This window comes from Magnolia sinica, chromosome 7 (genome assembly GCF_029962835.1).
Source record: "Magnolia sinica isolate HGM2019 chromosome 7, MsV1, whole genome shotgun sequence".
Taxonomy (NCBI): domain Eukaryota; kingdom Viridiplantae; phylum Streptophyta; class Magnoliopsida; order Magnoliales; family Magnoliaceae; genus Magnolia; species Magnolia sinica.
In genome coordinates this window covers 67235066-67304958 of record NC_080579.1, presented here as the reverse complement: position 1 = coordinate 67304958, position 69893 = coordinate 67235066, and the positions used below count along the sequence as shown (strand labels likewise).

Genomic DNA, 69893 nt, shown 5'->3' with positions numbered 1-69893 from the left:
TAATAATCATAATAATAATTTAAGATTCAAACCCTAGAATCTAAGTATTTAACTAAACTCTAGGATGAAAACCTAAGTAAACCAAGCCCTAGGTTATCTTAATTTAACCATAGCAACTTTGTAGAACATTGATCTCACATACAACTTCACCATTCATGGTAGGATTCGATTCTAAGAGTGAACGCGCTTCTTAACAACATCAGTTGGCGATTCAAGTATAAGGTGATGATTTCTTCCCCTTGAGCTTTCCATTTTCCTATTAGCTTAAGTGATAATTTTCATTTTAATTTCAATTGATAATTGATATCTTCATTTTATAATCACATGTATTAATTGTTAGAATTGAATTGCTATATTACATGCTTATTATTGATCATGCATATTTATTTCATGTTTGTGGATTATTTATAGATTGCTTATGGAACCTAAACTAGTACATCAGTGGGAAGCCCCCACTTATAAATATACACCCATGCTTGGGATGTAACTCGATTAAATGTGCTTGTAATGGATTTGCGACTTAATGGTTATTGAATGGTGGCTTGAATTGAATATTGATGTGAGCCTACCATCTAGGGCTTGCTGTATTTAAGTAGTTTTTAAAGATGGTCTTTTATCGCATGGTTTTGATATCGGCCCTATGTGGCTTAATTTTAATAATTGTCCTATATGGCTTAGTTTTGATATACGCCCGAATTGGCTTTGTTTTGGTATTTGCCCTATATAGGTTCGATGTTTTATATTATGTAACCATGCGATGGTAAGCCCCATATACTGTAATATGATTAGTCACTAGTCGACAGGTTCCCATTAAACATCTTAAGGTGATAGTCTCATGACCCGGAGATGGTGGTATGGGACCTATGCCATAGCTGTCAGCCTACACAAGTGACGAACCCCCGTAGTGACCTTGAGTTTATTTAAACCGGCTGATTGTAATTGGACTAATAATGGTTTGGCTAATCATGCATACATGGCACAGACCAGCGTCTATCGCTATCGTAAGTGATGTACGTATTCTGTCCGACTGGATGAGCATTCCCAGGTCGATGATTGAATGGGTGATGAGACTAATGTCTGCATGGATGAGCATCCCCGAGACAATGATTGTATTCACACATCCACACATATAATAGACTGCATTTACTCTATTTTGGTTGCTTGGATGTTTTATACTATTTCTTATCTAATGCGGCAGTGTGTAATCTTAAGGGGAATTCACACTGAGGTAGTCACTCATCCATCAAATATATAACCGTACAGGTAGCACAGGTGGCCTAGATGATATTCACGTTCTTATTGATGAGGAACAAGTTATAATTGACAAGGGTGCATGATTGTATTTGCTAAGGATTGCTCTGGGATTTCACATCCCAAAATTGTTGTAATTTATTTTGTTTCACATGTAATATTATTTCATTTTGTAATTGTTAATTTCAGATACATTGGTTATTTAAGTCATTATGGGCAGCTTCTTGTATATTTAAATGATCATACAACTTTCCTTTACATTTAATTTGTCCATACTATACTAACTGCTAACTCTAATGAATATATATATATATGGAATTTAGTTCTTTATAGGTTAACACTCGGGTTTTTGGAAAACAAGTCATATACTCGGGTCCTAAAAACATGAGGTGTTACACGATTCCACTAAGGAGATGCATATCCATGACACTTTCCTTGATGAACAATTATTTGTGATCTCCAAATTGCCTTGGTATGCGAATATAGTAAACTATCTTATAACGGAAAAAATGTCATATCATTGGAAGTCATAAGATAGGAAGCATTTTGAAACCGAAGTTAGGAACTTCTTCTGGGATGACCCGTATTTATATAAATATGGGACTAATCAAATTTTTAGATGTTAGTCCCAAAAGATAAAGTTCAGAGTGTTATTTCCTTTTGCCACGTGAAAGTATGTGGTGACCATTTTTCTGCTAAGAAAACTACTACAAAAATTATACAGTGTGGTTTTTACTGGCCTACCATGTTTAAAGACACTCATGCTTTTTGTGTTGCTTGTGATAGATGTCAAAGATTGAGAAGAGTGTCCCGGCGCAACATAATGCCTTTATCCCCAATTTTACCATTGGAGATTTTTTATTGTTGGGGTATTGATTTTATTGGCCCATTTTTATCTTCTTTTGGATTTCTTTATATATTGGTTGGTGTGGACTATGTTTCAAAATGGATTGAGGCAGTTCCAAGTAGGACTAATGACAATAAAGTGGTTATACGATTCCTCAAGGAAAATATTTTTTCTAGATTTGGAACTCCAAAGGCCATCATTAGTGATGGTGGGTCTCACTTTTGTAATAGGACATTGAGGCTTTGATGAAGAAATATGGCATTAAGCATAAAGTGAGCACCCCATATCACCCATAAACGAGTGAGTAAGCTGAGATTTCTAATCGAAAAATCAAACACATTTTGTAAAAAACTATAAGACCTGATAGGAAGGATTGGTCCCTCAGACTATCCGATGCTTTATGGGCTTATAAGACTACTTATAAGACTCTTATTGGAATGTCCCCATACAGATTGGTGTATATGAAGGCTTGTCATTTACCGGTGGAATTGGAACATAGAGCATACTGGGTAATAAAGAAATTAAACTTTGATATGGATCAAGCAAGTGGACAAAAGAAATTAGAGTTCAATGAATTAGAGGAGTTGAGGAGAGACTCATATAAAAATTCTAAAATCTACAAAAAGAGGACCAAAACTTTTCATGACAAAAACATCCTGAGGAAGAATTTTAAACCTCAACAAAAGGTCCTATTATACAATTCTCATCTCCAGTTCTTTCCACGAAAGTTAAGATCAAGATGGACAGGCCCCTTCATTGTGAAGAATGTTTATACTCATGGAGCTGTTGAAATTGAGAATCCACATAAGGACAATGTATACAAAGTTAATGGTTAGAGATTGAAGCCTTATGTGGAAAACTTTCATTTGGGAGAGGAGCCTGACCCTCTTCATGAGCCAAAATATTTGGATTGATGCTCCTAGTCTGATGGAGCATTTGTGTAGGATTTATATAATATTCATTTTTTTGTGATACTTAGCATGTTCGTTTCTTCATGGCAGGTACTATCTACCATTTATTTTATTTTTATTGTTTTCTGTATTACATGTATCATTACATTGGGGACAATGTAGATTTTAGGTTGGGGGTGTGAATAGTCATCCATGTGAGTTTTTTTAAAAGGTTTTGAGTTTCTTTTTTAAGTTTATGGGAAATATTTTTCAACATTTTCAAAATAAAATTTTTCTATATAAGAATGTGAACATGATATTATGCGAATTCCAAAGGCAAAGTTAATACTTAGTCTGGCTGATAGTAGTTAGAATTTTGATAATTGAAACATATAAACTTGAGTTCGATTATCTAATCACTATTTTAGAGTGAGTTGTAATTTGATGTACTGAATTCACAATATAACATATCTAACTAAGTGAGAAATATGATATGTGAACTAGAATAATAAATTTTGATTCAAATAAAGTTGAATGAACTAGTACCATTAACATATGCTTTAAACAGAGAAAAGAAAAAAAAAGAAAAAAAAAATTATGACCATAACAATCGTGTCAGTAATCCAGAGTACAAATACCTAAGTATCCATTGCTGTTATCATTACAAGTATGATACCTTAGGTTATGAAGCAAACCTGGTAAGAATCTTAATCTAAGGGTGGTCTATAATAATGATAATATGATAATAAAAGAAGAAAGGGCATGAAGGAAATGAGATAACTAGAGATTTCATATTCTTGGGATAATTGAAAGGAGTTAGGATAGGAAACATGCATATTTCTCAAAGTTAGACTAGTGTCACTGAGCACCTAAGTATATTGGATCATAACTATTTTAAATTTTGATTAGGTCTTTGAACTCAAGGATGTAATGGATTAGGAAATTGAGATTCTAACTAATTTCAGACTTAGGGTAAGTATTGTTTTGTTTCGGAATTCATATGATGAATGGAAGCATAATTGTATAAATTTCTGAGTTTTGAACTATTTTTCATGTTTTCAATGTTTGTAGGTAACATTTCTAGAAACCTTTACGAGACTATAACTTGTCCACTAGGCAAAACCTAAGGGTTTAAAAGCTTGTTGCATATGTTAAATGCAATCGAATTTTTTTCACTTATTTTGCTCGAGACTAGCAAAATGGGGGGGTGTTGAGACTCAAATATTGCATATTTTCCCCCATCTATATCTTGGTTTTATGAACATTGTACTTCTTACTGTTATGTTTTACTCATGTTTGTGTTGCAAGGTGAACTTAAGAGCTTAGATTAAAAAATAATGTTAAAAGCATAGATTTGATGCTTAAGAATCACTGAAGCAAAGAATGGACTTTTAGAGACCAAGATTGAAGATTTCAAGACCCCAAAAGTCAAGAAAAATAAGTGAAAAAGGAAGGAAGTGTAGAAATTAGTGCAGAAATTCGCAGGATTTGAGTTTAGATGTCATCGAAGGGTTTACACGGAGCCTACATGGAGTGAGAAAATTTGAGGTGGTTTCCAGATTTTTCAAACCAGTTTGAAAGAAGGAGTTCTACACTTATACATAGGACTTCCCAAGGCATTCCTAATCATCTTTTAGAGTATTCAAGGGCAAGATCTAGGGTTCTTTTCTAAGGTTTTTAGAGAGCTTTCAAGTTTCATAGTTCTTGTTTTTCTTTACAAGTTATTATTTATTTTTCTTGCTTTCTTGTTGCTTTTTATTTTTGCAATTTAGTTATGTTTTTCTAGTTCCCTCTAGCCCAAGCTAAAAAGGAAGCACATTAGTTTAATGATATCATAATTTATGATGATTGATTGTTTTTAATGATGAGATGAATGGTGTATGCATGTTATCAATTATCTAAGTTTAGGTTTTTGATCCTCATGTCAGATGTATATGTTTCCATCATATGAGATCCATATTGATAGATAGGCTTAACCTGGATTAGTTAGATTTTCTAGATAGGAGATGTTCTCAACCTGCTATATTTCTTTGATTCATTATCTCATAGATATTGAATGCATACAATCACTAGCGCTTGAGAATATAAATCAATGATGTTAATACATGATTCTCTAATCTTTTATATCATTTATGAAAAACATTTAAACTATTTTATTTTTCGATTAGGCTGACCATAGTTCTCAGATCCTAATTATGTTATCAAAGTCATCATGACTTATGGAACATTAACCTATGTGTGGAACTTTGAAGCTTGGGTGTTGTTTTCAAATTAATTGAATTCCATACATTTAAAACCTTCAAAATCGAATCATCTGTTTAGTTTCCATTACTTAGTTCTACATTTAATTTTTTTCATTCTCATAAATTATCTCCCTGTGTGATCGACTCTGCATTCACAGGATATTACTTACGAACCTCTGCACTTGGAGGCAAGCAATCAATCATCGATGGGGTTTCTTATACTGGCGGCAATGGCTCGCCAACATCCCACATATGCGGACAATGATTCGTCGGTTTTTTGCCTCAAGGCAGCTAAGTCTACTCTTCTTGGAGCCATGTTTAGATTATAAGAAAATCAATCGATGAAGGCCTGGGAAAGTCGTTCCCAAGTCCGAATTTGATGGCTATCGAGTGACGTATACCAATCCAAAGCATCACCCTTAAGGGATTTCTGAAAGAAACGTATCAGTGCTCCATCATTTCCTGCAATCGCATTGAGTTCTCCACAAAAAGCTTTTAAATGTGCTATGGGGCACCCACTACTATCGTATCTTTTGAACTTTGGTACCTCAAAGTTTTAAGGTACCATGACATCTGGAAAGGGATATAAATCCCTAAACTTAGTGGATGGATGATCCACTCCTTACTGCTTTTACAGCTGATTTTGCATTAATTGGAGCTGTTCTCATAGCTCCTCGATTTCTAACCGGTTTGCTTGAGTGTATCTTGATCCTGACTACAAGGCTTGGCTGCTTCTTCATCATAAGGGTCCATTTTGTCGACCCTATGATTTCCATGGGTGGGGGGTTGCTGAAAAAAGGATGGACTCTTGGTTGTGGGAGATAGTTGGAATTGAACCCTACTCCCTTTTGGGGGAGGGTGTGATGTTCAGAAATGGCTCCCACATGGGGTATCTGCTAAATCCTGACTATGACTCCCGTTAGATGGAGTATGCTGGACTCGAAATTAGCCCCCTTCATGGGCATTTGTCAATTCTTGTCTGTGACTCCCATTAGGGGGAGCTTGTGTTGTGATTTGATTGGGATTCCCGTTTCTGGGGAGATGTGTTGAAAAATATGCTGGAATATGTGCGGGAAGGTTGTTCCCGTTTGTGGAGGGATGCCGATGATCTTGTGTTGATTCAGTAAGGAAAGATAAAATTGGATTTGTTGTTGGAGGAAGGGAGAAGCCAATAGGAAGTCGTGGGATTGAATTGTTCTGAGCATTAGGTTGTGGTGCCTACATGCTTGGTATGATTCCTTGTACCAGGCGAAGTAGTAGTTCCTGCATTACCTTGAGATTTTGAGCCATGTTGTTCATGATTGCAGTAGCTAGTGAGTCTACGAGATTCACTGGAGGTGTTGGTATTGGTGTTGGTGCCAGTGTTTCGGGATATGGCAAGGTTGCCAGTTCTTTTTCTTTGTTAGCCATTACTGCGTAAGATCGGGTAATCATAGCCGAAGCTGATGCTTAAGCAAATGTAAGTCAAAGATCAATTTTAAAAAAAAATTGTTTTATGGATGCGAATGTTTAAAGAATATCTCTTAAGATTGGATTACCACACTTTTTCGAGTCGAGTCTTGGCTAGTGCGATCTAGCAAATCCCCAGCGGATCGCCATTCTGTGAATGCTGAAAAATCGGCACCCAGGCAAATTTTGCTGTTTGTTTCCTGATGACGATGGGAGTTATCGAACTGATTTGGATTGTTAATGCAAAGTAGACTTGGAGTCACCACTAGCCACTTAACTCGAAATCCTACAATCAGCTAGAACCCGCAAAATATATAAAGCTAGAGAATCCGACGACTCTCTTGCTTTAAATTGACTCCTGATCTACGATTTAGAGATTCTAAGTAAGGGACCTCAGTTATAAATAGGGAAGGTGTTAGGTACCCTCTCTGTCTGTACGGATGTACGGTCTCTACTTCGTGTTGTGAAATATTCTTAAGGGATGGAATGGTAAATCAGATAGGACTAGGCAGACTTGAATTTCTGATGTGGCGAGGTCCGAAAATTTGGCAAGCCATAGAGCATACGTCCAGAGAGTGTCTAGAAGGATTTTTAAACAGATAATGATAATGATGGAATATGGACTAGGCTACCATGAGTTTCTGATGTGATAGGATCCAGGATTCAAGCAAGTCATAGAGCATACATTCAGTGGAATCTAGAGGAGTAAGGGGGTTGAGAAAGGAAGTAATGATGTGGTAAGAAGTATGATGATTGCGAATGATGATTATATGATCTTTGGCTTGCACAGGCTTGGATGTTTTGGGTATGCTATGATTGAGAGGTTTAACTTAGATGGAGGTGAGTAAGCTAAGGGATGGTTGAGGAGGCTAGAAGGATAGAGGCTTGGAAACTCGAACCCTCCTCACTCTCACTTGCTTAAACTCTTTCCTTCTCCTGGTGGTGCTTTCTTGGTAGTTAGTTGGTGTGAAATGAGAAGAAGTGAGGGGTATTTATAGTTTCTTGGGATGGCCTTTTAGTAATTCTAAGGACTTTAGAGGGTGAATGATGATGTGGCAACTTGAGATTGGTTGAGAAGAGGGCAATGCTACATGGCACTCTCTTATTGGTCCTTAGGCTTTGGTAGGATGGTAAATAAGGTGAATTCAGAGGGTAATTTTATAGGAGAGTTGACTTTGGGGGAGGGGACAATTGTGTGCTCAAAGGGCACATTTGTCGAGAGAGGGCGGTAATCGGATTACCGCCGGTGGTAATCCGATTATCGCTCGGCTACCGTTGACTCTGGCTTTCTTTTTATGGGCTTGGGTTTGAACTCCGGATATGGATTTTTGGGCTTTTAGGTAACCTAAGTTTGGTTTGGCGGAGGTTTGGGATGGGATGTGGGATTCTGGTTCTATTCCTAAGGATTATCCATGCCTTATCAAGCTGCTAGTCTGGGTGGGGTGTCTACAGGCCCCCACCTAAATCTAGTATAGAAGTTCCTGGGAAAGGGTGTCGCATAAAATCTGCATCCCCACCCCAAAAATAATAATAAATAAATAATTCGAGAGCGGATTGGGTGAGATCTTGGATCCATTGACGTGGGACCTTGACTTTGGAGCTCACAGTGATGTGTGTGCCTTAATTCCACACCATCCAACCATTTTGAAAGTTCGTTTTAGGGCATTATCACAAAAATGAAGCTAACACAAATTTTAGGTGGACCACACAATAGGAAACAATCGTGATTTAATCCTCACCATTAAAAACTTCATAGATTACACCAAGATGTTTATTTTCCATCCAACTTGTTGATAAGGTCACAAACACCTAGATAAAGAGACCACACAAATATCATCTTGATCCAAAGCTTTTGTGGCCTATAAGAAGTTTTTAATGGTCAATCACCATTACTCACCTAATCGGCTCCCCCAAATCAAGTGGGGATTGGGTACTACGCCACAAGGATCTAGCTAGAGACAAATGGTCCTGTCAAAGGGCTTCGTGGGGTCTACCATGATGTATATGTTTTATCCACACTATCCATCCATTTTTTCTACATCATTTTAGGAAATAAAATAAAAAAACAATGCACATTTAAGGTTCAAGTGGGCCACGCTACAAGAAACAATGGGATTTGGGTGCCTACCATTGAAAACTTGCTAGGTGACGGAATGATTTGATCAAGCTAATTTTTATGTTTTCACTTCATTGGTCTGCGTGACTTCACGAAGAGGTTAGATGACAAATAAGCTTCACAATGGACCCGAATGGTTTTACAAGTAGTCGTCCAAATCCCTTTACTTTTCTGTAGTATGGTTGACATGAGCTTTAAATGTGCCTATTTTTTAGGATCATGCTCTAGAATGGTAGAGAAAAGTTGTTGGATGGTGTGGATTAGTCATGGTGGGCCCGAAAATGTGCCACACGCAAAATTTTGGATTGTGCATCATGCCAAGGAGAAAATCTCTATAGCTTTGGACTATTTAAAATTAAAAATAAAAATAAATAAATAAATAAATCCCGCAGCACATTCTGAATTTACCATTTAATTATACTTAGGTTGTTGAAAAATTCCGCAAAAGCTTACGGTACGCTTTCCACGTTCAATGTTAACAATAAAAAAATTTCAGAGTAAGTAAACAGGCCTAACATTGGTACATAGCATGCTTGCAGCGTAGGCTACACGCTGAATGAGTCAGATTTCCGATATATTTATCACGTGAGCAACTGCTCCGCGGTACACCTCTTCAATCTCACTCCCCGCGAATCTCTTTAGCATACCTATCGTCTGTTTTCAAGTATTCCTCTGCTCGTACAGCAAACATCACTACTAACCGCGTTGCTCGTCAACTTGAGAAGCGACTCGCCCTTGTCGTCGAGAGAGAGCGAGTTGCCAGATCAGCAAAGTCGAAAGAAAAGACGAAAAAATAGAAAAATATATATATAAAAACAAGAGAATTTATGAGAAATCGAGAGCAGCGATCTCCCAATTCGAGTCCCCGAAAAAACAAACAGAACGAACCCTCTGTTTTTTTTTTCGCTCATGAAGAAACCACTGAAATTCCTCCAAACCTTCATCAGGCCTTTCAAATCCCCTCTCGGAGAAGGTAAGACAAAGCAGCGAAGATCTTTTATTGTACTCGCGTCTCTTATATTTCCCTTTCACCCCGAACACAACCACGCTCTGTGGAAACAGACTCGCAGCAGCAGAAAGAGGAGGATTTGGAGACGATCGCTGCACAGGAGCAAAAACAAATCAGCTTCGAAACCCTCGTCGCTGCCACGCAAGACTTCCATTCGAAACAGAGACTTGGGCAGGGCGGTTTTGGTCCCGTTTTTAAGGTAATTTGATTTTTTTTTCTAAATTCTATTACTATTTTATCTTATGAAGAGAGAAATCCAATCCGTCCAAAAGGTTGGCCCCACCATAAGGATCACCTGATGCAAAAATCAGCCAGATCAGTCCCTCGGATGGGCCACACCTGTGGGCCTACCGATATGTAGTGCGCATGGTTCACTGATCCAGACCATTGGTCTGATGCGGCCCAGCGCGGCGGAGAAGTCTATGGCTCGATCTATCCACGGTGTGACACATTATACCAACGGTCTCCATCACTAAGCCGTTGCCCGGTGTGGATAGCCAACGTCCTACCTGGTCCGTCCAAAAAGTAGGCCGCATCATACCATCGGCCAGGATGATTGGATTACCGAGCCACCGTCCCATCTGTAATCCTGTACCGAGGATTTTGTGCATATCCTTGGGCCTACGATGATGTAATTTCCAGATGTATGGCTTCCGTCACGCATTGTTGGAAGGGAGTTATTTGATACTCCAGGTGCTTATGACGCTTGATACGCAGGAAATTAAACTAACTACATTTTGACTGTTGTATATTTTCATTTTGAACTGTCGAATGAACACACCTATTGGATGGTAGTGGAGGGGCGGGGATTGCCTACAACCCGGCTACCCCCACCAGCACCTAGCCAGAGACGAACGGTCTTGGTAAGAGCTATGGGCCCCACCGTGATGTTATGTATTTTCTCCACGCGTTCCACCCATTTTTATAGATAATTTTAGGGCATGAAAATGGGGAGATAAAAGTCTTGAGTGGACCTCACTACAAGAAACAATGGGGATGGAATGCCTACTGTTGGAAACCTCATTGGGGCACGGAAGTTTTGGATCAAGCTGAGTCTGTCCCACCTTCTTAACAGATTAGATGGAAATTAAACATCATCGCAGTAGGCCTTAAGAAGGTTTCAACGGTGGGTGTCATTGTTACCACAGCTTCTTGTGGGACGGTACGGTCAGGACTTTAATAAGCATCCTTTCTGCTCGTACCCTAAAATAATAGGGAAATTGACCCTACTAGCCTTGAGCATGATTAAATTCTCTAAAATAATTAAACTTTTCAAATATTCCAAGGGTGGCCTTCGGCAAGCTTCAGAAAATTACTGGGACCAAAATGTCATTTGTCCTTGGTTTAATAGTTGTACAGTTTACGAAGTTACGTTGTATTTAATGACATGTACGAGACCCTTTTTTGGGGTGTGGCAAGGCCCAACTCTTGTGGCCCACACTCATGATATATGTGGATAATCCATGCCACCATCCTTCTTCCCATGTCATTTTAGGGCTAGGGCCCAAATATCAACGTGATTCAGAGCTAATGTAGCCACATGATAGAAAATAATGGTGATAGAGTCACCCACTATTGATACTTTTCAGGCTTACTACGATGTTTGTTAGAAGTGGACACTACATAAGGTGGGACTTTTTGGGCCCATGGTAAGCTGTCCGACAAGGTGGATGGAATGGATCACTCCATTGCGGGCCTTAGATTATGGTACCAATGGCTAGCATTTCATTTTGTAGTAAAGGACATGAACATGTGACAAAAACAACCCATATAACATCACAACCACGACCCATATAACATGACAACTATAACCCATGCAAACCACGACCCATATGCACCCACATTGATGTATGTGTATAATCCATACTGCCCATCCTTTTTGTCGTGTCATTTTAGGGCTAGGGCCCAAATATCGGCCTCATCCAGTGCTCGTGTGGGCTATGTAAAAGAAAATAATGGTGACTATTAAAACTTTCCAGGCTCACTGTGATGTTTGTTAGAATTGGACACAGCCCAAGTCAGGACTTTTTGGGCCCACGCTGAGCTGGCCGACAAGGTGCATTGATCGGATCACCCCATCGTGGGCCTTAAACTATAGTACCAGTTGCTAAATAATAAAGGAAGTGAACACATAAAAACCACAGTCCATATAACATGACAACCACGATCCATATAACATAACAACTACGACCCATGCAAACTACGACCCATATGGGCCCACATTGATATATGTGTATAATCCATGCCGCCTATCCTTTTTGCCTTGTCATTTTAGGACTAGGGCCCAAGTATCAGCATGATCCAATGCTCATGTGGGCCACATAACAGAAAATAATGGCGACTGTTGAAACTTTCCAGGTTCACTGTGATGTTTGTTAAAAGTGGACACTGCCCAAGTCAAGTCAGGACTTTTTGGGCCCACGACGAGCTGACCGACAAGGTGGATAGATCGGATCACCCCATCGTGGGCCTTAAGCTATGGTAACAGTGACAAGATAGTAAAGGAAGTGAACATGTGAAAACTATGATCCATTTAATATGGCAACCACAATCCATGCAAACCACAACTCATATGGGCCCACATTGATGTATGTATATAATCCATGACGCCCATCCTTTTTGCCTTGTCATTTTAGGGCTAAGGCCCAAGTATTAGCCTGATCTAGTGCTCGTGTGGGCCACATAACAGAAAATAATTGTGACTGTGGAAACTTTGTAGGCTCACTGTAATGGTTGTGAAGTAAACATTGCCCAAGTCAGGACTTTTTGGGCCCACGGCGAGCTGGCCGACAAGGTGGATGGATTGGATCACCCCATCATGAGCCTTAAGCTATGGTACCAGTGGCAAGATAGTAAAAGAAGTGAACACGTGAAAACCAAGATCCATTTAACATGACAACACGATCCATAAAAGATGACAACTACGACCCATACAAACCACGACACATACATCAAGATGGTCCCACTCGTGAGACCCAAATTTGCAGGACCAAATTTACGTGAGCGGTAACCCATTCTTGGCCAAATTTGGGTTTCACAAGTGGGACCATCTTGATGTATATATTTGATCTAACTCATCCACCAACTTCTCCAGATCATTTTAGCGCATGGGATAAAATATAAGGCGGATTCAAGATTGAAGTGAATCGCATGGAGGGGAACGATTTTTTTATGTTAAAACATTCATAGGCACACAATGGAGTCCCTGTTCATCCAAACCAGTCCCACGAGGTGAGCAGAGTAGATTATGTAAGTGGGGCCCTCTTTAACATTACAGTCACGACCCATGACAATCACGACCCATATAACATCACAACTACGATCCATATAACTTTGCAACCACGACCCATATAACATTACAACCATGGATCGTGGTTGTCATGTTATATGGGTCGTGGTTTGCATAGATCGTAGTTGTCATGTTAAATGTATTGTGGTTGTCATGTTAAATGGATTGTTGTTTTCACGTGTTCACTTCCTTTACTATCTTGCCACTGGTACCATAACTTAAGGCCCATGTTGGGGTGATCCGTTTAATCCACCTTGTCGGCCAGCTCGTCGTGGGCCCAAAAAGTCTTGACTTAGGCAGTTTCCACTACTAACAAACATCACAGTGAGCTTGGAAAGTTTCAACAGTCACCATTATTTTCTATTATGTGGCCCACACGAGCAATGAATTAGGCTGATACTTAGGCCCTAGCCCTAAAATGACAAGGCAAAAAGGATGGGCAGCATGGATTATACACATACATCAATGTGGGCCTATATGGGTCATGATTTGCATGGATCATGGTTGTCATGTTAAATGGATCATGGTTGGCATGTTAAATGGATCGTGGTTTTCATGTATTCACTTCTTTTGCTATCTTGCCACTGGTACCATAGGTTAAGGCCCACGATGAGGTGATCTGTTCCATCCACCTTGTCGGTCAGCTCGTCGTGGGCTCAAAAAGTCCTAACTTGGGCAGTGTCAACTTCTAACAAACATCACAATGAGCCTGGAAAGTTTCAACATTCACCATTATTTTCTGTTATGTGGCCCACACGAGCACTGGATCAGGCTGATACTTGGGCCCTAACCCTAAAATGACAAGGCAAAAAGGATTGGCGGCATGGATTATACACATACATCAATGTGGGCCCATATGGGTCGTGGTTTTCATGGATCGTGGTTGTCATGTTAAATGGATCGTGGTTTTCACATGTTCACTTTCTTTACTATCTTGCTACTGTTACCATAACTTAAGGCCCACGATGGGGTGATCTAATCCATCTACCTTGTCGGCCAACTCGTCGTGGGCTCAAAAAGTCCTGACTTGGGCAGTTCCACTTCTAACAAACATCACAGTAAGCCTTAAAAGGTTCAACGATCACCATTATTTTTTGTTATGTTGCCCACACGAGCATTGGATTAGGCTGTTAGTTGGGCCCTAGCCCTAAAACGACAAGGTAAAAAAGATGGGCGGTATGGATTACACACATACATCAATGTGGGCTCATATAGGTCGTAGTTGTTATGTTTTATGGATCGTGGTTGTCATGTTAAATGGATCTTAGTTTTCATGTATTCACTTTCTTTACATCTTACCATTGGTACTATAGCTTAAGGCCCACGATTGGGTGATCCGATGCATCCACCTTGTCGGCCAACTCTCTGTGGGCCTAAAAAGTCCTGACTTGGGCTGTGTTAACTTCCAATCAACATCACAGTGAGCCTGAAAAGTTTCAACGGTCACCATTATTTTCTGTTATGTGGCCCGCACGAGCACTGGATCAAGCTGATACTTGGGCCCTAGCCCTAAAATGACAAGGCAAAAAGGATGAGCGGCATGGATTATACACATACATTAATATGGGCCCATTTGTATCATGGTTTGCATGGGTCATAGTTAGGATCGTGGTTGTCATGTTAAATGGATCGTGGTTTTCATGTGTTCACTTCCTTTACTATCTAGCCACTGGTACCATAGCTTAAGGCCCATGATGGGGTGATCCGATCCATCCGCCTTGTTGGCCAGCTCGCTGTAGGCCCAAAATTCCTGACGTAAGCAATGTCCACTTCTAACAAACATCACAGTGAGCCTAGAAAGTTTCAACAGTCACGATTATATTCTATTATGTGGCTCACACGAGCACTGGATCAAGCCGATGCTTGGGCCCTAATCCTAAAATGACAAGGCAAAAAGGATGGGTGGCATGGATTATACACAAACATCAATGTGGGCCCATATGGGTCATGGTTTGCATGGGTCGTAGTTGTCATGTTATAAGGATAGTGGTTGTATGTTAAATGGATCGTGGTTTTCACGTGTTCACTTCCTTTATTATATAACCATGATTACCATAGCTTAAGGCACACGATGAGGTAATCTGATCCATCCACCTTGTCGGCCAGCTCGTCGTGGGCCCAAGAAGTCCTAACTTAGGCAGTATCCAATTCTAATCAACATCACTATGAGCCTAGGAAGTTTCAACAGTCATCTTTATTTTCTGTTATGTGACCCGTACGAGCACTGGATCAGGTTGATGCTTGGGCCCTAGCCCTAAAATGACACGACAAAAAGGATGGGCGGCATGGATTATACACATACATCAATATAGGCCCATTTGTGTCGTGGTTTGCATGGGACGTAGTTGTCATGTTATATAGATTGTGGTTGTCATGTGATATAGATCATGGTTTTCACGTGTTCACTTCCTTTGCTATCTAGTCACTATTATCATGGCTTAAGGCCCACGATGGGGTGATCCGATCCATCCACCTTATCGGCTAGCTCGCTATGGGCCCAAAAAGTCTTGACTTGGGCTGTGTCTACTTCTAACAAACATCACAGTGAGCATGAAAATTTTCAATAGTCATCATTATTTTCTTTTATGTGGCCCACACGAGCAGTAGATGAGGTCGATATTTGGGCCCTAGCCCTAAAATGACACAGCAAAAAAGATGGGCGGCATAGATTATACACATACATCAATGTGGGCTCATGTGGGTTGTGGTTTGCATGGGTCGTGGTTGTCATGTTATACGGGTCGTTGTTGTCACATGTTCACATCCTTTACTACCAAATGAAATACCAGCCATTGGTACTATAGCCTAAGGCCCACAATGAGGTGATCCATTCCATCCACCTTGTCGGACAGCTCGCAGTGGGGCCCAAAAAATCCGTCCTTGTGCGATATCCACTTCTAACAAACATCGTAGTGAGCCTGGAAAGTATTAATAGTAGGTGACACTATCGCCATTATTTTCCATTATGTGGCCCACACTAGCTCTGGATCAAGCTGATATTTGGGCCGTTGCCCTAAAATGACATGGCAAGAAGGATGAGTGGCATGAATTATACACATTCATCAGTGTGGGTCCCACAAGTTGGACCTTGCGATGCCCAAAAATAGAATCCCATACACGTCATTAAATACAATGTAACTTCTTATTCACTGAAAAACCTTACAACTACTGAACCAAGGACAAAACGCATTTTGGTCCTAGTAATTTTCATAAGCTCATGGGAAGGCCACCCTTGAGTATTTGAAAGGTTTAATATTTTTAAAGATTTTGACTATACATTGAGGCTAGTACGGTCAATTTTTCAAAATAATATGTAAAGTAGATGGATGACGTGGACAAAAAATGCATTAAGGTCGTACCCACGGAGCCCTTGCGATGAACGTCCGTCTCAAGCTTGACCATGGTGGGGGTAGTAAGCAATCCGCTCCGCGTTATCTCTGTGTCTGTTGGGGACGCGGATTACGTGCTGACAGCCTCGCTAGCAAGGTGGCTACTTACAGTGCTCTGTGGGCCTGCATGATATATGTATATGTTATCCAAGCTGTCCATCTATTTGTGTAGATCTTTATAGAGCATGAGCTCAAAACGTGAGGGAGACCCAAATCTCGAGTGGACCACACCACCAAAAAACAGTGGTTATTGAATGCCCACCGTTAAAAACTTCCTACGACTCACTGTAATGTTTATTTGGTTGATTATATCACACATCGTTGTATAAAAAGAAAAGACAAATATCAGCTTAATCCAAAACTTCAGTAGCCTCTGAGAAGTTTTTAATGATGAGTGTTCAATCAACATTTTTCCCAGTTTCTTATTTTTTGTTTCATGTCATAAAATAGCCTGAAAAAAATGGATGAACGGCCTGGATAGGAGACGTATATCATGGTGGGGCCCACAGAACACTATCGGTAGCCACCTCGCCAATCCGCTTCTACATCACGTAAGGTGGAGTTTATTTTCTTGGACTTGTGTGGTTAGGATTGTTCAACCAATACAATCGCTGGGAAGCAGATTTTGCATAAGCCTTTAGTAGGAAGTTACTGCGCTTGAAACCTAGGTGGGGCCGATTCTGATATTTGTGAGGATTCAACCCTGTCCATCCATTTTGTGAGATCATTTTGGGACATGGGGTAAAAAGGAGCTTGATCTAATACTCAAGTGTGCTGATAAAAGTGAGGATTGAACATACATCCATAGTTGAAATATTCGCGGGGCCAAAAAGTTCTGAATAAGGCCAATATTTATATTTTCAATTCATCAAGTAGGAACGACTTTATGAACGTATGGATGGCATGTAAACATCACCGTAGACTCAGGAAGTTCCAACTGCCTACCCACCTTTTCCTTTAATGCAGCCCACTTTATTCTACGATCCCGTACACTTTTGGTCTGACTGGGTGAATTTCTCTCAAACATCCTTATATTTAACATATTACAGCGTGTAAACCTGAGTCTTATAGGACCTCGAGTTTAGATTGAACTGGTATCACTGCCCGCCCGTCTACCCTTTTTGACAGCTCATTTTAAGGTATTATCTAACAAAAAATAAAGCAGATACAAATATCAGGTGGACCATACCTCAGGAAACAGTGGTGATTGAATACCCACCATTGAAAAAAATTTGCTGGCTACTGGAATGTTTATTTTCCATCCAACCAGTTGATAAAGTCACAACGACATGGCCAAAGGGACCACACAATTAACAGCTTGATCCAAAAATTTTGTGGTCCATAAGAAGTTTTTAATGGTTAATCATAACTGTTTCCTGTGGTGTGTTCTGCCCGAGATTTGGATCTGCTTCATTTTTAGGATCATACCCTAAAATGAGCCATCAAATCGGATGGACGGCGTGGATGTGAGGCGCATGCATCAAGGAGGGGCTACAGTAAGGGATCCACAGAACTGCCTATCCACCGAAGCCGCGTCCTTTGAACAACTACCCTTTTCGGTCTAACAACGCGGCTTTCGATGGATTCCTGAGCTGCGGTCTACTTTGATGTATGTCTCATATCTACCCCGTTTATCAATTTGTCTTTTTTCGAATCATTTTAAAATATGAGCCTAGAAAATATAAGTAGATCTAAATGTTAGGTTGACTGGACCACATAAAACAGTGGTTATTGAACGTTCACCGTTAAAAACTTCTTAGGGACTATTGGATTGTTTACTTGCCTGATAAGGCCAGGTACATCTAGAAGGAAGGACCATACAAATATTAGGTTGATCTAAAACTTTCGTGGCCTTTGAAATGTCAATCACAATTAATTACCGTGAGGTTGTTCACCTAAGATTTGGATCTGCTGTATTTTTGAGCTCATATCTTAAAATAATCTGAAAATTAAAAAAAAAAAAAAAAACTGATGGACGGTGTGGATATAAGACACGTACATCAGTCACATAGTCAGGGATCCACCGAAGCTGGGGCCTGTCTTTGTAATGCAGTGATACAAAGTGTCCTATGTCTGTCGACTTAATTTTATAAAATAATATAATAATCACTGAAGGGTAAGTTGGAGGACGGAAAGGAGATCGCGGTAAAGAAGCTGTCGCGGAGTTCGAACCAAGGGAAGAAGGAGTTCACGACCGAGGCGAAGCTTCTCGCGCGCGTGCAGCATAAGAACGTCGTGAACCTGCTCGGATACTGCGCACACGGCGCAGAGAAGCTTCTCGTCTACGAATATGTCGCAAACGAAAGTCTCGACAAACTTCTATTTAGTAAGTCGCTCGTATATTATTGGGGTTTTTTAATTATCGTTTTACCAAACAATGCCTGGGAGGTGCTTTTAAGGAGAGAAAATTACAACTACACCCTCATTTAGATAGGGAGGTGCTTTTAAAGAGAGAAAGTTACAACTACAACCTCATTTAATTCTTTCTTTAAAAATTAGTAAAAGTTGAAACTTGTGAGGCCTAGATTGTACGTCTGAAACATCCAACCGTCCATGATTGTCACATGAAAGTTATAAGCGGCAACAATGGACTATTCCATCTAGACTCAGATTTGGTAGTTACCACTCGGATACCCAGCTCTGTACTAATTGATGCTGAAAAAAGTTGTAGCTTCCACTATGATGTATGTGTTTCATTCATGTAGTCCATTCATTTTTTTTCATATCATTTTAAGGCATGAGCTCAAAAATAAATTTAATGCAGATCGCAAGTAGACCACATCATAAGAATCTTCTTGAATGCATGGTGATTGAATGCCCACCACTGAAAACTTCTTGGGGAACAAAGGTTTTGGATCAAGCTAATATTTGTGTTTTTCCTTTATACAGGTCTATATGACCCAATCAATAAGTTAGATTGCGAATTAAAATTACAGTGGGCCCTAGGAAGTTTCTAATCGTGGAAGTTCAATCACCATTTTTCATGTGGTGTGGTCCTCTTGAGATTTGGATCTACCTCATTTTTAGGGCCATGTCTTAAAATGAGCCGGAAAAATGTATGGATGGCATGGGTAAAACACATACATCATGGTAGGGCCCATCGAGCTTTTCCAGCAACTGCTCGTGCCAAGCTGGGTGTCACCACATAGCCTAGTCATGTCCGGCTGCTTCGCGGATCCAAGGTAGGTGGATCCCTGACTATGGGGCCTATCATGATGTATGTGCCTTATATCTACGCTGTCCATCCATTTCGACAGCTAATTTTCCAGCATGATCCCAAAAATGAAGTAGATCCAAATCTCAAATAGACCACACCACAAGAAATAGTGGTGATTGACCATGAAAACTTCTTGTGGGCCACAAATGTTTTGGATCAAGCTAATGTCTGTGTGCTCCCTTCATCCAGGTCTTTGTGACTTTATCAACAGGTTGGATGGAAAATAAATATTCTGGTGGCCCACAAAAAGTTTCTAATGGTGGATATTCAATCACCACTGTTTCCTGTGATGTGGTCCACCTGAGATTTGTATCTGCTTTATTTTTGGGAGAGTGCTCTAAAATGATTTGTCAAAACAGATGGACAACATGAAGGTAAGGCACATGTATCATCGTGAGCCCCACAGTCAGGGATCCACCCCCACATCTGGGCAAGTCCTATCTATCCAGCCATGGCACAAAAGTTAAAATTATTGGTCAATTTTGACCATCTTATCATCCAATAGCCGTCTAGCAAATGCCGACCATGCTCATTGCAAAATGAGAAATAATCCAGTGGGCCAAGTCCATAGAAACCTTTCATCCACCTTTGTTGCATTTGTATTCATTGGCATCCACGTCACCTATCTGGTTCTTCTGTGAGGCCCAGTCCACTGTTTTTACCGGACATGGATTGCACCCTGACCTTGCCCAGGAAAGACTCAGTCCTAGCAGGGTCTCTTAGGGCCTAATGTGATATACGTGTTTTGTGTTTCATCGACATCATCCATTCATTTTTCAAGATCATTTTAGGACATGACCCTCAAAATGAGACAAATTCAAGACACAAGTGAAACCTTTCCAAATGCTACTGTGATATTATTTGCCATCCAAAACATGTTCATAAGATCTCGTAAACCTAGATAAAGTAAAAACACAAATATCATCTTGATAAAATGTTTTGCGGCTTCAAGAACTTTTTAATGGTGGGGCATTCAATCCCCACTATATGGTTCACTTGGACATTGGATGTGTCTTATGTTTGGGCTTATAACCTAAAATGATCCTGCAAAATGGATGGTTGGTGTGGATAAAACAAATACATTACAGTGGGCCCCGCAGAGCCCCTCCCAGGACCATGTCCATCTTGGCAAGGGCAGTATGCAATCCACGTCACTTCTTACTGCATTATAATATATATATATATATATATATATATATATATATATATATAGGGAAAAGGTACTATGCGCTCGACCTCATAAGTCTGTCCCATGAGGTTGAGCTGTGTGGGCCCCACCGTGATGCGTTTCGAACATCTACCCCATCAGTCAGATGCACTATTCCATCATGGGCCTAGGTCTCAAAAATCAAGTCAATCCGTGACTTGTGTGGGCCACACCACATACAAAAGTAGAGAGGGGCCGTGCACCATTAAAACATTCATAATCATTTTTTGGGCCCACCGAGATGTGGTTTGCAAATCCAGCCCATCCATTATGTGTGTCCCACTTGGATGAGGGTTCAGACCAAGTTTCAGATGCATTCAAATTTCAGGTGGGCCCCACCAAGTGCTTTTATATGTTTTAATGGTGTCTTCACATGATTTTAGATGGTATGGCCCACCTAAGTTCCGTATACGGCTGATTTTTGGGACATCCCATAATTTAAAGGGGACCCATCAGATGCACGGTGTTGATGGTCGATACGCATCACAGTGGGGCCCACACAGCTCAACCTCACGGGAGCTTATCGTGAGGTCGAGCGCATAGTACCTTTTCTCATATATATATATATATATATATATATATATATATATATATAATTCCTTATTCATTTTTAACCATTGGTTTTCATCCCATTTATTGGTTGGTAAGGTGACTTCAGTGTGAATTCCAGCTGTAGCAATGTGGCTCACTGGATGAACAGTTGGATGAATTTTCATCCATATGGATAGAAAAGGTGATGTATATGGCTTGAAACATAAGTGTGGATGGTGCAGAATCTTCAGATGGAGGGAAGCGAGGGGTTTTGGATTGGAAGAAGAGGTATGACGTAATAATTGGGGTGGCCCGCGGGCTACTTTACCTGCACGAGGACTCGCATATCTGCATAGTCCACCGTGACATCAAGGCCAGCAACATCCTTCTTGATGACAAGTGGAATCCCAAGATTGCAGACTTTGGAATGGCCAGGCTCTTCCCTGAAGATCAGACACATGTCAACACCAGAGTGGCCGGGACCAAGTACGTATTTTCTTTTACCATTTACATACTGCCACTCAAGCGTGCCACGTGGAAGCACGTGTGAAAGATCTATGCGGCTTATCAGAGGACCCAGTGCTTATACTTCTTGAATCGCAAAAGTCAAGTCAATCCGATGATCTGGTTGGTCATGCGTAAAATAGAAAATGAATGGTTAAACGAAATTTATAAACGGTCCAGATTCCATGCGTGAATCCTGACCTCATGAGCGCAATGGATCTTGCACAGGCTTTCAACTTCGGCATGACTGGGTTGGGAGTATCATAAAACCGCATTGCATTTACGGTCGCAATGGTCAGGTAGGATTTAGTTTGGGTCCAGCAAGGATAGTTACAACCCAAACTCAATTTATCATTAAATAATTATTTATGAGTAATGTTAATCCAACTCATTAAATCTATTTAATTAAAAATATAAAATATAAATTGAAATTAAGAAAATTATTATCATTTTATATAAATATTTAAAAATATAAATCCGGTATTTAGGATTATTAATTAATATAAAACAAAACCGTATCATAATACAAATCACAACTATTGTAATTGAAGTTATGACTTTTTTAAGTTATATATTATTTATAATAATAATTCATATATAATTAAATTTAATAAGAAATTAATGATCAGACTATTCATGACCTGCTGTCTCTGGCTCACTAAACTCTGACTCAATCCATTTAAGTTCAGCCTGAGAAAGCACAACCCATGTGGGAATAAGTTCACCCAAACTTGACATTCTGTATTGGGGGCTGTTTGGGTCGGTGGATTAGAGTCAAGTTTTGCCACCCCTAAATGCATTTAAGGATGGCAATGACAGTTCGACCCGACTTTGAATAGGGCTTATACTTATGAGCCTGTGGCTTCGCAGGCATGGTGCAATTAAATTTTGGTCTGAGCTTGTTTTCATTTTTATTTATTTATTTGCCAACTCAGCCCAGTCTCGCTTTGTTTGTACAATTTAATCAAACACAAGGTCACACATGTGAATGAGGGAGACTATATTTAATGTGATCAGGAAGTGTGGACGTGCCGGAGTCGTATTCAACTTAATGTTTGAATATTGAACGCTGGTGCCCATTCGCTGAGATGGACCATTTAAGACCAGATTCTAGGATCCATATGTTCTCGTTAGCCATCGGTTGTAACAACAATTATGCGATTTGCAAAATGGTGGGGGCTAGACATTCCTAACGAATTCCTTTTGCATCGTGTCTTAAGGACTTATTTTTTCACAAATACAGCAATGTATTTCTCAAAGGAGCAAAGATGGATAAATAAAATAGAAAGAGGCTAAAAACAATGTCGATTTTATTCATTTATGAATGATGCTTATTACAATAGACAGAGTATCAAATAAAGTAAAGAATAAAACAAAACAAAAGATAAAATACCCAACCTGCCCGTATGAACAAACAATCTATGCATATGGTCAATAGGATATGATCAGGGTGTTTGATCTTCTAAATAAGAATCCAATTTATCGAAATCCAATAATGGAAGGTCACAAAAATTTATTCTACTCTTATGGTACTATAGCGTCTTATGGTACTATAGCGATGGCCCTGGACAATAGCAATATAAGCTAGGGATAGGTTAAGCTATGCTAAGATAAAAGAAAGGTAAATGTAAAGACTATGTAGATAAAATGTGTTTGGTGTGGGCTTCAAGCCCTACACTGCGTTCTCCTTTTAGAGCTTATGGAGGTGTTAAAACCCTTGCTGGTTTTCCTTGTTAGTTTCCTTCCCAGCCACGACTTTTTATGTGGTCTTTCCACAATAGATCTCCGTAAATCTGAAACCGTTTTCAAATCAGTTACTAGTGTGGATGTAATGATCTTCATACATTAGAAATCGTTTAAAGGGCTCTGTTGCATCTAATCGTGGCTCGATCAGAGCTATCTTCAGAGATCTCTTATTGTGACCTTGAATATTCATAAAACTGGTTGAACTGGTTCCCCATTGGTTCCTAACTGCGTAGATATTAGTCCGATCTTTGCATCTTTTGGGATCTTCGTGAATGCCACGAGTGCTCCGAACGTCTCTGGGAAGATGACGCAAGGAAGGATGTGAGGTCGAGCACCATCTTCCTTAGGGGGATAACTGTTCCGAATCCACGGAATTTCTCTAGACTCCTCACGGAGACTTCTAGAATCCAAAAGGAAAAGAACAAGAAAATAGAAAATAAATTCTATAAAATTCAAAATTGATTGATGAATTGACTGATTTGTGTATGCCTGTTACATCATTAATATAGAAAAAAAAAAAAACTAAAATTCATAATTACCAAAAATAGCAAATTTCTAACTCTAATAAAAATCCTAATTCCACTAAAACTCTTAAAGCCTAATTTCTAAAAATAAAAATTCCAAATAAACTTTTGCTAGAAAGTCCTAGCATAATTACAAGTTATTTCTAAAAGGGAAGAAAATCTAAAACTCTTAAAATAGTAAAATATTAAAAAATTTGGAATTACTATTTTTTTTTCCCCTAAAAATTCATTTTTGAGCTGAAAGCGTGCGTTTTCTGATGAGACGGACAGATGTCGGTTCACCTCGGATGACCCGTTTCAGTAAAGATTGATGGGTTGTGCGCCCCATAACAATTCCCGAATCAAAAGTTACAATCAATTTACGATCCACCTTTTGGCCTAACCATGCTAGGAGCGTATCTGTGACACATTCTACATCGGAAGATCTCCCATTTTGAAAGGATTATGAGCGACGGCCATACCGAGCATATTCAAATATGTGATAAGATCCTTGCCTCAGTAGCTCTTTTATAAACGTGCTGGGTATGCTTCCTTGTTCACTTGTTACAAAAATTAGGACCATGTGTCATTCGTCATTTCGTTTCTTCTAAAAAGGCACGTGCACCATTCCGTGTCACCACATTTATGACGAGAGGTACATCACCGAAGGAAAAGCAACAATATATTTGGACGTGAGTATAATTTTATCATTATTAAGCTCATAGTGATGACACCCAGCAACATCTTATTTTTCCATTTAGGTATGTTAAAAATAGGTGTAAATAGACTAAGTACAATTTTATCATTATTAGGCCCATAGCAACTATACATGACGACATCTTATTTATCCAGGTAGGTGTGTCAAAAATGAATGTAAATAGACTCAACTTCATAGGTACATACATGTATTTTTGATGTAGAGCGGGTCACGGACAGTTTCATGGCCAAGATGGATCAGAAAAGGCCCGGTCGACGACAGAAGTGATCCGGACCTTCGGACCTTAGATCGGGCGTATCTCGCAATCCGGGATGAGTTACCTGACGAAAAATATATGATTTTGGGGTAGAACGAGCTACTGAAGCCAACCAACCCCGCTACGCCGGGTTGCAGAGCCCGAAATTGTGAAAAACCCCTGGATCGACGGTCGTTTTCCTGTTTTAATTTCGTTTTTACTATAAATAGTAAGTTTTAGTTTGATTATAACTCTTCATCCGTCGGGCTTTAAGAGTTGCGCCCAATGTGAAAAGAGCTTAGAATAATTAGGAGAACGATTTGGTGAAGCCAAATAGGACACTTACTATTTTTGGCCGAAAACCTTGCACACTAGTAGACATCACGACCGCCTATAAATAGTAAGTTTATTATTTATAGTAAGTCGCGGATTCTAGGAGTTTGAGTTCTAGTTTGATTCTGATTTCTTTCCCATGGCTTGGTACCCCTATTTAAAGGGTTGTGAACTCATTTTTATTCATGAATTAATCAATTTCAAATTTCTTAGAATTTATTTCTATTTTCTACTTTCTTTCCTCGTGGATTTGAGAAGTCTTTATGAGGAGTCCAGAGAAGCTCCATGGATTCGGAGTAGTTATCCTCATCACGTTCATCCCTGCGTCAATTGGTATCAGAGCGAGGATTCCCCTCAAGCTGATGACAAACAATGAAGGTATGAATCAAAATCCTATGGACGGTGATCTAGGTATTCGTTATCTTTCGGAAAGAATGGAAGCTTTCCATCGGGAGAGTCAGTTGACTATGCAAGGGCTGCAGGCAACTCTCGACCGTCTTGCAGATGCACTACTTCCGCCCCGAGCCCTAGGCGGTGCTCTACCACCTTTGGTTGCTCCCCCACCCATGGTGGCTCCACCACTCATGGTTGCTGTATGACGCAACCCCGATTTTCGTAGAGCACTACCAGTGGCAAACCGTAGGGCTACACCAGATAATTCAAGTTCTAGTGATGAGGACCTTAATGAGGGTTTTGCCTGACGACCAATCCATGGAGGTGATCATCTAGATCGTGCTGAAAGAGACTATCGAGGTAAGGCCGAACTTCCTAGTTTTAACGGTTTATTACGTATAGAAGATTTTCTCGATTGGCTAGTCGAAGTAGAGAGATATTTTGATTACATGGATGTGCCAGATCATAAAATGGTAAAATAGGTAGTGTTTAAATTAAAATCTGGTGCTTCTGCATGGTGGGAACAATTACAACTCTCACGAGCCCGCCAGAACAAGGAGCCCATCTCATCATGGCCACAGATGAGACGTTTTCTTCGATCACGATTTCTCCCTAATGATTATGAGCAGATATTATTCCAGCAATATCAAAATTGCAGACAAGGAAATCGAACAGTCACAGATTACACTAAAGAATTCCAACGGCTGGTTACACGAAACGATCTGTCAGAATCTGAGTCACAGAAAGTGGCACGATTTATAGGTGGGTTGCGACCGACAATTCAGGAGTTCAGATATACCCAGTCGGGACTGTGGATGAAGCAGTTCAATTGGCGGGTAGGGTAAAAACACAACTTGCAAGAGCTCTTGCTCGTCCATATCCTTCAACTCGACCCCCCATGACGAGTCCCACTTAGGATCCAGTGCTGTCACGAGGAAAAGACCCAGTACCTCAACTTTTTATAACCGCAAACCGTGATACGAGGAGCGACTCATCCAGACCTCAACGTGCAGCACCCACAACAGTGGGTCTGAGTAGGATTCCAAATCCTTATGCTCGGCCAAGGTCGAACAATTGTTACCGCTATGGCCAACCAGGCCACTTATCAAACACTTGTCCTCAACGTCCCGCAGCACACTTGACTATAAACGAAGGGGGCACTGAAGATGAGGCCGCAGAAGAAGATCATCGCTTTGATGAACATGAACAAACCAATGAAGAAATAGCAGGTAACGATGAAATGACGGGCGATGATCGTGGCGAATTTCTAGTTGTGAGGCGATTACTGTATACCCCACGAAAGGAATTACATCCACAACGACACAATATATTTCGTACTCAATGCACCGTCAACGGAAAGGTCTGTGATGTGATCATAGACAGTGGTAGTAGCGAGAACATCGTCTCGAGAGTGATGGTGGACAAGTTGCAGCTACCAACGATGAAATATCCTTCCCCGTACTCAATTGGCTGGATAAAAAAAGTGAATGAAACCAAGGTAACTGAACAATGCACTATCTCGTTTTCAATTGGCAAAAATTATAAGGATCAAATACTTTGTAACGTGGTCGATATGGAAGCTTGTCATATGTTACTCGGTCGACCCTGGCAGTCGGACCGTGATGCGACCCATCGGGGATGAGATAATGTTTACGTATTCGTCAAGGATAGTCGAAAAATAATCCTTGCCCCTATGACACTAGAGAACCACCCTGAAGCCTCTAAAGTGGAGGGGAGTTCCCTCTTGACCATTCGGGATTTCATGGAGGAATCCAAGGAAACCGGCGAAGTATACGCCGTAGTGGTGAAGGGCGAGGAAGATGAACCCTCAAACATCCCTCCAAGTTTAAGACTGTTGCTAAACGAATTCAAAGAAGTCTGGCCTGAGGATTTACCTGATGGATTGCCCCCCATGAGGGACATCCAACATCACATAGACCTCGTCCTTGGGGCTAGCCTGCCCAACCGCCCTCATTATCGGATGAGTCCGAAAGGGTGTGAGATACTTCAGGAGCAAGTGAAGGAATTGATCCATAAGGGTCTCTTGAGAGAGAGCATGAGCCCATGTGCCGTACCAGCATTATTAACGCCAAAAAAAGATGGAAGCTGGCGCATGTGTGTCAACAGCCGGGCAATCAACAAAATTACCATCAAATATCGGTTCCCAATACCACGGTTGGACGACATGCTCGATATGTTAGAAGGGGCCAAGGTGTTCTCTAAACTAGATCTAAGGAGTGGGTACCAATAGATTCGTATTCGACCCGATGATGAGTGAAAAACGGCATTCAAGACCAAGGAAGGGTTGTATGAGTGACTGGTCATGCCCTTCGGCCTATCGAACGCACCAAGTACTTTTATGCGTTTGATGAATCAAGTTCTAAAATCGTTCACTGGCCGATTTGTGGTAGTATATTTTGATGACATATTGATATATAGCCAGGATGAGGCGGAGCACAGGAAACATCTCAGGCAGGTGCTGCAGGTCCTACAAATTAGCAAGTTATACCTCAACTTGAAGAAGTGTAGTTTTTTAACTGATAGCCTGTTGTTTCTAGGATTTGTTGTAACGTCCACAGGCATTCGTGTGGATGATGAAAAGGTGCGAGCTATTAGGGAACGGCCGATCCCGACAAACATTCATGAGGTGAGGAGTTTTCATGGGTTGGCGACTTTCTCTCGTCGATTTGTGCGAGATTTTAGCACCATAGTCACGCCTATAACAGATTGTATGAAAAAAGGACCGTTCCAGTGGACCAATAAAGCTGACAAGAGCTTTCATGAGGTTAAGCATCGTTTGTCTACAACACCAGTCTTGGTGCTTCCTAATTTTGACAAATTGTTTGAGGTTGAGTGTGACGCTTCATACGTCGGAATTGGAGGAGTATTATCACAGGAAGGCAGGCCGGTAGCCTTCTACAACAAGAAGCTCAGCGAAGCCCGAAAGAAGTGGTTGACTTATGAGCTTGAGTTGTACGCAGTTGTTCAGGCGCTGCGACATTGGCGGCATTATCTGATTTAAAAAAAGTTTGTTTTGTACACTGACCATCAAGCATTAAAGTTTATTAATAGTCAGGCTAACGTGAATCGTGTGAATGCTAGATGGGTTGCATTTTTACAAGAATTCACGTTCGTTCTGAAGCACAAGTCAGGGCAACAGAACAAGGTGGCTGATGCACTTAGCCGTCGTGCATCACTACTTGTTACGATGAGCAACGAGGTGGTCGGCTTCGACTGTCTTAACAAGCTATATGCCGAGGATGAGGACTACAAAGATTCTTGGATGAAGTGTCAAGAAGGTCACCCCAGTGACTTTCATATACATGACGATTTTCTCTTCAAAGGGAATCGATTGTGCATCCCCCAAAGTTCTCTGAGGGAGTAGATTATTCAGGAGCTACATGGAGGTGACCTCGATGGACACCTGAGGCAAGACAAGACGCGAGCTCTTGTGGAAGAGCGGTATTACTAGCCACAATTAGTACGCGATTTAGGAAAAGCCATACAACGTTGCCATGTTTGTCAGAACTCCAAGGGACAATTTCAGAATACGGGCCTCTACACCCCATTACCAGTGCCTAATGGTCCCTGGGAGGATTTATCAATGGACTTCGTGCTTGGTCTCCCACGAACACAATGCGGCATGGATTTAGTGTTCGTGTGGTAGATCGTTTCTCCAAGATAGCGCACTTTATCCCATGCAAGAAGACCCTCGATGCAATACATGTGGCAAATCTATTTTTTAGGGAGGTCGTACGGCTACACAGGGTCCCCAAGACCATTACTTCCGATCGTGACATGAAATTCATTATCCACTTTTGGCGGACTTTATGGAATCGATTCGATAGACGACTTCAATTCAGCAATGCTTACCACCCACAGACTGATGGGCAGATCGAAGTTGTGAATCGCACGTTGGGAAACCTCATTCGCTGTATTTCAGGAGAAAAATCGAAGCAATGGGATTTGGCCTTATCTCAAGTAGAGTTTGCATTCAACAACATGGTGAACCGCTCAACAGGAAGATCACCGTTCCAGATTATCTACGGACGAGTGCTTCGCCACACACTTGACTTGGTCCCTCTGCCCAAGCACCCAGGCACGAGCATTGCGGCAGAACATATGGTAGAAAAGATCATGGGCATTCATGCAGAAGTACAAAATAAGCTACATGCCTTGAACGAGAAGTACAAGGAACAAGCGGACAAGCATCGGCGACAAAAAGTGTTCGAGGTGGGCGACCGCGTCATGGTCCATCTGCGTAAAGAGAGATTTCCGACTGGGACGTATAACAAGTTGAAAAATAAGAAAATTGGACCCGTCTCAATCATTTGAAAGATCAATGACAACGTTTATGTTATTGATCTTCCAGATGACATGGCGATCTCATGGATTTTCAACGTCGCGGACCTGACCGAGTATCATGAACCAGAGAAGGATGAGAACTCGAGGACAAGTTCTTTTGAAGTGGAGGAGATTGATGTAGAGTGGGTCGCGGACAGTTTCATGGCCAAGATGGATCAGAAAAGGCCTGGTCGACGACAGAAGTGATTCGGACCGTCGGACCTTAGATCGGGCGTATCTCGCAATCCGGGATGAGTTACCTGACGTAAAATATATGATTTTGGGGTAGAACGAGCTACTGAAGCCAACCAACCCCGCTATGGCAGGTTGCGTAGCCCGGAATTGCGAAAAACCCCTAGATCGATGGTCATTTCCCTGTTTTAATTTCGTTTTTACTATAAATAGTAGGTTTTAGTTTGATTATAACTCTTCATCCGTTGGGCTTTAGGAGTTGCGCCCAACGTGAAAAGAGCTTAGAATAATTAGGAGAACAATTTGGTGAAGCCAAATAGGACACTTACTATTTTTGGCTGAAAACCTTGCGCACTAGTAGACATCACGACCGTCTATAAATAGTAAGTTTACTATTTATAGTAAGTCGCGGATTCTAGGAGTTTGAGTTCTAGTTTGATTCTGATTTCTTTCCCATTGCTTGGTACCCCTATTTAAAGGGTTGTGAACTCATTTTTATTCATGAATTAATCAATTTCAAATTTCTTAGAATTTATTTCTATTTTCTGCTTTCTTTCCTCGTGGATTCAAGAAGTCCATGTGAGGAGTCCAAAGAAGCTCCATGGATTCGGAGTAGTTATCCTCATCACGTTCATCCCTGCGTCAATTTTATCCTACAAATACGTGATTTTGATCATCCGCCCATGCATCTTGAAAGGATGCTGTTGGTTTCATTCCTTGAAGTGTCTATTTGGGCGTGCATAAGTGGCCCACTAGATCAACAGTTAGACGAGGAAAATGCAAGTAGAAAATAGGGATTTTGACAACTTTCGGTCTGGCTAGGTCAGGTCAGATCAAACCCAAGCCAACCAATTTTTCCGGGTCAGGGTTAAGATGAGTGAACCTGGAAATTACGCCAATCCACCATCCGGTGTGCCACAACTTGGATTTGGAAGCTTTTAAGTGGTTGTACCTGGTTTTCCACGGTGTGAGGCACCTGATGATTTGATCTTCTTGGTTTCTGGAGCGTCCCTGTTGAATGGACGCGGATTAGCTATTGAAACCGACCGTAGCAAGCCTCTCTGCTGAAGTGACATCACCACATTCTTTGGGTCCCACCATGATGTATGTGTTGTATCCACACCATCCATTCATTTGGAGAGATCATTTTAGGGCATGAGCCAAAGAATGAGGCAAATCCAAATTTCAAGTTGATCCTACCCCAGAAAAGAACAGGGACAGTGACCCTTACCATTAAAACCTCCCTGGGCCCACCATGATGTTTATTGGAGATCCAACCTGTTTATATATTAATACAGACATGGAATAAGGGAAAACATAAATGTTGGCTTGATCGAAGACTTCTGTGGGCCAAAGAAGTTTTTAATGGTAGGCGTTCAATCTCCACTGTTTTCTGTGGTGGAGTCCACCTGAGATTTAGATCTTCCCTATTCTTTGGCTCATACCCTAAAATGATCTCTGCAAATGGATGGACGGTGTGGCTACAATACTTACGTCATGGTAGGGGTCACATAATGTGGTGACGTCACTTCTGTCGAGTTCAGTAGCTAATTCGCGTCCATGTTGAATCGGCTAGATGCATTGGTCCCGCAATGCTTGAGAGTCAAATCCCATGTGATGATTACACGTGCATGCGAAGTACGTGTTGTGGACAAGAGTTGTTTGACATTAGAATTGGATGGCATGAGACTGCCGGCAGCCGCCCTTTCGCAATTCAAAATGTAATTTATTCTATCCACGGTTTTTAAAGAAAGTGGGCCCGGCATCAAAGCTACCACGCGAGATCTCATTCTCACCGTTGGATGGCATGCATGTAAGAGATCACGTACTGTAGTGTACAATTTTTTTTATTTAAAAAAACAATGATCCGCTTAGACAGATCATGCTTGTAACCGGAAATTGGGCAGTTAACAAAAAATCCTATAATCCAAAACGTGGATCACTTGATGATCAGTACATGGCATTCTCGCAGTTCGCACTACCTAATCAATGGCCTATACTGATCACACGTGTGCTATACGGTGATGGAAACGGGACCCCAGATGGTAGCTGTGACGCGGGAGGCCCTGCATTCTATTAAAGAAAGAAAGAAAGAAAAATCTACGAAACTGGTTAGACTTCACAAATTCGTCTTATGGTTGTGTTTGACACGAGGGAAGGCAAGGTGGCGCCGTAAATTCCCTGTTTCATTGGACCCATCCTGACATATGTTTCCTGACACATCTAATTACAAGCTGTCTTTAAAGAGCTTTGATGAAGGGATTAGACAAGTAAAAGTAGCGGTGGGCGGCAATGGGCTCGGTGCAGGATGGGTCAGATCAAGCCCGACCCAAGTGGGCTCAACTGACAGAACCCAACCAGCTCGAGTGGTAGACTAAGTGAAAGATACCTCGTTTTAACACTGAGGTCTTGGTATCGATTCCCTAGTGGAGGTGGCTAACAGTGACGTGTGAACTAACCATGGGGGTGTACTAACCAGCTAACAAAAAAAAAAAACTGACAGAACCCAACCTTCCATGACCCAACTTAGGCCTAAGAATAGAATATGATTGTGAAGCTATGCACAACCTAGCCCATGGAGTATATATGTACATAATTTTTTTTAAAAACTTATATATAATTTCTTTCTTTTTTTGTTTCAGGTTTTGGGTCAAATTGGGTTAGATCACTTGATAACCTATATGGTCAGGTAGGGTTCAACTTAGGCTTAAGAATAGAATATGATTGTGAAGCTATGCACAACCTAGCCCATGGAGTATATATGTACATAATTTTTTAAAAAAACTTATATATAATTTCTTTCTTTTTTTGTTTCAGGTTTTGGGTCAAATTGGGTTAGATCACTTGATAACCTATATGGTCAGGTAGGGTTCAACTTAGGCTTAAGAATAGAATATGATTGTGAAGCTATGCACAACCTAGCCCATGGAGTATATATGTACATAATTTTTTTTTAAAACTTATATATAATTTCTTTCTTTTTTTGTTTCAGGTTTTGGGTCAAATTGGGTTAGATCACTTGATAACCTATATGGTCAGGTAGGGTTCAACCACGTCAATCCATATATTTAAACGGGTCACATTTCTAGCTGGAGCCCAAAATACTAATTAACCATTTAGAGCATGTTTGATCCGGGGGATTAAATGGTATGAAATTGCATTAGAGGGAATTAATACCATTACTGTACAATGATTGCATGTCTGGAAATACTATAGTATTTTAACCATCCAATCTTATGTTTGGGATCAAATTCTTCCTATTAGAAAAAAATAAAAAATAAAAATATGCTCTATCAAGCAAAACCTACATTTGTTAGAACATGGAATTATTATCAATCGACCATATTCACATTCGATATCGGTCACTTGTATGCATATACAACTCGAATGTCATGTGTAAAAGGCGCATTTGGATTGACGGCGTGGATAAAACACGTGTCAATGTGGAGCCCACAAATGTAGTGGATTTCAAAATCCATTACAAATTTCACGATATCTACTTTTGAGACTGGATGATATGATTCTGGGATTAATCCAATCCTTACTGTCGTTTTCCAAGGCTAGATGGAATTTGCATGGGATCAAATGCAATTATATATCACATAATACCACCTAATACCATGTACCAAACAGGCCCTTAGCTTGGCCCAAACTCATCTTAAAGTTGGGTTGGACCAGTTGACTTGCGTGATCGACCTAAGCCATCGCCATCCCTAACTAAAAATAAGATAGTTAAGTAAAATAGCTTGAAGCCGAATTAAGAAGTCATTTTCTTTAAGATGATATTCAAGGCTGACTTGGGTGCCATCTGTTGATTCAGAAATCTGGACACCCTCCTTAGACCACTTGAGACCTGCAAGAGAAGACAAGGATGAAGACCCTAATTGCAGCAGGGGACCCTCCGATGCTACAAACTAGGTCTAGTCAAACGTAAGGTTTTTGAGAGTATTTTCTGAGTTGAATTGTGCATACCTTTCACCATTAGGGATGCCCCTATTTACGGGTGAGGAAGGGCGGTGGCGTAGAGGACAATCTCCCTTATTTAGCAGGAGCGTGTTGTAGAGGGATTTGTATCCTGGTCGTGTCATAGTGATCTTCCGAGATCTTTGCCGAAGATTTCGGACAGATTCATGTTGTAGTTATTTCCTGAGATCTCAGATGAGTAACTTTGGTAAGGTGTGGACAGTTGGTACTAGGTCGAAGCTAGTAGAAGCGCATGGTAGGAGGTCGAGTTTGTGAGTTCAACATGGCCTGTAGGGTTGTTCCGAACGGTGGCTTACCGACCCGGCTTTTCTAATGAGCTGTGGTTGAGTTTTCCCTTGGCAATGAGCAAATTACTAACTTGCCGACCTGCCTTTAGGAGTCACACTCGAGCGTCGAGACCGAGCTCCTTTCCTTGGTAGAATATAAATGAAATCGGGGATGATCATCCTCTTTATCCTATCGCATGGGGCAGGGTATTGCCGAGTGCGGCAGTTCGGAGTCTCATCTTACTCGGGGTCGTGCCTCAAGAGACCTTACTTGAGAAATGTTCCAAGCAGCAACTCGAAAATGTATGGGTTCGTGGAAGGGCTCGACATCTCACAGAAGTGGAGAGACTTCATCTGTTGATGGCCGAGCTCAGGGTCATTCAGTGAAGTACAATAGAATGTTTTTCCCTAGCCGTTGAGGAACTCCTTGGTCATTACTAGTGTTGGCCGACCTCCTCATGTTGTGCCTATATGTCCAAGCTGGCCCCTCCTTAGTGGTCAATCCATTTTTATCCATAACACCATCTGTTTTCATTTTTCAGAAACACATTAGCAAGATAGAGTGATTGTCTATCTCTCACACACATGAAAATGTGAGCCATGTGTTCAAAATTCGAACCATTCACCTGACTCACCATCAAGAGAGATGGCTGCTAGTGAAATTTCAGCCAAGTTGAACGCCTATGTGGGCCAACATCAAAATTCAGCTGCATCTCACATTGGTCTGTGCCCGTTGGGAAAACATACACTAAAAATTATTCTCAAGTGGCTACCAAAAAATGCATATATCCTCGTCTAAATAATAAATAGATGTATGCCAAATCTTTCAGGAACATTTCTTTTATAGATGATTCGGTGACACTAATTGTACTCGGTGATTGTTCTTGAAGGGAGACATGAAAATAAAAATAAAATCTATAATGAATTGCCAATGGCAAAGAGGTACGTGCAGCTAATCATTCAAAACAACTAAAATCATGTAATATGGTCGACATGAGAAGAAATTTTAAGCAATTAAAAGGCAATCTAGGTAATTAGGACAAAGCTGTGTTGAATTGGAAAGGGTAAGACAAGAAAAGGAGATAATTAGAAATGAATGCATTTGAGGTAACTTACGAGTAGCACTAATAGATAAGAAGTCAAGGAAAAGTAGACTTAGATGGCTTGGTCACGAGCAACAAAGACTAAGAATTGCACTGGTTAGAAAGAGTGGGTACAGGTTGAAGGCTTTAAAAGGGCAATGGAAAGGCCCAAAAGTGAAAACCGAAGCATAGCAAAATATGGCAATTTAGATTTTTTTTTTTAAAATGAACGAAATTACCTTGAATGCATAATCACAATTATCTTCTTTGTTGTATGGAAACACGTATGGAGATGAAGGAAAGCTCACCGGAAATGCCGATTCTCAACCATAAGAGGGAGGAGATTACTTTACACACTATAGGATATTTGGATTTGGCTTCCTAGGGTTTTTAAGAGAAAATGATTTCTCTAGGGCTAGGACTTTTAAGAGAAAGAAAAGTATCTCAAATTAAATCCCTACACCTATATTTAAATAACTCCATCTTAAAAAATATCAATTAGGGACAAACTCCACTATCTCTTATATTATGGTGGTAATGAGGCATACTAAATTATTACTCGATCTTAGTAAGGAAACCTAATCTATACTCTCCAATCAGGTAGATCCAATATGAGATCTCTGCAATTATAATTCTCTCCAAGGATGATGACATTGCATCAAATCCACAAGTGAATAAAAACAACTCGTCTCAATTTTCAACCACTTGTCCTAGACCATTGGATATAATCATACTTAATCGGGCATAGATTTTACCCGATCATATGCACGCACACAATTCCTAGTGCTTTGATCGTGATGCCACTTACCTACTTTTGGGATTGAATGGATTTTATCTTTTTAAACTTGATCAATCAAAACTTGTTGAAAGTGTTAATATAATAAATATAAATATTTTTTTCCAAAACTATTTGCAATGAAATTCGACCTTCCATTCGATCCTGTGTCTTAGATAAATCTCCTATGTATCATCAATATCGTGCAATTATGTAATATCTTCCTCTAACCCACCTTCACAACACGATATTGATTTGGCCACTTTCCCAACATCTTCTAACCTAGTTAAGTTTATACACGTGACCTTTTTTTTTTTTTTGGGGGGGGGGGGGGGGTTTTTAGATACCAAGACCTCAAGCATTGAAACGAGTTTATGCACGTGACCTTGAGAATGTATACCAAAGTAGTGCTACCTCGTTGTGATCTTGCCACATAGCGCAGAATAATAACGACACTAGTCCTCTATGACACTAGCATACTCACACAATAATGGGAATGAAATCTATCCATAGTAAATTGCTACATGTGCTAGTTTTATACAATAGTTTTTTTCTCTCATCAAGTGCAGGTTATGTCTTTGTAGTAAAATGTTTTGAACTAGCGTAAACAAAAATACTATTTCACTAATATAATTCTAAATTTATGATGTTGAATTTTGCTAATCATGCCTTCATGTGCAGCCCTTCCATCTATCTGCCATAGCATATGCTAAGGTAGCATGCACGTGCATTACTTGAGGACTCCATTAGTAGTCCACACTAGTAGATCCTGTGGCTTGAAAATCTAGTAGGCTTATCAAATAAAATTCCCTTTACATCTAAGCCTTATCCCAATAATTAGGGTCAACTACACAAATCTTGTTCCTCTTTTCCACTCCCTCACATACCATATCCTCACTTAGAACATAGGTCATCTAGGCTTTTCTCACTACTTTCTCCCATGTCCTTTGGTAAGCCTTAGTGAATAAACAATGAATCTTTTCTGATTACAAAATGTCATTTTTGCAGTTTTTTCAGTTTTCACATGGGCTGCACATTTTGCACTCTTCCATTTTCCGATTTCACAACGAACATTGCCATCTTATAATGGTAAAGTCAGTTTGCTGTTGTAGGGTTATCATTTTGCTACTGAAACTTCAGCTTTAAACTAAAAGTAGAAGGCTAATTCCTCTATAAGAGGTTGAATTATATCAAAGTCTATTTGACATTCTCTACTCAAGTAGATGATTAACTTTATTGTTTTTGTGTTCCATTTCATTTGCGAGCAGCGGATACATGGCTCCGGAGTATGTCATGCACGGGCTATTGTCAGTGAAAGCTGACGTCTTTAGCTATGGCGTTTTGGTTCTGGAGTTGATCAGTGGCAGGAAGAATTCAAGCTTCACTGGTGAAGCCGAAGCACAAAACCTACTTGAATGGGTAAGATTCCAAACCCAAGATTTAAAAATGTTACAGGAGATTAGTGTTGGGGGATCATGCAGAAGCAAATTCGAATTCAATCAAATAAGACGAAATGAAATACAAACAAAAGCACACGGAAATCACATGAATTTTATATGGAAAAACTCTCAAGGAAAAAACCACGGTACAAAGCGATAAACAATCCACTATGAAATAATATTACAAGAGATGGATGGACTTACCGATCCGAATAACTCTAAAATACTTTCTCAAAACCCTAGCTTTGCTCTAAAACACCTTAGGAGCATTTTAGAATTCACTTCCCATGCCCTAATCCTGATTACATCCGATACATATACTATCACAACCAAAATTAGAAACAAATCGCGCACTTACACAGTTGCACGCGCGCCGTCTATGGGACCAGCCGTCGAAGACCAATTGATGACATCGAAGCCACCTTCGATGGCATCAAGTAGCAACTCCAAAACTGTCCAGCGAGCAACTGGGATTTTTTCGGATTTTATCGATGGCATCGAGTGGTCTGTCGATGGCATTAACAGACCCTTAATCTCAATCAAATTGAAGACATCTAACAATAATCTCTACCATGGATTCAATCTTCTTACCCCATTGCTTCACCATTTCATCACCATCTCTAATCGCCTTCCATCATAACTTCATCGTCGCTTCTTGTGCACACTCCGTCTTCATTAAACATTTGCCAAGCCCAGAGAAGTCGTATATAACTTGATATTCTTTGTAGGAACCATCTTAGGTCAGGTTCACACTTGTATAGATATATTCTAGAGTCACACCGCCTTCCTCAAGCACCTGTCAGATAAAATGATGACGAACAACAATATGTTTAATATGTGAGTGACAAACAGAGTTCTTCGTCAAATTAATTATACTTTCGTTGTCACAATTAACCGGTACGGTCTCATGCTGAAGCCCGAGTTGATTTATCATTCCTCTGAACCAAACACCTTCTATAAACGCCTCATCATCGCCATATACTCAGCTTTGGTTGTGGAAAGAACAACCACAGATTGAAGCTTCGATATCCAATTGATTGTCGCACTCGCTAACACAAACGAGTAGCCAGAAGTCGACCTTTTATTGTTTACATTCCTGCGTAATCGGCATCAACATATCCTACCAATTTTTTCTCTAACTTTTCAAATGTTAAGACATAATCCATTGTACCTCATATATACCGAAGTAATCATTTCATTGCTTCCCAGTGTTGCTTGCCAAGGTTAGCCATGTATTTGCCCACTGCATGTGAAATATCTGGTCTCGTTGAGACAATGGCATATATCAAACTGCCAACGACGCTCAAATAGGGTACATGAGATATTACTTACTTTTCTTCATCTGTAGTAGGACATAATTCAAAAGAAAGCCTAAAGTGAGAAGCATAGGGTGTGCTAACCGGTTTCGCCTTATCTATACCGAACTTTAACAATAACTTCTCAAGGTATTCTGCCTGTGAGCAACACTGTTAACATGTGTCATCGTCAAATATGGGTTAACATGTACTTAACTGAACAACTGCTTTGTCTTGTAAAACCATGACCATAGGTCAAAAATGAAGTTAATCAAAATTTGAGGTGGACCACACCACAAGAAACAGTGGTGATTGAATGCCCACCATTACATACTTGATCTTATGGGCATCAAATGTTTTGGATCAGCATGATATTTGCATTTTTCCTTCATTTAGGTGTGTGTGTGACTTTATAACAAGTTGGATGGCAAATAATCGTTACAATGGGCACTATGAAATTTTTAACGGTGGACGTTCAGTCACCACTGTTCCCTATAGTGTGGTCGGCTGATAATCATTATAGTGGGCACTATGTTGCTCAACAATATTTGGATCTGTCTCACTATGTTGCTCACCAGGTGAGCAACATAGTGCTAACACTATGAAGGTGTAGTCTATGTGTTTGTGAAAATGCTGCACAGGCGAACTCGGCTCGATCTTGGGTCGAACTAGCCCGAGCGTCTGACCGAACCAAGCCGAGCTGGCCAGTCATGCTCGAGGACCGAGCCGAGCCAAGTTTGAGCTGGGGTCAGCTAGTAGCCGAGCCGAGTCGAGCCGTGCCAAGTTCGACTCGGTTCAACTCGTGTACACTTTTAAGCATGCTTGACCCAATCCGAGTTTGAGTTTGGCCTAGACTAATCTAGACCGAGTCCGACCTAGTCACAAGTACAAGTTGGGTCGAGTCAACATCGAGTTGGGGTCGGGTGCAGTCAATATCTGTGGGTTGAAATCACAACTCAGAACCTGGGTGCACCTGCCGGAATTGTAGCCTCACCATTAGCTACAAGGAATCTCAGATCTGAAACGTCAAATCTGGGTTTTTTTTTTTTAAAAAAAATATTTTATTATATGTACAAGTCGGGTTTCAGATCGAGTCGAGTTAGTACCGAGTTAAATTTTGGGTCGAGTCAGGTCGAGTTACTGGGTGACTCGAACTCGACTCTGTTTGAGTTCAGATTGAAGTCTACTATGTTCTGATCGACTCACCTTCTCGGTTCGGATCCTGTCGGGTTTGAACGAGTCTTAACGATTCCGACGAGTCAAGTCTGCTGGTTGAGTCGTCCTGTGCCCAGCTCTACCTATAGTGTGCGTCCTCAACTTCCTACACCTGCGAACTGAGAGTTAGGGAGCGGACAAGCGAGACCCCAAAGAGCAGCGACCACTGCTGCCAGTCTGAGCAGGATCTTGAACCCCTATGGTTGGCTAAGGCCCAACCATTGCTATCGATATGGCCAACTGGGTCACTTATGAAACACTTGCCCCCATCGACAAGTGGCTAACCTCGCCATTAATGACGGTAGCACTAAAAATGCAGAGGAAGACCCCGATGTTGATGAATTGGAGCACACCGCGGATGATGAGACCAAAGCATATTGGGTTCCACAAGATCACGGTGAATCTCTAGTAGTAAGACGACTATTATATACACCAAAGAAGGAGGTATACCCGCAGCGACACAACATCTTCTAAACAAGGTGTACGGTGAATCAAAAGTCTTCGATGTGATCATCGACAGCAGGAGCAGCGAGAGCATCGTCTCCAAGATCATGGTGGAGAAGTTGCAATTAAAAACGGAACGCCATTCCTCCCTATATACGATCGGATGGATTAAGAAGGTCAGCGAGATGAAAGTTACTGAACAATGCACTGTTTCTTTCTCAGTTGGTAAACATTACAAGGATGAAGTAGTATGTGATGTAATTGACATGGAGGCTTGTCATATGTTACTCGATCGACCTTGACAATCAAATCGTGATACCACCCATAAAGGACGAGATAATGTATACATTTTCGTCAAGGATGACCAAAAAACCATACTCGCCCCTATGGGCCCGGACAAACAACCCGAAGCTACTAAAGTGGAGGGGTGTTCTCTTGTAACCATACAGGACTTTGTGGAGGAGTCCAAATAAATGGGAGAAATGTATGCATTAGTGAAGGGGGAAGATGTGGGACCCACGAATATTCCTGAGAATTTGAAACCCTTACTGCATGAGTACAAAGAAATTTAGCTCGATGATCTTCCCGATGGGTTGCCCCTATACGGGATATTTAACACCATAGTGACATTGTCGCAGGGGCTAGTTTGCCAAATCGCCATCGTTATCAGATGAGCCCAAAGGAGTGCAAGATTCTACAGGGACAAGTAGAGGAATTGAACTATTAGGGTCTAGTTCAAGAAAGTATGAGCCGATGTGCCGTTTCGACCCTATTAATTCCTAAGAAAGATGGAAGTTGGCGCATGTCAACAGTTGGGCAATTAATAAGATTACAATAAAGTACGTGTTTCTCATAACGCGGTTAGAAGATATGTTGGACATATTTGAGGGTGCAAAACTGTTTTCTAAATTGGACTTGAGAAGCGGCTACCATCTTATTCGAATATGGCCAAGTGATGAGTGGAAGACTGCTTTTAAGACTAAGGAGGGGATATATGAATGGTTGGTCATGCCCTTTGGTCTTTTAAATGCACCCACTACATTCCTGAGTTTGATAAACCAAGTTTTGAAACCATTCATTTGGTGGTTTGTGGTGGTCTACTTTGACGATATACTTATATATAATTAGAATAAAGCAAACCATATGGAGCATCTCAAGTAAGTGTTATAGGTACTAGCTGATAATAAGTTGTACCTCAACTTGAAGAAGTGCATCTTCGTAACTGATAGCCTCTTGTTTTTAGGCTTTGTAGTGACATCCATGGGCATCCAGGTGGATGAAGGGAATGTGAGAGCCATCAAGGAATGGTCGGATCCAACCAACATATACAAAATGCGGAGTTTTCACGAGTTAGTGACATTCTATCATTGGTTTGTGAAGAATTTTAGCACCATTGTGGCACCAATTACTAATTGTATGAAGAATGAACCATTTTAATAGATTGACAAAGCTGACATAAGCTTTGCTGAAATCAAACATAAATTGTCCACGACCCCAGTTCTTATACTTCCCAACTTTGAAAATGTTTGAAATTAAATGTGATGCTTCATATGTTAGAATTGGGGAAGTTTTGTTACAAGAAGGCATGCCAGTAGCCTTCTATAGTGAGAAGCATAGTAATGCCCGCAAAAAGTGGTTGACATATGAGCTTGAATTGTAATCAGTTGTCCAGGCATTGCGACATTGGAGCCATTATTTGATTCAACGAGAGTTCATTCTTTACACATACCATCAAGCTCTTAAATTTATAAATAGTCAGGGTAATATGAATCATGTACATGCTAGGTGGATTTCATTCTTGTAAGAATTCACATTCGCGCTAAAACATAAATGCAGTTAGCAAAATAAGGTGGTTGATACACTTAGTCGATGTGCATCATTATTGATCAGTATGAGTAACGAGGTTGTCGGGTTCAACTACCTTAGAGATTTGTACTTAGAAGATTATGATTTCAAGGACACATGGATTAAATGCCAGAAAGGTCAGCCTAACGACCTCCATATTCAAGATGGATTTCTCTTTAAAGGAAATCAATTATGCATTCCACGGAGTTCATCGCGAGAGCGCATTATTCAAGAGATACATGGGGGTGTCCTCGATGGTCACCTAGGGCAAGACAATACTAACTCTTGCAATTGAAGCGTGATGTAGGAAAGGTGGTACAACGATGCCACATATGTCAATCTTCCAAGGGGCAATCTCAGAATACAGGCTTATACACTCCATTGCCTGTCCCTGATGGTCCTTGGGAGGACTTACCCGTGGATTTTGTACTTCGTCTATTGTGGACCCAGTGTAGCATGGATTCGGTGTTCGTAGTGTTGAACAAAATTTTCAAAGATGATGCACTTTATTCCATGCAAGAAGATTCTCAATGCTATGCATGTTGTGAACCTGTTCTTTCGAGAGGTTGCGAACCTAAATCCATCACTTTCAATTGTGACACGAAGTTCCTCGGTCGCTTTTGGAGAACTTTATGGAAGTGATTTGATAACCAACTTCAATTCAATAGTGCGTATAACCCGCAAACCGATGGGCAAACTGAAGTGGTGAACCGTACACTTGGAACCTCATTTGGTGCATTTGTGGAAATAAACCGAAGCAGTGGGATTTAGCCTTGACTTAGGCAGAATTCACGTTCAATAACATGATGAATTGTTCCACTGGCAAGTGCCCCGCCATATTCTTGATTTGGTTCCTTTGCCCAAGCTCTTGGGCATGAGCGTTGCTACAAAACATACGGCGGACCGAATTATGGGCATTCACGTTGATGTTCAAGCCAAGTTACAAGCTTCCAATGCAAATACAATGAGCTGGCTGACAAACATCGGCGTTCGAAGGTGTTCAAGATGGGTGACAATGTGATGGTTCATTTGCGTAAAGAAAGATTCCGACCGAGACGTACAATAAGCTAAAAAACAAGAAGATTTGACTGGTACCTATCCTCTATAAGATCAATGACAATGCTTTTGTTGTTGATCTTCATGAAGACATGGAGATCTCATGCATGTTGAACGTAGTGGATCTGTACGAATATCATGAATCGACGCTGGAAGATAACTCGAGGATGAGTTCTTTTAAAGTGGAGGGGATTGATGTAGAATAGGTCGCGGATTCGTTCATGGCTATGATGGACCGAAGAAAAGAAGCCAAGAAGGATCGACAACATTCAGCATAGTTCGACCGATCGACCAATTGGGTCGACAGGTTGAAATTTTGAAAGAAACTCTAGAATTGTTGCTGGACAATTTATGCCTGTTTCGACAGGTCAAAGGCCTATTCAATAGGTCAACCAATCAGGTTGACAGGCCGAAATTCACAAATTTTCTAATTTTGAGCCATTTCACAGAATTTCCAATTTCGAAATTCACTGAATTTTAGTCTTTGGACGTTTTTGAGCCATTTCAACTGATCGACTGGTCGACAACAGGTAGACGGACGCGGGAATTTGTTTATTTTTTCAGAATTGATTTTCTTATTCAATTAGGACTCTTCGATTATGTTTTAGGGTTTGTTTAGGGTTATTTAAGGATGCTAAAGTCTTTTTTTTTTTTAATCTATCGACAAAAATTCGTTTACTTCTCTCGTAGATTCAAGAAATGTCTCTTGTGGATTCAAGGTGTTTATTGATGAGGAAGATGGTGATTGACCTCATCACGTCCTTCCTTGCATCACCTACTCACTCTAACCAATATAGTTCTTAGTGTTCCTTACACATGAACAAACCATCTAAGTTTCTTTCACTCTTTGTATTACCATTTGGTGTTCCTTACACATGAACAAACCATCTAAGTTGTCTTGCCATCCATTCATCTCAACAGTCTCATTTATGCTACACTCATCCTATGAACATATGGTTCTTAACTGGCCAACATTTTATCCCATGAAAGCTCCCGAGGCACATCTCTTCATGCACCCAGCTCTAATTCTATGTTCAGTACAGTATTTTTCAGGCCACAGGCCACGGCACAAAAATTACACTTTCTGGTAATTCAGACTATCAAATCTTTACCTTCAAGTGGATGATTGAAAACAGAAATCAGTTGTCCATGTTCAAATTTACCATTGATGGTAGGAGTAATATGTTCAGTGTAATTTTTGGACCGTGGCCTCTTCTGAAGAAACGGATGATCCTGACCACCATCAAAATGCATGCTGAACAGACCGTCGGTCTGCCTCACCATGTGAAACGAACCCATCGAATGGAACTTATTTCCTATGGCTAATGGTACTCTCCATGTTGGTATGGTTACAGGCATGGAAGCTTTATAAAAAAGGCCGGGGAATAGAGATCATGGACCCCACTCTCTCTTCCACCATGTCCACCACAGAACAAGTCTCATTTTGCATACAGGTAGGGCTCTTATGCACTCAGGCAGACCCAAAGCTAAGGCCCACAATGCGAAGGGTCGTGGTGATGCTATCGAAGAAGCCTGCTACCCTCGATGAGCCCACAAGGCCCGGCTATCCCGGGTCTAGATACAGGCGGCCCCGCAGGAATGTGGACAATTCTAACTCCAGCGACTCGATGTCTCGCGAGGCGAATGCCTCTTCCTTGGCCTCAGCTTCCACTTCCATTACCCACACTGCTACAACTTCTATGCTCACAAGTCCAACACCGCCGTCTCGCGGGAAGCAGCCCATGGAAGGCTAGGATGGACTGGGCTGGGCTTGAGTTGGAATGGGGTTGATTGAGGTTTTGCTTAGAGCTTACTGTTTTATTACAGAGGTTGTTTGTATTTTTTTTATTTTATTTTTTGGTACAATATTGGCTTGTATAGGTAAGACTGGGAACATAATGAATGGAGGAATTTTGGGTGCGTTTTGCAGTGGCCCATGAAGATGTGCCCAACACAAGCGTCCCCTAGACGTTTGGTGTGATACATGCATGCAAAGATCTGGGGCATTCATTAGAAGGGCCTTTCTGTGAAGGGATCTTAGACTAACAATTCAGGCTAATTCACTGATCAGGTGGGCTACACAAGTATAATCTTGAGTGTAGACCATTGGTTTCTCTTTTTCTTATCCTCTTTTTTAAGGAAACGGATTGGCTACTGACCCTGCCACTAGCCAATGGCTAGTGGTCGGTGCTCTGTGGGCCCCACCACGATGTATGTGTTTCATCCATGCCGTCCACCCATTCTTCTATATCATTTTATGGTATGAGCCCAAAAATGAGGTTGATCCAAATCTCAAGTCGGCCGCACAATGGGCCACAAAAGTTTTGGATCAAGATGATATTTTTTTTTTTTTCCCTTCATCCAAGTCTGTATGACCTAATCAATAGGTTAGATGTCAAATAACCATTACAGTGGGCCGTAGGAGGTTTTTAATGGTGGACATTCAATCACTACTGTTTTCCCATGGTGTGGTCCACCTGAGATTTAGATCTACCTTAGTTTTTGGGTCAAGATCTAAAATTATCCTTCAAAATGGATGGACGGCGTGGATAAAACACATACATCATAGTGGAGTCCACATAGCACAGACCACTGGCCACCTGGCTGGTGGCAGCGTCACTAGCCAAACCGCGTCCCTTTTTTAACAGTTTGTGGTCCACCTGATGATTGTATTGGCCGGATTTTGGGTGATGGGGCATCTCCTTGAATCTTGCCGATTGGAATAAGGGATTTCGATTGCATGTAACATGTCATGTGAGATGCTTCTTGTAACTAGTATTTCCAAAGGGCATTTGGATTCAAGAACAGAAAGGAAACACAGTTTTGAGGGAAAGGAAATGAAATGAAATCGGTGGAAAGGAAAAAAATGCTTTAGGTTTATTTTTCAATAAAAGTTTCCTAATATATTATTTGGCCAACAAAACTTTCCATGGAAATTTATTTGATAGTTGGTGGCATGCGTGGCATATGGCACATGTTCGATGTTGATGCACAAATCTAGGTTGCCCTCTCCCAACCTCCGAGCACTTGCACTGGAAAGAAACAAGGGAGACCTTGACTAGAGCAGGGGACCCTCCGATGCCAAAGTCAGGCCAGGAACCTAGGTCCGGTCATGTACAAGGGGTTTTTGGGAAGGAGATTTCGCGCACCGGTCTTTATTAGTGATTCTCTTATTTATAGTGTTCGTAGGACCATGTGGCCCGCAATCTTGGGCACTATCTCAGCCGTTAGGTGAGATGTGCGCTAGTGATGAATGTTGTCAGTTATCCTAGAATCGTATGTAGGGTAGTTACTTTTGTCGTGCGTTATTGGGGAGGGTCTCACACTGAGCTAATCTTGACCGAGTTCCTTTGGTCAACTGGGGACGATTCGGGTTGAGCTCATTGGAGTCGAGCTCTATCGACCGATCGAGGATAATTCGAGCCGAGCTTATCTGAGTAGAGCTCCATTGGTAGGCTGAAAACGATCCGAGCTGATCTAATCATGGCTAAATCAGTCTGAGCCATAGCTTGGATATGATCTCTTGTTGGATCTAGCTACTCTTGATGGCCCCTTCGCTTTGTCAGGTCATCCAGCCTTTGGTGGGCGTGAGCGAGTAGGAACTTGGGACCAAGTTCTGCTGAGGGCTGTATTCGTGGGAGCGGACATCAACTTCATGCCAGTTTTTCTCGGTGAAGTGTTTCGTGGTCGAGCGTTCGTCGGGCCGAGCTGACCTTGAAGGTGGTCGGACTATATTTTCCCATAACATTCAACATTTGAAGATGGACGGTTGACACATGTAGAGAGTTTGAAGATGAACGGTCTCACATGTAGTACTTGTGGGGTTGTTAAAGGTCAATGGCGGCATATGTGGCGTATTGACATTTGTGGATTACTTGAAGATGGATAGTAACACATGTGGCATGTATGTGGATGGTAATACATGTAGCTCACGTGGATCATTTGAAGATAAATTGCAGCACGTGTAGCATGTGGTGCATTGGCACATGTGGGGCATGAATACAAGTGGCACATGTGAAGTGCTTGGAGATGGGCAGGCACATGTCACGCATGTGGGCTATGTGGCACATTGGAAATTCATTTTCCTACATCCGTGGGAAATGCGGTTTCTTAGCGTGGAGGTGAGATACATATGACCCATCTTCCATAAATAATAATAATTCCATTGGAAAGTACCCGTCCTGCATCAAAGGTGTAGCAGAGAAAAGTTAAGTACCTGAAAATCGAACTTTACTTCGATTCCTTTGCCATGAACCAAACCTGCACCAATGAAACATTTTTGTGTGGAATGGGAGTAGGATTCTTAGATGGTGCATATGCTTCGCATTGCTAACTTTTAGGATATTTGGATTAGGCCCATCTTTGTGTTATGTTGGGTTAATGGCTCATAGTTTTCTTATAAATAAGGTTTTTAGAGTTATGGTTTTTTATTGTCACGTAGTTTTCTTTATAAATAAGGTGTTTAGGGAGATACATGCCATATTTTTCTTTCTCGAACGGGTGCTAGTGGAGAAAACCCAAAGCTCTCTCTCTCTGCACGATGTAGTTTCACTTAAATGTGCGCTATTTATAAAATGTGCTCTTATAAACCACTCAGTTTATTGGAATTCATAGTTGCTAGCTTTGCCATGAGAGTTTCAGGGAGTGTTTCATCTGCAGATATAAAACGTATTTCAATAGATGCAAGGTATTCTTGTGGCTTTTAGGGCGTGTTTGGACGGGCGTCTTACGTTGGAGTAGGGTGGAGTAGGCGGGATAGGGTTCTCGAATCCCATCCCGTCCGGTATGTTTGGACGGTGAGGGATTGAAGATGGATGGGAGGTATCGCTGGATTCGGGAGATTTTCTGCTGGATTGAGAAATCCCACAGAGTTGAAATCTGTTTCCTGAGACTAAGTCAGGAAACCGATGTCAGTTATTGGGAGAGTGAAACTTCTTCTCTCCATATCATCGGATCGGCATTCACAAAAGATGGAGTGCTTCAACTTCTCGACCAAAGATTCAGACCAGTCTGGTCAAGATTCGGAGAAGATCACAATGATTCGTCAGTGGATTTTCGGTTTCTCAGGCTGGATGTCGATGGGAATCTCCGAATGTATTCAGGGGTTGAATCATTCATGGAGGTCGGTATGGCAAGCTGTGTGGAACCAATGCAATGTTTTCGCTACTTGTGGTCACTGTGGTGTGTGTGTCTTCACCCCTACAGGAACCACGCTTTGCAACTGTCCATTTAGGTCTTCGACTGATTTAAGTCCTAATTGCCTGGCACCATTCAAACCAAAGTGCACTTCTGGTTACACCATGGTTGCTCGTGAGCACACGTTCTTATATGGAATCTATCCGCCAAATGACTTGATCACCCAAGCCAGTTCAAAACAATGTAGGAACTCATGCCTGACCCACTTTGCACTTCTGTGATAGTAGCCAACGATGGCACCGATCAGTGTTTTACAAAAAAAACTCCCTTCATTACTGGCTACGAAGATCCCTCCCTAGCATCAATCTCTTACATAAAGGTCTGTTTAGATCCAATTGCTGCATTGCCCACCAATTTTCCTGCATCTTCCCCACCTTCCCCACAGTTGCCTCTACTCAGATGATCCCATGGGTTTTGTTGCAATCCCAAGCAATCCCAACTTTAGTCCGCCTGGCCAAACATGCCACATATTGGGCCATGGGATATACCAATCCCATGGGATTAGCACCAATCCACTGACGCAACCATCATTACCTTGAAATTGCTGCCATCCACCTTAATACCATCCAATCCCTTCCAATCTGCCCGTCCAAACACGCCCTTAGGACAATGGTATGGATCCATGCATATGTTTGGGAATTGACGCCTCTAAGACTTAATCAATTTGATCACTTCCATTTTTCATATAAAATCTTAGTTTTAGGAGAACTCTTATTTGTGGCTGAGCTAGCTTATCAATCTGCAGAGCCAAGTCCAAAAGAGACCAGTGTAAACAGAATTTGCCCGTGCCAATCTAAATAATTAGGTCTAATTCATGTGAACATTATAAGAAATTGGTGTTGGTGTGGGCCCACTAAAAAGATTAACATAATGACTAATTATTAAAATTGCTTTGAGATTCATATGAATTCAATAATCTAGAATAATTCTAAAAGGCAATGATAGGCTTACTTCATCGACCAATTACATCAATATAAATGCGGATTGCATTCCGCCCTTTGAAGGACAGGTTCAGTCTTGGCAAGGGCTTTGTGGGGCCCACTATGATGTATGTCTTTTATCCACACTGTTTATCAAATTTCGCTAGATCATTTTAGTGCATGAGCCAAAAAATGAGTAAGATCCAAGGCTCAATTGGACCACACCATAAGAAGCAATGGTGGTAATGACAACAACCATTGAAACCTTCTTAAGGCCGACCTTGATGTTTATTTTCCATCAAACCTATTCATAAGGTCACATTAACCTGAATGAATGCAGGGAAAACAAAAATATCAACTTGATCAAAACTTATCTAGCTGAAGTTTTTAATGGTGGACGTTCAATCCCCAATGTGTGGTCCATTGAGCCTTAGATTTGCCTCATTTTGGAGCTCATGACCTAAAATTATCTGAAAAATGGATGGATGGTGTGGATAAAACATATTCATCATAGTGGGCCCCACAGACCCCTATTAGGATCCAAGCCGCTTGGTAGGGGCAAGACATAATCCGCGTCCCATCAATATGATCCCTCATTTGGTCAAGACTACAATCTGCAATTGGTTCACTCAATATAGCAGCATTGTTGATCCATCATGCCATAGTTGAGAAGGCTTTATATCTTCGGGTATTCTAATGCAAACTCAACTAGGATACTTTTTCTCATTATCCTATTCTGATTTTGTAAAATTGAAAGACGATTGTACCTTTTCACTACCGATCATGTATCTCCTAATTGAGAATTTATTCTTGGAATTCTATTATGATTCCAAGGATTTTTGATATATATATATATATATATATAGTTGAGCCTCTTTGACAAATATCAAAATAATCTAAGCTATGGATTTCTAATTATAGTTAATAACATCTACAGATGATCTAAGGGAAATGTAAGTGATTGTTTTAGATTGTCATTGTGTCACTAGTAACCCACTCAATTCGTTTTGGCTAAAATATTAATGATTTGATCCAATCACATAAGGTCCAGAAGTTGGATTAAGAAAATTGATTACACTATTAGAATATTTATAAGTTTAAAATTTTTAGAGTCCAACCATGATAAGTTTATTTGTTTATTGGATGTAACCATTAGTGATGAGCCAAAATATACATGATGGACCCAATAAAGTAACAATCATAATTCAAATATAACATTTTTACACAAGATCAAAACATAATTCCAGGTGTGCATAAAATAAGCATAATGTGTATATGTGTTTATATATATGATAAGTGTAGAGTTATATCATCAAATGTCAACCCATAGATTTATGTGTAGTCCATTGGTAGAGTTTTATATAAAGATCATGCTGTTGGATTTACCTTAATGGTTAAACATTCAACTAATAGACATTCATATATTTGATTAACCAACTATAATATTATTCACTATAGAACCTAAAAAATAGCTTCTCCTTGAGCTTGCCCAGTAACATAATGTTAAATTTCTATACATATGAGCTTACTTATATATATATATATATATATATATAGATACGGAAACGCTCACCTGCGAACCAGTTCGTACGTACTACATATGAACTTTTTTGAGAACTCATCATACGTGATATGGATACAAAATCTGGACCGTTCATGTGAAGCAGCACCTCGTGAAACCCCCAGGACCAAGTTTTACTTTGATCTAAAACTTTGATGGGCCATGAAAAATGAAAACAGTTTTCTCCCTTGATTTGCATTTCTCTTTGCTATGGCCCACCAGAATTTTAGATCAGGGTGAAAATTTGTCACATGGGGTTTCATGGGATTCCGCATCACGTGGACCGTTCAGATTAGACACCCATGACATGTGTGCAAAGGTGCGCATGTGCGTAGGTGCGCAGGGGAGCATGACTCTCTCTCTCTCTCTCTCTCTCTCTCTCTCTCTCTCTCTCTATATATATATATATATATATATATATATATATATGCTATTATACATATGGTACATATGGTGCATCAAATGTTGGGTTGATGATTATATCATTATGTGGTTAGTTACGCCTAGTCTAATTGTATCAAATCCGACAACTAGTAAGCCAACGCATGGTGGCACCATTGCATGGAAGATCAAGACGAGATCCTCATAACTGATGTGATCAGATGGACAAGATTGTGACACATAAGGGACATTATTACCATGTGACATGTGTCATCACGACTAAGTAAAAGTTGTTTCATGACACATGGTAACACAAGAGAGGCCATACGCTTCATAATGGCCTAGAAAAGAAGTTACAACCATTATTTTAGGTGGTGGTGATGCTTCTTACGACACATAGTAGAAGTTGAGTGGCTGCACACATGTAAAGTCGTAAGCGAAAAGCTCTAATGTGCACGATTAGCTAAGGTGGTGATCAATAGTGATACATGGCACAACGTGATTGGCCAAGTAAATCTAGAAGCAAGATAATTACATGGAAATTTGAAGACATCTCTCAATATATAAATACAATCAGGTACGCTTGTTAGATGATTGATCAATTGAATGAAGATCCTGCAGCCTCATCTTATGATAGAAGTATAATTGGCCATATCTGCTAATTGGCCAATCAATCAAGGGAAGATCTTGGAGGACAATTACAATATGCATTTCTAGTAAATCAACTTACACATCTATAAATTCAGAAGAAAATAAAGAGCTCGGGAGCCACACCACCCTAATGTAATACAACACTACTTTTTCCAATGCAATGCTACCTATCCTTTATCCGTCATAGACACTTATCATCATCATCATATTCTTCAATCTTAATTCCATTGCTAAGCGAGTTCAATGCTGCAAAACTAGTCTGGATTAAGTAGATTAAAATAAAGCAGTTAGTCACTTTATGTCTGTGATAATGTCATTAAACGTAGGAAGATCTTTAGGTCTTGGACGAATAGTCAGCGCGGTCAACTTGCTATGTGCCAAGAGATTTTGCTCAACCACCTCGTCATGAAGTTCAGCCAAGTTATAAACAAGTTGTCATTTAACTATGATTGCCTCACTACGGAACTCAATTGAGCGATGAACAGGCGGTTGCTCTATAACAACTTTACCCGTGGAGTCAGGTTCTAAGCACCAAACAGATAGTCATTCTCGTGACTATCTTTCCATGAAAAGAGGACCTGAAGTGACGAACAGGTTGTCACCACATCGATCTTCTTACCACGAAGTATGTGGTTGAGTGATGAATGGTCGATCATTTTCCAAACGACTGACTCATTGCAACCTATGGGGTAACGAGTAGACTGTCGTTTCTCAAAGACTATCTTGCTAAGAAGCCTAGCTGTGTGACAAAAAGATTGATGAAGATCCTCCTACCATCGGCCATCTAACTATGGAACCTAATTATGTGCAACGAACAACAGTTGCCACAATGATTGCCTAGCCATGAAGTTAATTTCATAATGAACAGATGTCCACCCCTTCTTGCAAACTATGATTGTCTCGCATAACGAATCTCAGCCTACGATGAACGGATTATCATTCTTGATGATCGACTAACCACAGAGCCAATTGAGCGGGTGATCCTACTTTTTTAACCAACAAACTACTTGCTACGAACAGACAGTTGTTCTCGACTACTGTCTCATGACGAACATATTATTGTTAATTATCCTTTCTTTTTATTTCTTTTATTATTTACTTTCTAGCCGAGAGTAATTAAAACTCATTTATTTAATTAATAAACTTCAGCATAGTTTTATTATTCTTAGTTATATTTTCTTAATATTAAATAGTGTAAGCTATCATATACTTAATTGAAAGTCATTTAAAAAAAGATGTTTAATTAAAAGTCCTTTCTCCAAAGGAAAAAAGAACTCATTCGAAGGAAGAGCTATCCCCTTCGAAATCGCTTGATTTGGCATATTTGGTGGCTAAGTAATTAGGTCGATCTTCACAGATCTGATCCTAATCCAACTATTTCAGTGGTTAAGGTTATAAGGCCTCCAATTCGAGTTGAGCCACCATTAGCTATGGCATGCCTAGCACATCACACAACAAACAACACGTGTGACCACATTTAAATCCAACAGTGGTGATCTTACATTACTTTATACATTTAGTTGTCAAATGCATTAGTCAAAAACCTTGCTCTAATAATGTATGTTATCAATTATGCTATTTTAGAAACAATACAAATTGATATGATATTGACTTGATGTAACACCTCAAAAATCGACATCTGAGCACATAAACTTTGATTCCGAGTTTTCAGGTGTTAGCTTAATAAAATTCACATGTGTCCTGATTCGAATTCACATTTATTTCACACAGAAATAATTAGAGTAACGCATTTCAATTTAGCAAAACCAAAGCAAGATAGAGATAGTAAGATTCACCATTATAGGGCTAACACCTAGGAGTTATAGTTCCAAAAGTGACAACCACCCATGTGAGAATTATACAAATCACAACAATTTCAATAGGAATAGAAGAACAACTACTAGGCAGGAAGAAGGTAGAGATCTACTCGCCCGAGCACACTATCGACTAGTCATATTCTTGAGTTATCTGCATATATCAAATAGGAGGCATCAAATGCCAACATAATGAAGAAATATCCCCAAGATTGTTACTTGGGATATTTTAGTGACTAGCAGATTCACAATAAATGCATATTAATACATATTATACATCAATCTTGGGATATTTTAGTGACTAGCAGATTCACAATAAATGCATATTAATACATATTATACATTTAAGCATGTTATCTTTAACGCACAATTACTAAACAAGTTACACATGTTACCAACAACACAATAGAGCGCAAGTTGTAATGACCCGAAAAATTTTGTGCTAATCTTTCCTTAGTAGTTGTTTTTGGGGTAATTAGCGCTATACTCGATTGCTTGTGAAATCTGCATCAATCACTTTAAATTGGATCTGCATGACTCAAAACGTGTAGATTAATTAGCGCTATGTTACTCTGAAATCTGGGATCCATCGCTAAATCCAGTTGTTCTGGGAAATTTCTGGAAGTTCTGGATCGGACCTGGACCGCGCGTCGAAAGTCCGATAGCGATGATCTTAGGCTGTTGTGGTCACCATGTTGGAATTGGTCATCACCTCAAAAATCAAGTCCATGTGTTGTTCTGGGTCGATTTGATTGAGTTCGGAGTGAAGAGTGTGAGAACGGTTGGAAATTTATTAAGCTTTTATGAAATTTGAGTCGTGTCGCTTGTGCGATGATTTTAGGCAATCTGATTATTGGATTTTGACCCAATTTCATCCTCTGATCAGGGAAGGTGGCCCAGGCATGTCCTTGTGCTTGTGGACCTGATCGAGATTCCGTGACCGTTGAATTGAGTGTGGTCCACCACGGCTGATCTGAAGAGCCGGTCGATACGAAAACTCAACCTGACCTAGATCCATGGTCAGTGAGCTTAAGTCCGACCTTTCGTGGTTATAGGCCCACCGAAAGTGCTTCGTTGGATCGAGAGGCTTGCTTTGGTTATTACCTTGGTATACCTTGTCCCTGGGGTTTTTTTCATCAATTTGAGGCCTATTTATAGTCCTTAAACCCTAGCCCTCTTTTCCATACGAATTTTCTCTAACCCTAGCTAAGTGAGAGAGAGGAAAAGAGAGAGAAAGTGAGAGAGAAGTTGGTGAATCATCTTAGATTCTTTCCAGTTCTTCTTCATCCTTGAACCTTCACTTTGAATCGTTATTCTGACGATTCTGAGTTCATCTTTAGGTAAGTTAACCTAACCCTAATCTGTGTTAGAGCTTAGAATAGTCTTTGTGATGCTGTATCTCATTTCTATCCTTGCTTTAGGGTATTCTATCGCCGTTGACGAAGACAACTCGTCTGAAATCAATTCGGTGTTCTTTTCTGGCTTAAGGTGCGGACTTTAAGTGTATAGGTTATGGTTTTCAAGGCTTTTAATGCCAGTTAATGGTTTATTCTTGTTATGGATGAGATTTCACATGCCAAATGTTATGTTTATGTTGCGTTCCTGATATGCATGTGTTATATTGAGATTTGTGTATTCTACGTGTATGTATAAAGTACCGTATGCGTATAAAATATGCACTTGTGTTTGCCATGATTATTTGTCATGTATGTATGCTAGATGTATGTATGACAACTCCTTGGTAAAAGGAATTGTCCAAATGTGTGTATTCCAACATATGTCATATATGTTGTATTGTGTATTCTAAGTGTTTGTAGAAATGTCTGAATGATCTAAAGTGTGATGTTTCAACCTAGTATGGGCGTTGAGAAGCGATTCTTAACTCTCCCACTAGTGTGTATGATTTCCTTCTTGCAAGTTACATTCCTTGTTATTTAATTTCAAGCATTACTTATGCTTACATTTATGTTAAGTTGATATTCTTCAAATGCTTGAGTACCACATGATTGAAGTTGTTGTTCCATTGGCGTTCTACATTTAATACAAATATCTGTTGTAGGGTAATGTGTTTGGGACTATGAATAGTCCAGGAAATTGGTAATCTGCCTTAAGATTGTGGCTGAGATTGCTTTCGCCACGAAGGACGGGATTAGACGAATTCGAGTCGTATTAGAGTTGTCGGCAGTGGTTTGGCCACGCGGAGTGCTTGCGCATTCTATGTCGTTCAACTCAACGTGCGCTTGTACTAGTCGAGTTCGTCAAGTAACCCGATTGTCCGATGTATGTTCACCATGTATGGACGCTACTGCTTGAATCTAGGGTACCGAACTTACCAGTGAAATTCTATTAACCATGGTACCTTGATCCGCTAAGACTCATAAGCTGGACATGGTGGTATGGGACACCGTGGTCGAGCTGTCGGCCTACGCTGGGGTGACGAGCCTCCCCGTAGTGACCAGTGAGCAACTGAACTCGTGAGCCGATTATGGTGGTATGGGACACTATATTCGCGCTGTTGGCCTACATTGATTGGTGACAAGCCCTTTGTAGTGACCTCGAGCATACCTGGATACCGCATTAAGGTGACGAGCCTTAGTGTAGTAGCGAAGGCATGATAGGCGTGCATTGATTGGTGACGAGCCCTTTGCAACGACTTACAACCACATGATCGTATGAGATGTCTAGGACTGACGACCCTAGTATGGATCACTGTTTAGATGGTGATATGAGGAAGGTACTTTAGCTTCCCAATCCTGCTGTATGAAAAGGACTAATAACAACTTGGTAATCATGCTCATGCACCGCATTTGCATGTGCTTTGTAGATGTGGCGCACTTTGAGGTGGTGTCATGCGTAACGTAAGATGAAGACGCTGAGGGTGTACGTATGAGGGCACGCATCATTTTGCATACACCCTTGCATTAACAAGAGTACTTAGGACTTGTTTACTTGTTCTGCTTTATCATTACTACTTGATTGAACTGATAACATGTTAACCTATGCTTTGTTGTTTCACTGAGTTGATCACTCACTCCCACGTTCTGGGCCGGTGTTAAACACCCACCAGACTCTATCTTAGGTTCTGATGTTGCAGATGTTGAGGCGACTTCTGAGACAGAGCGGGAGATGGATGATGATGAGGCTGCTTTCTCTTATATGCAGTTTTCAGACGGGTTCTAGCGAGCCTTGTTCTGATTCGCGGGATTTTGGGATTATTTTTGAGAATTAAATGATGTAACTTGATATTTGTAATTTTGATAGCAACACTTACATTACGACCTGGTATGTTTATGTACTTCAGGGATTTGCACTTGTACACATATAGTTCTATAAGTCTTCCGCTTGCTTTCTTCACTTATCCCTGAATTATATCTGTGCTTTGGCTTAATCTATTCCATGTCTTATGCACTATTACAGACAACATACATCCATCATTAAATATGTTGCATAAGTGATGTTTTGGAACTCGGGAGCTGAGTTATGCTCGACCTCCGAATTTCAGGGCGTTACACAAGTAATGATAGCATAATAAACAAACAGTTTCCTAACTTATCTGGTAAGTATATTAATGCGATGATGAAATGATGCATGCTCCTCACAATTAAATACTCCCTCACAAGCGACTTCTACGCCTATTTCACAAATGCCAACACTCCCTCACAAGTGACTCCAACGCCAAATCGCAACCTATCCTAGGATATGCATAATCAGTCAAGTGATTATTATTCCCAGTTCATACAACAGGTTGGCTAAGCTAGGATACCGCCATTATATTACGAGTTATTATCCAGATCATGTGGTTCGTTACAACATGTGGCGACTCCTCACCAGTATCCATTGATCCAAATTAAGGCATCAACAAGGTACGAGTCTTCACCTGTTGAGGGTTAAATATTGCATATTATCTCTCATTTATCTCTTGATTTTACAAACATAATATTGCTTAATGGTATATTTTACATGTGTTTGTGTTGCAACGTGAATTTAAGGGCTTGGATTGAAAAGAATGCTAAAAGCATGGATTTGTGCTCAAAAGTCACCAAAGCAAAGAAGGGATCTTTGGAGACTAAGAGTGAAGATTTCAAGACTTTAAGATTTAAGAAAACTAAGTGGAGAAGGAAGGAAGTTGAAAGAACATGTGCAGAAATCACAAAGACTGTGTCATCGAGAATCATTCGCTGACATCGAAGATCTTTTTTATGACATCGAACACTGGTCAATGACATCGAATTTATGAGGGAAAATTGAGTTAGTTGCTGGACATATTGGGTGCGTTTATCGATCAATCAAAGACATGTTCAATAACTCAAAGGAAGGTACTCGATGCATCGAATACTGCTCGATGGCATCGAATTTATTGAAGAAATTGAAGCAACTCGCTAGAATATGTTGGACACATTCTTGATGACTCGAAGACATGTTCGATGAATCGAAGCTTTGTTCGATGACATCGAAAGGTAGTTCGATGACACAAAGATTTACGTAGCGTGAAAGAAGAAGGGTGTTCGATGATATCAAAGGCGTTACACAGTCTGCATAAATTAGATCCGATTTTATGATTTTGCGGAACTTCGCTTATAAATAAGGGTTTCTAAGCACTTTTCAGGATATCTAGGGTTTGGAGAAGTAGGGCAAAAGGGCGGAGGCGCTTCCCAAGAGTTCTTCTTCCCTTCTCTTTAGTTTTTAATGCTTTCTTTTAGGGTTTTTAATCCAATCATGTCAATGATTTGGTACATCCCTTAGCTAAGACTAAGGGGTGAAGCTTGTAGTGTGGTTGGGATGTTTTTCTTGTTTGATTCTTGTTATTGTTGAACTCCTTTTATTCTAGTTTGATATTTAAGGAATACTTTTAGTGTTTAATGGTTTATTGTGACTTAAATTATAATGGATCTGCAATAGCATGAAGTACTTTCTTTTTGTGTTTGAAGTTTGTGAAAATAGAAATCCTGTTGTTCTCCATCGCCCTTGGGCGTGGCTGAGTGATGGAATCCTTTCTATCCTTCACAATTCTCCCATGATTAGTTGTTGGATCGGTATACCATATTGTCTACCATAGTCTCCTGGGCATGGTTAGGTGATGGAATCACTTCCAATCTTCACAACTTTCATCCGTTGAGAATTAGTTCAATGGAGGTTCAGATCTGATCTTATTGAATATCTTCTAATTGGATAGGATAAGACTCCAATTCCAATTGAGTGCCTTGAATCAAATAAGGAAACATCCTAATAGCTGCAAGTGGATCCTTAGAAACCCTAGTTCCCACCTTTAAATTCTTAAGTTTCTAAATTCTTCATCTCACAATTATTCCCTACTTTCCTGATTCAAGTTAGATCTTTTCCTAGTTTTGATTCTAATTACTTTCAGAATAGACACACAAGATTAGTCCCTGTGGATTCGACCTCGGTCTCACCTAGATTATTACTACATCGCGACACTACACTTAGGGTTGTGAATAAGTTTTTAGCACCGTTGGCAGGGATTAACGGTTGCATTTTTCTAAGATTAGTTAGTTTTGGAATTAGGTTAAGATTAGGATTTTTCTACTTTTTATTTTTAGGTTAGAGTTTTTCTGAATTATTTTTGAACCTAACTTACTTTTCTAATTCTAGGTTTAGAAACTTTCCTAATTTGATTTTAGAAACTAACTTTTTGTCTTTTTAAAAACTTTCTATTTTCTATTTTTAGAAACCCTCCTTTTTCGTTTTTAGAAACTAACTTTTCGGGCTTTCCTTATTTCCTTTTTAGAAATTAACTCATCTTTCTATTTTTATTTTTAGAAACTTTCTAATTTTAGAATTTCTGTTTGTAGAAACTGATTTATTTTGTTTTGTTTTGCAGGATCTTAAATTAGGAACTTCCAATTTGGTAACTTCTTTCTAATTCTCTTCCTTTCTTTTTCTAGAATTCTTATTTCCTTATTTCTTTTTTAGGTTTATGTTAGAATCTGAAATTGAGGGCTGAGAGTGTTTCATGCTCAAGTGGGTCCGTGACAACACTTGATATCTTTTGAATAAAGTAGGATTAGTAAAGGGGTTATCTATCCATCATAGGATTAGACACCACTCGAGATCCTTAGAGTTAATTGAAGTGATGGCTGCCAATCAACCGGGAAGACAACCTTAACCTCGGGTTGAGGAAATCCAGGATAAGAATGAGGTGCATCAAGTACCCCCACCTCGTACTGTATGATAACATTTACAACCGGTGGGGGTGAGTACACCTTCATGCATGGTTTTTTTAGAAAATATGGGACACATGGATATCAAGCCAGGGGTGATCCAACTGCTTCCGAAATTTCATGGGCTTGAATATGAAAATCCATATCTACACTTGAAAGAGTTTGATGAAATCATAGCCACTCTATATTTTCTTAACGTGTCTGACGACACGGTCAGGCTGAAACTCTTTTCTTTTTCTTTAAAAGAGAAAGCTAAGACGTAGTTGCATTCACTACGTCCTCGATCTATTTGTAGATGGAATGACATGACAAGGGAGTTCATAAAGAAAAATTTCCCATACCATAAGACGAATACCCTTAGAAACACGATCATGAACTTCGCCCAAAAGGAAGATGAAACATTCTTCTAATGTTGGGAATGGTTCAAGGATCTTGTCAGTTTATGCCCACAACATGGTTTTGAAACGTGGTGCATCACGAATTTCTTCTATGATGGACTGACATCTTCCATGCACCAATTGGTCGAGACAATGTGTAATGGGGAATTCATGAATAAAAGCATCAATGATGTGTGGGATTATTTTGACAAGCTTGCTGAAAACACACAATCATGGGATATCTCCCTAAAATCAAGCAAAATGTCTAGGCCGACTCAATACAAGGAGAGGGGCAGAATGTATCTCCTAAAAGAGGATGATGATATCAATGCTAAAGTGGCTAATCTTACCAGAAAACTCGAGGCCATGAAATTAAAGAAGGATAAAGGTAAGGAAACTGTTTGCGGTATTTGTGCTTGCAACATTCACATAACTGAAAATTGCCCAATAATATCTGCTTTTCAAGAGGTACTGAATGAGCAATCTAATGCCGTAAATAATTACTAAAGACCTTTCAGTGGGCCCACCTCTAATATGTACAATCCCAACTGGAGAAATCATCTAAAATTCAGTTGGAGAAACGGACAAACTGCTACACCTCAAGGATTCGCTAATCAAATTCCAATTCAAGGGAAACCTCAGGAGGATTCGGTTTTAAAGCGTCTTCAAAATCAAGAGCTTTTCGATAAGGGTATGTGTCACGCCCCGAACTCGGAAACCGGGCTCACAAAATTCCCGATCGCCGAATCCGGCGCCGACAGCCTCCGTAGAACCCCATTCTCGGATCCCGACAGCCATTCACCAGGTTCCGATCCTGGGATACTACAAGGAGGGTTTCAAATCATGAGTCTGATTCATAATGAGCATAACAAAAGCATAACCCACAAACAATAACCACAAGAACACCATCACAAAATCCACTATGATCAAAAACTTTTGAGTACAATGTGGTAGAAAGGGGAAATACAATGCAACAAAAGAAACAAAACTCCAGAAGCTCGGCTGCACGCTCCAACTATGGCCAGACTATGGCTGCGACTGCGTCCTGGCGTCACCTGCACGCATCAATCGTGCATAAGCTTATAGAAAGTTTAGAGGGTGGTGTAAGTGTGTGCGCAATATAAACATGCTCAAAATGCAAGGTCAGAGTAATGCGAAAATCATGGTAATGAGCTCACGAATGCAATCAGCCGTACCAAGGCTATGCGGTACAAGATATGAATGCTATCGGCCATAATACGGCCATGCGATGCGAGATGCAACTCAAGCATGCCAATCCTCATCATATATCAGTACAGTTCTCATTCTGGATAATCACCGGGGTTCAATACACTCCAAATGGCACTGTCACTCTCCTAGCCGCACAGTCCAAGTGAGCGTAAGAAACCTCACTATCCGCCTGACCAATAGTCTGCCAATACCTATCCGGCACGTCGATAGCGGACCCATTCGCGAGCTGGTCAAACTCAGCCTAGTATTGCCCCCTACCCTCGGGCGAGTAAGGCCACACTCCTTTCCAACCGACCACGACACAGTGGGAGACGCGGCCTCCTGGTATTCGGCCCTCGTGCGCTCGTATATCCACTCGGTCTCGACGTTGGAGTCATCCTCTGGTACCATCGGGTTTAGAGATTTTCACCCAGGGACATCTATGGCGCCCGTATGCTAGAACCAAATATTTTTGGTCTCCAATCCTGCCATCCACGATGTATCTGTGGAGGCTATGGCCCTGATGTCGCTAGGGCATACAGTAACTACAATCACACAAATGCAAGTGCATGAATCATACTATCAGTCATGCAACAGCCTTGTATATACCATGCACTTATATGAGGTAACTCCGCCTATCAGGGAGCCCATAAACAGTCTATCCAAAGGTATATGCTATGATCGGTCATTCCTCACATCAGGCATACATATGGTGCGAATGATCATGAATCATGCATCTATACTAAACATATATAAAGAGATGGGCTCTGCGCATAACGGAGATGGGCCTAGACGGCCTGCTTACCACAAGTATGGGCCTATCAGTGGCCTTAAGGAGTGTGACAATGCGGACATTTAACCAACATTGTCCTTACAATGTGGACGTCAAACCGACATTGTTCCCAAGGCATAGCTCGCCATAAAGTACCATTACACAAACCATAGGAAATCACACATTGCAATGGACCATATACATCTCATTGGGCCTCGACCCATAGTTCTCAGATACATTAAATGGGCCATCTCATATGGGCCTTATATAAATCAAGTGGGCCGCATTAGTGGGCCTTATGTACATTGCAATGGGCCATAACCCATGGGCCTTTAAATACGTTAAATGGGTCGAATCACATGGGCCTTATGTATATACCAAGGTGGGCCTCAATAATGGCCACAAATACACATCCAGGTGGGCCTCAACAACGGCCATATGGTTGAACAACTTGGATGCAACACATGCATCATGGTGGGGCCCATATAGGCCCACCATCATATATATATATATATTATATATATAATATTAATATATGTAAATATATACAATATTATATATAATAATAATATAATATTATATATATATACACATATATATGTATATATATATATATATATATATATATAGATATGTATGTATGTATATCCACACACACTCACACAAGTGCACACACACCCACATGCATACACACGTGCACACACGTGCACATTCACGTGCAGCAGGGAGGGGTCCCACCGCCCAGGACGGTGCGGACGAACACATACATCAAGTAGGCCCCACCGTCCGTCTGGACGGTGGGCATGCAACACATGCATCACTGTGGGTCCCATGCGAGGCCCACCATAGCGTTTATCTTCCATCCGATCCGTTCATAAGGTCACACGGGCCAGGGTGAAGAGGAACAACAAATTTCAGCTTGATCTGGAACTTCTGTGGACCCAGAAAGGGTTTCAATGGTAAAGTTCAATTCACACTGTTTCTTGTGATGTGGGCCGCCCGAGCGTTGGATTGGCCTGATTTTTAGAGGGGGTCCACATCAGATAGTGGCCCACCAAATGGGCGGTGTGGATACAAAATATACATCATGGTGGGGCCCACGGATGGAGCCGTGGGTCCCTGCCTCTTGGCCGCCCGTCACTGCAGTAGCAGCAGCGCTGCTGCTGCTGTTTAAAATTATTATTTTTATTTTTATTTTTTTTTGTTTTGGGGCCCACCGAGATGTGATTCACAATCCAGCCTACCCATTATGTGTATCCCACTGTTCTACCCGTCCAAAACTAGTTTCACCTGCATCCAAACTTCAGGTGAGTCCCACCGAGTACTTTTTATGATCTGGCATGTCTTTACATAGTTTTAGATGGTATGGCCCACCTAATGATCAGATCGCCTTAAATTTTTGGCTCAATGCCTAAAGAAGACTGGAGAATAGATTGGACGGTGTGGATCACATACATACATCAAGGTGGGGCCTGCATGAGCAGTCCACCAAAAAGTACCTTTTTCTTCCTTTGCCCTTTTTTTTTTTTTTTTTTTTTTGTTAGCCACGCCATACGCCTACGTCCAGCGTCTCTGGACGCTGGACGGTTTGGATAAACACTGCCTCATGGTGGGTCCCACGCGTGAGGGGCCCATGTTCATCAAGGTAGGTCCCACATGATCATGGCCTACCATATATATAAATATTAATAAAATATTATAATATATCATTTACTCTAAATAGGGGGGGTGGATCTTTCCTAAAATGAGGTGGGCCACCCTATTTGATGGATGGAGTAGATTTAATATATTGGTGGGGCCCACTTCATTCTAAGGAAGAGAGAAAGAGAGGGAAAGAGAGAGAAATAGAGAGAGATACACGGTGAGATAGAGGAGGGACCCCGCCACTATGGGCCCTCCATTTCATACATGCATACATCAAACGGGTCCCACCACATGTGGCCCAAAAAAAAATAGGAGAAATGACGGTGGATCACCCACCTTATCTTCCTTCTCCTTGCTCCCTTGGACTCCTTAGCTCCTTACCTTCACTTTTAATGGAGGTTGATGAAAGATGAATGGTTGAGATTGGAGATGAGAGGGTGGGCCACACTTGAAGTTGAGGGAGTGTGTGTTGGAGGTGTGAAACTTCTCATGGGATTTGGAAAAATTGCTAGAGAATGAGAGGGAGAGATAGAAATAATGGATGGAGGGATGGGTGGAGTGATGGTTGTAAGAAAGGAGTGATGAGGGGTATGGTTTAGTTTGAAATTAGTGGAGAAGAGAGATGGTTGTGGTTGAAAATGAGAAAAAGAGGAATGGTGAGGTGGAAAGATGGTGGACTTTTGGAAAAAGAGGGAATGGGTGAAGTACTTTGAGGTATGGTTGCATTTATGGTTAATTAGTGGGACTAATTGTGTAGAGATTCCCTCGAAATCCGCAACGCGCGGTGTTTCTTCGGAATAAACGCTGATCGGCATCTTCTTACCTGGGTATCGGTTCGGTGCGCAAGTCACGGCGTTGGAACCGCCGCGACGACGCGATCGCCAAGACATAAGTTTCAGATCAAGCCGATGTCGGTGCGCGGGACCTGGCTTAGGATCATGCGCAAATACCGAATACGGTGCGAAGGTTGCCGGAATTTGACCGGAAGGACCGCGGAAGCTAACGGAATGGTACGGATTAGGACACGGGTCTTACAGTATGCCACAACTCTTTCAAGACCTTACAAAGGCCATACAAGGACTTAAAATTAAAAGTGCAATTGGGAACAAGGAGAGCCTTCCAGCTCAACCTCTTCCCAATCCAAAACTGCAATATGAAGTTAGCGAACCGAGCTCTTCAAATCATTTAGAGCAAGCTAAATCTATCACCACTCTTAGGAGTGGGAAGACCATTGACAAAACCATTTCGGTTAAGGCTGAAAAGCCTAAGGACTCGGAAGATGATAACAATGATAGATCTAGCCATCCCCCACAAGAATTAGAACTGAAACCTCAAGGGAAGCCGATTGCTCCATTTTTCCAACGGTTGGTTACACCAAAACCTCTCTCTAACTCTCAGGACATCCTAGAGATGTTGAAACAAGTAAAGGTCAATATTCCTTTACTAGATGCAGTAAAATAAATTTCTTCATATGCTAAATTTCTGAAAGACTTGTGTACGACTAAAAGACGACAAAATATTCAAAAGAAAATCTTTTTAACTAAAAAAGTGAGTGTCATCTTAAAGCAAGATGTGCCAAAAAAGTACAAAGATCCCGGTAGCCAAACCATCACTTTTGTAATTGGGAATTATCGGATTGAGTATGCACTTATAGACTTAGGAGCCAGTGTAAATTTGATCCCCTACTCAGTCTACGAGCAACTGGGTTTAGGTGAATTAAAACCCACCTGGACCACGTTACAACTTGCCGATCGCTCAGTCCATGTACTAAGAGGGATAATTGAGGATGTGTTGGTGTAGGTTGACAAATTCTACTACATGGTGGATTTTATCGTCTTGGATACTCAACTCATCGTGGTCATGAGCACTCAAATACCAGTCATCCTTGGTCGCCCATTGTTTGCCACATCAAATGTGATCATTAATTGTAGAAATGGAGTCATGAGTTTGTCTTTTGGAAATATAACATTGGAGTTGAATATCTTTTTCAATACAGACAAATAGTCAGAGGATGATGATGATCTCTACGATATTAACCTGATTGACTCTTTCGTGGAAGATAGAACACTCTTGACCTTATCCTTTGATCCTCTAGAGACATGCCTGACTCACTGCCATGATTTGGACGATGACATGATTAGGGAGATGGGGACTATGCTTGATACCATGCCGGTACTTGAAGTTAACCGATGGAGGCCATAATTTGACGAATTACCCCAAACTGATGTAGTTCATCTATTGTCTAAACTCAAGGCGCTGAAGCTCGACCTAAAACCTTTGCCTTATGATTTGAAATATGTTTATTTAGGTCAATACGAGACATACACGGTGGTGATTTCTTCCCACCTTGAGAAAGAATAGGAGAGTATGCTCATCTTTACTCTCATTGAGCATAAGGGAGCCCTTGGATGGTCGATTGTGGACCTCAAGGGAATTGACCCTTCGATTTCTACTCACCGCATTTATCTGAAGGATAATACGAAGACCTCCCGACAACCACGACGCAGACTAAATCCAAACATGAATGAAGTGGTTAAGGCTGAGGTTCTTAAACTATTGGATGTGGGTATCATATACCCTATATCTGATAGTCAATGGGTGAGTCCAACTCAGGTGGTTCCTAAGAAGTTCGGAATCACCATCGTAGCCAATGCTAATAATGAACTCATACCAACTAGAGTTACTACTGGTTGGAGAATGTGCATTGACTACAGGAAATTGAATACCATCACGAGGAAGGACCACTTCCCTTTGCCCTTCATCGATCAAATTTTAGAAAGGCTAGCTGGCCATTCCTATTACTGTTTCCTTGACGGATATTCAGGCTACAATCAGATTGAGATAGCCCTTGAAGATCAAGAAAAGACCACGTTCATATGTCCTTTTGACACCTTTGCTTACCGAAGGATGCCATTCGGACTGTGTAATGACCCCAACACCTTTCAGCGATGTATGATGAATATTTTTTCTAACATGGTGGGGCAACATCTAGAGGTCTTTATGGATGACTTCTCAGTCTTTGGTCTATCTTTCAGCGATTGCTTAGAAAATCTTTAATATGTGCTGAAAAGATGTGAAGAAAAGAATTTAATACTCAATTGGGAGAAGTGCCATTTCATGGTTTGTAAGGAAATTGTTCTCGGATATATCATTTCATCTGGGAATGGAGGTAGATAAAATAAAAATTGATCTTATGTTTACCCTACCTCCACCTAAAAGCATATGAGCTGTGCGATCCTTCTTAGGGCACGCTGGGTTTTACAGGAGATTCCTAAAGGACTTCAGCCACATCTTTCATCCTTTCTGTAATCTACTTCAAAAGGATGCACCATACGAGTGGACTGAGCAATGTCAGGAAGCTTTTACTAAGCTTAAGGGCATGTTAACCACTGCACCTATCATGCAGCCACCCGACTGGAGCATTCCTTTTGAACTTATATGCGACGTGTCTGACTATGCTCTTGGGTGGTTTTAGGCCATAGAAAAGAAAAGAGGCCCTACATTATTCATTACGCAAGTAGAACTCTAAATCCCACCCAAGTGAATTACTCTACTACGGGAAAAGAACTCTTAGTCGTAGTATTCGCTTTGGACAAATTTAGATCTTACTTGATCAGATCCAAGATCATTATCTACACCGATCATACGACGCTTAAGTATCTTCTTTCAAAGAATGATTTTAAGCCTTGTTTGATAAGATGGATCCTCCTACTCCAAGAATTTGATTTGGAAATAAAATATAAGAAGGGAGTAGAAAACGTAGTGGCTGACCATTTTTTTAAACTTGACCTCCCTAATTCCCTTGAGATAGTACCCATAAATGACATGTTCCTTAACGAGCAATTGTTATTTAAATATTGTCCAGATCATATTTTAAGGAGATGTGTGCCAGACAATGAACACCAGAGTGTCATCTCCTTCTATTATTCTCAGGCCCATGATGGTCACTTTTCTACTAAAAAGACCACAGCCAAAATTTTACAGTGTGGCTTTTATTGGCCCACTATGTTCAAGGACACTCATAAGTTTTACAAGGCTTGTGAGCGTTGTCAGAACTTGGGAGCATTGTCTCGTACAAATATGATGCCTTTAAACCCCATTCTAATCATTGAAGCATTTGATTGCTGGGGCATCGATTTCATGGGACCATTCCCCCAATCTCATGAAAATTTATATATTCTATTAACCATAGACTATGTCACTAAATGGGTCAAAGTAATCCCGTGCCAGAATAATGACCATTAGATAGTCATTAAATTCTTAAAAGAGAACATCATTTCCCAGTTCGGAACACCTCAGGCTATTATTAGTGATAGAGGCTTACATTTTTGCAATAGGCCATTTGCAAACTTAATGAAAAAAATATGACATCTCTCACAAGGTGAGCACTCCATACCACCCACAGACAAGTGTGCAAGTTGAGATTTTCAATAGGGAGATTAAACGCATCCTGAAAAAGACGGTTAACCCTGACCGTAAGGATTGGTCAATCCGCTTGACCAGTACCTCATGGGCTTACCGTACAGCCTTTAAAACTTCCATTGGAATGTCTCTCTTTAGACTTGTCTATGGGAAAGCTTGCCACCTACCTGTGGAATTGGAACATAGGGCCTATTGGGCTATAAAGAATTTGAACTTTGATTTAAACAACGCTGGCTCATTGCATAAGCTATAATTGAATGAACTCGAGGAGATCCAAAATGATGCATATGAGAACACGAGAACTTACAAGGATAGGATGAAGGTGTTCCATGATAAGAACATCCTTCGTAAATCATTCTTGCACGGCCAAAAAGTCATTTTGTACAATTCTTGGTTACATCTCTTTCTGAGAAAGCTCTGATCTCGTTGGACCGGCCCTTTCACTATTACAAATGTCTATCCTCATGAGGCTGTTGAGATAGAGAATCCAAACAATGGCAATGTTTTTAAAGTAAATGGACATCACTTAATGCCATTTGTTAAAAAATTCGATTCAGAAGACATGTCCATACCTTTGAGTGATTTTATTTACCAGGATTGATCTCCTATTCTGATAGAGGTATAGGTCGGTTTATCACTTTCATAGGACTAGGATAGTTTGTTTTATGCTGTTTTAGGATAGTTTGCTTAAACTTCGTTGAGTTTTGTTTTGTGCTAATCTATTTTATGCTGAGAACTATGGAAAAGCTTTAACTTTCCTTCCTCCAACATAAACAGGGGATCGACAAAGAGGTCATGCAAAAAAATGAAAAATCTAGAAAAGAATGCAAAAATAAAGAATGAATAAAAAATTGACCATTGATATAAAATAAAAAACTGGAAAAAGAAGGAGAAGGGGATGAGTTCGGAATCAGTACCTGAGTTCAAACCAACCTTGAAGTGATGAGTATGGCTGACATT

At 40.6% G+C, this 69893-nt stretch overlaps 1 protein-coding gene and 1 non-coding gene across 2 annotated transcripts; one reads left to right on the top strand and one right to left on the bottom strand.

Annotated features, from left to right (window-relative positions):
* The first annotated feature begins 9599 nt into the window (after window positions 1-9599).
* Window positions 9600-45838, top strand: LOC131251413 (cysteine-rich receptor-like protein kinase 43). The gene is made up of 6 exons (XM_058252097.1): window positions 9600-9769; window positions 9859-10004; window positions 18599-18809; window positions 21681-21924; window positions 37782-37932; window positions 45163-45838. The coding sequence occupies exons 1-6, from the start codon at window positions 9706-9708 to the stop codon at window positions 45559-45561; spliced, it is 1215 nt and encodes a 404-aa protein (XP_058108080.1). The 5' UTR covers window positions 9600-9705; the 3' UTR covers window positions 45562-45838.
* A 15024-nt stretch (window positions 45839-60862) lies between these two features.
* On the bottom strand, window positions 60863-60969 carry LOC131252266 (small nucleolar RNA R71). The gene has a single exon (XR_009174300.1). It is a non-coding gene; the product is annotated as a small nucleolar RNA R71 (small nucleolar RNA).
* Between the last annotated feature and the right edge of the window lie 8924 nt (window positions 60970-69893).

What these genes read in the sequence shown, in the direction of transcription:
- LOC131251413 (XM_058252097.1), top strand. Translation starts at nt 9,706, where the DNA reads ATGAAGAAACCACTGAAATTCCTCCAAACCTTCATCAGGCCTTTCAAA. An exon ending in TCTCGACAAACTTCTATTTA is followed by an intron (nt 18,810 to 21,680) that starts GTAAGTCGCTCG and finishes TGGATGGTGCAG; the next exon opens with AATCTTCAGATGGAGGGAAG. An exon ending in CACAAAACCTACTTGAATGG is followed by an intron (nt 37,933 to 45,162) that starts GTAAGATTCCAA and finishes GTATGGTTACAG; the next exon opens with GCATGGAAGCTTTATAAAAA.